The sequence below is a fragment of the Microtus oregoni genome, unplaced genomic scaffold (genome assembly GCF_018167655.1).
Source record: "Microtus oregoni isolate MIOR12 unplaced genomic scaffold, Mior012 000001F_ref0000356, whole genome shotgun sequence".
NCBI lineage: Eukaryota > Metazoa > Chordata > Mammalia > Rodentia > Cricetidae > Microtus > Microtus oregoni.
The window spans coordinates 48,158,976-48,231,064 of record NW_024543060.1 but is presented as its reverse complement, the minus strand read 5'-3'; the positions used below and the strand labels follow the sequence as shown (position 1 = coordinate 48,231,064).

General features: G+C 44.6%; 1 protein-coding gene across 1 annotated transcript; it reads left to right on the top strand.

Annotated features, from left to right (window-relative positions):
- Window positions 1–24,585: 24,585 nt before the first annotated feature.
- Dct (dopachrome tautomerase) lies at window positions 24,586–66,402 on the top strand. Its single transcript, XM_041673643.1, has 8 exons — window positions 24,586–25,367; window positions 32,633–32,932; window positions 35,111–35,211; window positions 35,865–36,031; window positions 39,235–39,414; window positions 40,639–40,774; window positions 62,144–62,345; window positions 65,857–66,402. Exons 1-8 carry the CDS (start codon window positions 25,073–25,075, stop codon window positions 66,027–66,029), a joined length of 1,554 nt encoding a protein of 517 aa, XP_041529577.1. The 5' UTR covers window positions 24,586–25,072; the 3' UTR covers window positions 66,030–66,402.
- Window positions 66,403–72,089: the final 5,687 nt, after the last annotated feature.

The following is a 72,089-nucleotide window of genomic DNA, read 5'->3' as shown; positions in this document are numbered from 1 at the left end:
TCCTTCTTGAGAATTTCATACATAAATGCCATATTTACATAGTTTTCACCTTCCCTCTGTTCCCTCCATAGAGAATTTTTAAAATAATGTTTTATTATTGAGGCATGTGGTATAGGCATACACCATATTTATCCCCTGTGGTGGTTTCAATGAGAATGAAGGACCACAGTCTCATATATTTGAATGCTTAGTCATCAGGGAGAAGGATTGAGAAGGACTAGTTTGGCTAGCAGGTATGTTCTTGTTGAAGTAAGTGTGGCTGTGTTGGAGGAAGTGTGCAACTGGGGTGAGTTATTTCTCTCTCTCTCTCTCTCCCTCCCTCTCTCTCTCCTGCAGTGGGTTCTCTCATGTTCTCTCTCTCTCTCTCTCTCTCTCTCTCTCTCTCTCTCTGTTCTGGGGTGGGTTATTTCTGTCTCTCTCTCTGTCTGTCTCTCCCTCCCTCCCTCTCTTTCCTGTGGTGGGTTATTTCTCTCTCTCTCTCTCTCTCTCTCTCTCTCTCTCTCTCTCTCTCTCTCTCTGACTGTAGATCCAGACATAGCTCTCTCCTGTTTCAGGGCTATGCTTGCTGCCTTGCGTCCTGTCATGTGCCCTGAGGATAATGGACTGACTCTCAGAAACTGTGAGCAAGACCATGTTGTTGTTTTATTTAGTAACCCACCACATCCAACCTGTGCTGTGCTGTCGATATATGTGCGGTGAGGCCATCCCCTGGAGCCGGGTTCACCTACCAGAGACCACACCCATAGGAGACAATAGCCTCTCTGGCCCCTAGCTCCTCAGCTAGGGATGGCAGCTCATAAACCCATCCCCTCCTCCATTCAGGTATGTTGGATGACTTGATCATGAGCAGGCAGGCACCTACAGGTGCTGGAGGGTTGAGAGTTCATTGGTCCGATCACCTTCAGAACAGCTCCCCAACTTCTGGAGCGTTGTGAGTTCATTGGTCCAATCACCTTCAGAACAGCTCCCCAACTTCTGGAGCATTGTGAGTTCATTGGTCCAATCACCTTCAGAACAGCTCTCCAACTTCTGGTTCTTGCAATCTTTCTACACCTTCTTCTACAATGTTTCCCGAGTCTTGTGAGAACGGGGTGTTCTGCTTGGCTGTGAGTCTTGTGAGAACGGGGTGTTCTGCTTGGCTGTGATGAATCCTTTGAGCTACAAGAAAGACCAATCCGGCAAGACATAGTTGGGTACAATAGTGCTGGGGTAGCCAACTGTTTTCTGATTGGATCTATGCCTGCATCATAGGGGGAACCACATGCCTAGTGATAGAGAATTGTGATGGAACACCCATGGAGGGGAGCCTTGCAGGCTTCTGGAGAGAACCTACTGTTATTACTTGGCTAAATGAACATAGTGTCCAACTACCTTCTAAATCACATCCCTGAAACCGTAGATTAATGCAGCTCTCAATCCCCAGCAGAGAAGCTTCTTTGCTTCTTTGGGTACCGGATGGAGGTTAATGTAGAAACACATGTTTGGTGAGAGCACAGAGAATAAAGTATCTGTGGCATGTTCACCTATAAATGGGCATCCTTATGACACAGACGATTTTATTCAAGTTTGACCAACTCAGCTGTCTTAGCTAGGGTTCTATTGCTGTGAAGAGACACCATGACTATAAGCAACTCTTATAAAAGGAAACATTTAATTGGGGCTGGCTTACAGTTTCAGAGGTTCAATCCATTATCATCATGACGGGAAACATGGCAGTACACAGGCAGATGTCATGCTGGAGAAGGAGCTGAGAGTTCAACATCTTGATCCACAGGTAATGGGAAGTGAACTCTCGGCCATACTGGGTGTAGTCAGAAGACCTCAAAGCCTGCTCCCACAGTGACACATTTCCTACAACAAAGTCACACCTAATTCAGCAAGGCCATACCTCCTAATAGTGCCACTCCTTCTGGGCGAGGCATTCAAACACGTGAGACTGTAGGGGTCATAGCTATTCAAATCACCACACCAGCCTAAAGAGGTTATTCAGGTCAAAGAAGAGGAGATTCATTTTAAAGGCTAACAGTGAATGGGTATGAAGTAGATGACCTATTTTTTGATAGAAAATGGGTAGAAAATTATGATTGAGTAGATTTGATTATATTGAACAGGATTGCTATCTCTTAGCACTTTTTAAACATTTAAGTGTGATCTCTTTGTGGTTTCTGGTGCTGATGGTTCTGGAAGGGCAGGGCTGGGGTAGCAGGGTATGTGAAGACTGAGAGGGTGGAGATGGTGTTGGCTTGCTGGAAAGACACTTGTCATTGCCCTGGATCTTCATGCTAAGTGCCACCGTGTGCTGCTGTACTGACCTGGTAAAACACTGACCAAATAAAATGTGGATAGGAATGTGTTTACTTGACTTACAAGTTACAGTCCCTCACCAAGGGAAACAAATGCAGGAAGTTAAGGCAAGAACCTAGAGGTAGGAATAAAAATCACACACCGAGGAAGCAGAAAAGGGAGGGCCCAAGATGGCGGCGGGAAGGTCAGAGGTAATCGGAGTGGGCGTGGCCTGTCCCTTAAAGCGACAGGAAAGCACAACACCATGTAGACATATATGTAGACCAGGGTGATAAAGACAATCCCTCGGCAGAGATTCCCTCTCCCCCGGCGACTCTAGTTTGTGTCAAGATAATAAAAATTAACCAATAACTACCCAGCATTGCAGCTAGAGGTGGTAAGAGGTGACTAGGCCTGCACTGGTGGTACTGGTAAGATTCCATGGCTTAGGGACATTGCAGGAAACTTGCGTACTCTCAGGTGTTTACACAATGAAGAAATCATCCTCCATTTCTGAGAATCAGTCTCTGACATTAAGTCACGCATAACAGAACGTCTAGAAGCAAAGCCAACATCTTTTGTTGACAGCTGCCATTAGATGAGTTAGTGTGGGCGTCACAATTATACTCCAGTAATACACAAAAACCAAGCACACACACACACACATACACACACACATACACACACACACGTACACACACATACACACACATACACACACACATACACATACACACATACACACACATACACACATACTCACACACATACACACACATACATACACATACACACATACACACACATACACACATACATACACACATACATACACACACATACTCACACACATACACACATACACACATACATACACACACATACACACACATATACACACATACACACACATACACACACATACACACACATACACACATACACATACACACACATACACACACATACACACATACACACACATACACACATACACACACATACACACACATACACACACACATACACACACACATACACACACATACACACACACACACACACACAGTGACCTGCCTATTTGGGGTTACTACTGCGGGGTTCCTTGATGCGGTGGGTTTGTCTGTTCCAGGGGAGGGGCATAGATTAGAGGGTTAGAAAAGTTAGGTGGAAGGAGCAGAGATGAGAAAGAATCAGGAAACATAGATAGTACCGGGAGGGCAACTCAGTCTCTCCTGCATCTGCTTTCTGAGTGCTTTGTTCGCCTGTTTCACGAAACATAGATAGTACCGGGAGGGCAACTCAGTCTCTCCTGCATCTGCTTTCTGAGTGCTTTGTTCGCCTGTTTCACGAAACATAGATAGTACCGGGAGGGCAACTCAGTCTCTCCTGCATCTGCTTTCTGAGTGCTTTGTTCGCCTGTTTCACGAAACATAGATAGTACCGGGAGGGCAACTCAGTCTCTCCTGCATCTGCTTTCTGAGTACTTTGTTCGCCTGTTTTAATTTTCCTTACACTTTTATACCCCTGTACCAAAGGTGGGGAAGAAGCAAAAGACTGTTTTATCATGACACAAAGGACAACTAGAACAGTGACTTGCTTTAGTACTTTGAGACATCAAGCCATTAATTCTTGAGAAAAGCATTCTGTTGTTTAGGCAGTGAACCCACCCTAGACCAAGTATCCTGAAGGCAGCCTCTCCCTAGGTCAAACCTGCTCATTCAAAAGAAGGAGCAGAAGTATGCTAGAATTCTCTGACCTTTGGTCAGGGTGGAGTGTGTCTACCTGTTCGGGCCACCTTAATGTTTAAAACACCAAGTAACCACACCCTAGGTCAGGGTGTGGAGCCTCTGTTGTCAACAACTTTGAGCAACCTCAAGCTCTCTGACCTTCAGTCAAGGTGGAATAGGCTCACATTTTTGGACCTACTCACACACACACACACACACACACACACACACACACACACACACAAGATTTTTTGTATCTTGATGTAAATCAAAAGGACTCTCTGCAAGGCCACTCTCTGTATATAGTCTCTATAATAGGGGAAACCAAACAATTTTTTATCTATGTTCATTGTTGATGTCTGAAGACAGGTGATGGTGGGCACGGACCGCAGGGTGACCGTCACTGCCAGGTCACGCTCCAGCATTTGCACCGTGGACTCACAATTCTGCACCCTTTTGCTTTCAGTTTTAATAATTCTCACTATCATGCCTGTCCCTTTGGGACATTTTCTGTGGACTTTGGGGAAGGTTGAAAATATATACAATGACAGTCTCCCACAAGTTAATACCAATCTGCTAGAAAATTTAGATAAGTAACTATGCTTGACAAATAAGGTGTATTTGTTAATTGGGATATATAAATTCCTACGGTCTATGTAGGTTCACAGTAATATTTGTCTAGCTTCATCTTTGCTCACTTTAAGTTTTCGATATTTGGATAAACTAAGACAAACAAAAAAACCCCTGCAATATTCTGTAATGGAGTGTCTGATCCCCCACCCCATTCCCCGAAAATCCTTGTACCAGGGGCTTGTATTATCTCTGGCAAAAGGAACTTGTAGCCCTTTCTTTAACACCTGACTGGTGCCTATTAACTTGTCGAGGTGAGTACCAGCTTTCTCAGCCCCTGATGTGAAGCCACGCCCCAGCTCACACGCCTCCTTTCTCCCATTTAAAACTATGTGCAACCACAGAGTATAAAAGTTGTATTCTTTTTTCAATAAATTTAAGGGTAGACATCCTAAGTCTCCTACTACCTCCCAACCCCCACAGCCCCGCCCCGCTCACTCCACACCTCCTCTGTGGGTCCTGAACCCCATGGAAACAGGTCTCCAGCAGATGCCATTGGATCTCATAGGCCCTGTCAACTTTCTGGGGTTGTACAAAATAAGCTGACCCTAGACCAAGATACGATTCTGCTATTAGGAAGAAAAAAAAATGTGCAAAATCTCAAAATGCAACATTTGTCATTCCTCACTGAGAGGCCACACAACAGACAGTAAGTAGTTCGGCGTGGGATCTGCTTGCACACTCTGCCCCACTTGTATAAAACCTTGAACCAGCCTGACTAAAGGGTACCAAGGCAGGAGAAACGGGGCTGCTTCCACATAGCTGGGAGCAGGGGCACCTGTCTCAAGGGATAAAGCTGACAGTGTACCTGTGTGGCCTCCCTCTCATCCCTCACAGTGAGAGTCAGTGACCACAGCCAGTTCCTTGACACTGCTGCTGGGCTTTGGATGTGTAACCTTACTGGAAGGTGCTACAGACCGCACCGATTCCCCACGCCACGTTAACCACAGCGTCTCTTGAGAATTCTTTGCTGTGGTTGTCACGTATATCACTTTCTTTCTTGTTGATGAACACACGACCCTTAAAAGCCACTTAAGGGAGGGCGTATTTACGTGACTCACGGTTTGAGGGTACAGTCCATCACGGAGGGCAGGTGTCTGCAGTAGGTGCTTGAGGAAGCTGACCATATAATGTCTATAGGCAGGAAGCAGGGTGACAGGTACTGGCTGTTGTCTTTGTATTTAGTCCAGGGTCCCAGCCGATGGAGTGGTACCACCCACCCTTGCTGGGGACCTTCTGAGCCTCAACTAGGGCCATTTAAGAAATCCCTCATGGTCACGCCCAGAAACTAACCTAATCCAGAAATTCCCTGAGGTGTGTACAGACCTGCATCCCTAGGTGATTATAAGTCCTGAAAGGTGGCATTTAATACAATCCATTACACTGACTGTGCCCTGGCTGGCTTCTGGTTTGCAACTGAAGCTCTTTCTTGGAAGGAACAATCTAGAAGTAAATAGCACTATCCGTGTGTTTTCTGGGGGGAGATAATTATTATCTCATTTTATTGAATTTAAACCCACAGATCAACTCCAGAACTCTTTTTACCTTTCCTCTTCCTCTCCTAAGGTATTACCCAGGTTTTGTCTACAGATCTGCAGACTCTGGGGTTAGGTAGGAAGACTAGTAAGGTATTAGTTATTTTTCTCATCATTGTGGCAAAATTCCTGGTAAAGCAACCCAAGGAAGGAGACATTTGCTTTGGCTCCTGGTTTGCCGTGGGGAAAGGCACAGAGGCAGGAGCGTGAAGGATCAGCCTCTTTAAGCACTCCAGTGGGTCACAGAAGGGATAGATATTGGGGAGGGCCTATTCGCAGTTGGTAGTCATTCATCGCACGTCCTAGTCAGGAAGCACAGATGAATGACTCCAGCCCGTAGAGTGCTGCCACCTGCTGCCGTGGTGGGCCTTCTCACCTGGTTAAATCTCCCTGAAAACACTGTCCCAGATACTCCGGAGCTGTGTTTCCCAGACGATTCTAAATATAGTCAGGCTGACAGTGAAGATTAGGCATAGCAATTCTTGAGAAATTACTTTGCTGTGGGCCTGGAAGATAATATAAAATGATAAGAGGATGATGTACTCAACATTCCCTCTGCAGCTGTGATAATGTTGGGTCCTTTCTCTGTGTTTTAGGAGGGAAGGCAACTTGAGTAATGGAAGGGTGTACACCAAAGCACGCACGTGTGGCAAACCATGGGTAGCAGGTTCTGCTCGGGGCTCAGGTACTGAAGGAACTGTATCCATTCCCGTCATCCATGGCGGAAGCCTCTAGGAGCAGTTGGTATGGCTTTGGGATGGTGATGCTGTGGGACCTCACCCAGGGATTTATCCATGGACTAGAAACGTGGAAGCTATAACAAAGGAGTGGCTTGTTTCTCCAAGAAGGAAGTCAGCCCCGGCTGCAACTGTGATGCATTGGAAGTTGAGGAGTTAGGTCTGGCGAGGGTGTGTTGTTGGGCAAACGACAGCAGTGGGAAGTGGCTTTTATCATGTCTGCTTCCTCTCAGACAAAGACAGTGTTTCTATATGCTTCACACAGTCACCCACAGGCAGGCAGTTTTACAGTCACTGCAAATGCAATGAGGGAAAGATGCGCTGGACTCAGGCCGTGTTTGCGTCCTGAATTTCTAAACCCTATTTTGCTAACACTTCTCACTCCTGGGGGCTCACGGATGAGGTGTAAACATCAGCCACTTACAACTATTGTGTCATAGAAATGAAGCCACTCACATTTAAATGTCAACACACAGTGTGAGTTAAAAAAAAAAGCCCTATGCATACTGAGGTTGGTATGATGATCTATGGTGCTCTTTCCTTGTTAGTTGTTTAACATTGTATTTATACTTTACCAAAAAGCAAAGAATAGTTTATCTATATGACAATCATGAAATCCCATAATTAAAGATTTATTTTTACTTTATGTGTATGAGTGTTTTGCCCACATATATCAGATCCCCTAGAACTGAATTTGAAAATGGTTATTAGCTGCTGTGTGGGTCCTGGGACTTGAACTTGGTATGCCTAGGAGAGCAGTCAGTGGTCTTAACCTCTTAGCCATTTCTCCAGCCCTGCATGTGTGAATCTTGAAGACATTATGATAAGCGAAAACCAGCCCAGAAGACCATATGGTCCATGGTTTCTTTCTATGAAATAGTGCAGAGTAGATAAACCTATAGAGATGGAAGCAGTGACAGATGCTATTGGACCTTTTTCTTTTGGCAGTACGTAACAGATTGTGTTGACAGTTGCAATGCTTTTTCACAGCCAGTGAATTGCCCCTCCTTGGGTGAGGATGAAACCAGACAGATAGACTTCATCCTGACATCATCTCAGAAGGACTGCACTGACAGCCTGTCCTGAAAAGCCTTTGCTTTCTAAGGGATGGCCTTGATTCTGCCCCGTGAGTCTTCAACTAAGTTTAAGTGGACATGGCTGATTCTCGTTAAATATTTACCATGTAATTTGCTCTGAAGAATTAAAAAAATAGAATCTGTCTTTCTGGGAGAATGATTACGGGAGAAATGCAGAACGTTCCTGCCATCAACTCCGTGTGGCTCCGCAGCCAGCGTCAGTTTTGCTTTGGGGAGTATACCGGGAAGGTGTGGCTTCCTTACCCTTCTCTTTCTCCCCCACATTTCCAGAAAAGGAGCGCTTTCATGCAGTCCAAAGCCTAACGTGCCTGCTTCAGAAAGAAAAGAAAGCCAAGCTAAATGATTTATTCTACAGACTCATTAAGCCTTTTTATTAGATACCAGGGGCCCAATGTTTGCCATATACCTTGTCAGGGCATAAAAGGCAGAAGAAATGTGTGATTCGCGACACACTAGCCATGGCTGACCCCTTTGATGCAGGAGTCGATGCTGTTTCCCGCCCTATGGCGGGCCTTGCCACCAGAATAGATTAATTTTGTCATTACCCTTTCTCAATTTCTGCCTTTGACCAGAAAAAAGAGGTTAATTGTGTGCCATTTCTCGGGAGGATGAGGTATCAGCCTTTTAATTCTTGATAGTTTATGAATTGTGGGCAGCTAATTAAAACTTAAAGATTAGAGGAGCTGTTTTGGCCAAGAGGCCATTTGCAGGTCTGTGAAATGAACAGGACAAAGGGTTGTCTGCTCTTTTCATTCCCCCAGTTTAAATGGAACTTCGCGCTGAAAGAGCCCTGAATTGCTTTGCATAGTGAGTATTCATTGTATTGATTCTAATTATAATCTTGCAGCAAATGGCGCAATATCTGAAGGCTGTTGAGGGGTTAACATGGAGATTATTGGGAATGTTAAATAGGAAGATTTGTGTGCTAAGGCTCCTTTGGACCCTTTCTGACCTCCGTGAGACATCGTAAAGTCAGATAGGGACCACTTAAAGATTCTGTTAGACGTCCTTCAGTGTGTCTCAGAGCTCTCTATGTGTTTAGATTTTTTTCTCTCAGTGTTAACTGTTCATCTTTTGTCAGTGGGGTTTTTCTAGGTTCTTCTACAATGTGGTTGGCTTTCAGGCAATTGAATTTCCCTGGGCGTATAAAGCAAGGTGACCATTAGACCCAACCACACCTTGCAAAATCTAGGAAAGAGACATCGTTTCAGCCCATGCAGTGCTCATAGATTTGAAGATAGTAAAATTGAGCAGAGTTGGACCTCAGCTCCTGGCTAACTCTAGGCAATACAAAGCCCATATAACAGTGGCCATGACTCACAGGACGATTTCCATTTTAAGTTGCTTAGATATTCATCTCACTATACTGTGTGTTGATGGGGGATGTCCTTCTATGTGTGTGTTGCTTTTATTGGCAAATGAATAAAACTGCTTTGGCCTATGGAAGTGCAGAATATGGCCACACTGGAAGATACATATAGAGAGAGTAGGCAGAGTCAGAGAGGTGCCATGTAGTTACCGAAAGAGAAAGAACACCAAAACATCAGAGCCTTACCAGTAGGTTACATCCTTGTGGTAATATATAGATTAATAGAAATGGGTTAATTTAAGATGAAAGAGCTAGTTAGAAAGATGCCTAAGTCTCTGCTCAAACAGTGTTATAATTAATATAATTTCTGTGTGATTATTCAGGTCTGGGTGTCTGGGAACTGAACAATCAGTCTCCTCTCTCTCTCTCTCTCTCTCTCTCTCTCTCTCTCTCTCTCTCTCTGTGTGTGTGTGTGTGTGTGTGTGTGTGTGTGTGTGTGTGTGAATGTGGGCATGCCCATGCCGTGGCAGGCATGTGGAGATAGTTCTCTCCTTCTACCATGTGTACTCTGGGGATTATCCTCAGGTTATCAGACATAGTGGCAAGCACATTTTGTAACTGGACATTCCTCTCCCACTCACCAGTTTTCAAATAACCATTCAGAGGTTTATACTAATTATAAACACTTGGCCAATAGCTCAGACTTGTTACTAGCTAATTCTTACAGTTACATTAATCCATATTTCCATTTATGCTTTGTCACATGGCTCATGGCTTCTTACTTCATTTTTATATGACCTTCTTGTTGGCAGCTGACTGGCATCTCCTGACTTCACCTTTCTCTTTCCCATCATTGTTAGTTTGGTTGCCCCGCCTATACTTCCTGCCTGGCTATTGGCCAATCAGCACTTTATTAAACTAATTCTAGTGACAAATCTTTTTTTTTTTTAAATATTTATTTATTTATTATGTATACAATATTCTGTCTGTGTCTATGCCTGCAGGCCAGAAGAGAGCACCAGACCCCATTACAGATGGTTGTGAGCCACCATGTGGTTGCTGGGAATTGAACTCAGGACCTTTGGAAGAGCAGGCAATGCTCTTAACCTCTGAGCCATCTCTCCAGCCCCCTCTAGTGACAAATCTTGATAGGGTACAAGAGCATGATCCCACAGCACACCTTTGCTCACCAATCCATCTCATCAGCTCTACTTTATTTTGTTGTAAAAGTGATTTTTATTTTACATGTCTGTATTGCCTACATGTATGTATGTGTGCCGTGTGAATATAGTAACAGTGGAGACCAAAAAAAGTCATTGAATCCCCTGGAATTGGAGCTACAGACAATTGTGAGCTATTATGTGGGTGCTAAAAGCCAAACCTGTGTCCTCTTCAAGAGCAGTAAGGGCTTGTAACCAACAATCCTTCTCTCCAGTCCCTCCACTTCACTTTTCTAGGCAAGGTCTATTGCTGAGCCTGGACTTCACTGACTGAGTAAGGCTGACTGGCCAGTGAGCTCCGTATCTACCTATATCTACTTCCCTGACAAGAAGATTACAGTGAGGGCGAGTGTCCCTGTGCCTTGGGCACTCCTAAACTTGGGTCCTCATGACTGGGAGGCAAGCACTGGATCAAGCAAGCCGTCTCACCAACATCTCTACATCAAACTCTTGATGTCTTCTGAGATGACATGAGGTTGGATGAGATAAGTCTAATGCTCAAAGACAAACTTCTTGGGGGTAAAACCAGGACTTGCAAGGTCCTACTTTTTATCTTCTATCGCCAATGAACTGTGAGCCGATCAAGCTCAGGCACTGTCCTAGATGCAGAAGCTGTTACTAGGACCAAGGTAGACAGGTAGGCTTCATACTCTAGTGGAATTATACAATCCAGGTCTGGTGAGGTGGCTCAACAGCAAAAGACACTGGCTGCCAAACCTGATAATCCAGGTTCAATCCCCAGGACCCACAAGGTGGGATGAGATACCTCTGACCTTTCTATGCTTGCCATGATCCACAAACCACCCATCCCCAAAATGACATAAATGTAAAACAGTTAAAAAAAATCACAGCGTAGAGGAATGAAATATAGTAAGCCAACAGCTACAAAGAGTAATTAATCCTTTCACCTAGATACAGATGACGAAGATAAATTATTATGGACTCTAGGAGAATATAATGACCGGATATGTCTAGACAAGGAGATCATGAATGATTTCCTGAGATGACACTGGTGAAGAAGACATGGCCAAGAGAGAAAGAATGTTTCGTTTCAGTGGAGGGGCGTGCACAAAGGCTTCCCAGGGAGAAACCTCTGTGTATTCTAAGAACTGGAATAAAACCAAGGCGTAGAAAGAAGCCTGTGGGGACTGAAGGGGGCATGGATTCCGATGAGGCCGCAGAGAGGGCAAGAGGCCAAATCGCTTTGGCCTGGAGTCCACACTCGGGATTGGGGACTTTAATCCCACTGGTAACTGAATCTATTCAAATATCTAATTTTATGTAGACATTTAAAGCAAACCTGTATTTTAGATAATAAATCTGCCTGTTTGGAAATGAACCGACTGAAGGAAATGGAGAATGGATTTAAAACCAGTGAAGAGGCCATGGCCCGATTCAGGTGACCAAGGACAGAAGATTGAACCTGACCCTTTAAGATGACAAAGGCACCAGAGATTGGTGATGAATTTTCTAAAGAAAAGAGTAGAAAAGTACCACAAACCAATATGGTCAGCAGGATATAGAATTTGTACCATATCCTGAACCCTGATATAAAGAGGGCTGGCTTGAGGGAGAGATCATGGAAATCCTTTTTTGTTTTGTTTTGTTTTGTTTGTTTTCGGAGACAGGGTCTTTCTATGCAGGCCTGGGTGTCCTAGAACTCGGTCTGTGGACCTAACAAAGACCTTCCCTTGGGCTTTGTTTTTGTTTTGTTTTTTTTGAGACAGGGTTTCTCTATAACTTTTTGGAGCCTGTCCTGGAACTTGCTCTGTTGACCAGGCTGGCCCTAAACTCACAGAGATCCGCCTGTCTGTGCCTCCCGAGTGCTCGGATTAATCCCAAGAAGACAGGTGAAGGAATTGTATTTACAATACGGTCATGATGGGGAATGGAGTTTAAGAGCATTGCGGAGGGAACTGAAGCCAAAGTGGAGGAGGTAGCGAGAAAGCGAAGCAGTCCCGACGGGACTGACTGGTAGTTGCGGTGGTGTCTGTATCCGCTTCCTGTGGCCGCTGTGACAAATTCCCCCAACGCCCATTAAGCAGTAGAAATGCTCTTCCTTCACAGTTCTCAAAGCAGTCGTCTTGGTTCAGCTCTAGGAATTAGAATCCACTCTTTGCCTCGTCCCACTCCTGTTGGCTGCAAGCATTCTTCTGCTTGTAGATGTGTTACTTCAGGCTGCCTATCTCCTTCATGGGGCTCCATTCTTGGAATGGTTTTTATTTCTAAACGTTAAAATTTGAAATAAGTTTAGATTTGCAGAAAAAGGAAGAAGTAAAATGCAGAGATAATTCCTGTCTTCTTTTCAGCCCCAACTTCCCTTATGTCAATATTTTACATAACAACCAAAACCTGGAGTTAAGATTGACACGATACAGCTCATGTAGGCATCTTGTTCGAGTTCCACCAACTTTTCTTTTAGTATCTCCAGACTGCACTGAGTTGCTAGAGCTCTGGATTTCCTCTCGTCTTTTATTGTTTCCTATGACTCTGCTACCATCGAAGGAGACCGACCATTTCAGTCCTCTATTGTACAGGTAAACGATGCTCCAGGAGCACTTGACAGGACAACAGTAGTAAAATCCACAATGTATCTGTCTGATATTTTCTCAGAAATGAATGGATATTGAATATTTTGGGCCAAAAACATAATGTGGCATTGTGTTCTCAGTGAATGGTATCATGTCATATGTGATAATGCGGCATTAAATTCTTTTATTGGTTATATTAAATTTAGTCACCTGTTTAAGGTGGTGTTTGATAGCCCCTCCCCCACTTTTAAAAGCTAACTTTCCCCTCCCAATGGATGAGAGTCTTCTAGGAAGATAATTTTGACACTGAGCAGCTCAAACTTCCATCGTCATGCCATGGTGACTGCTGCGGAATCTGTTCAGTTGTTTCTGTGTTTATTAATTGGGCTCTGCAGCCTCTTCTTCCATGCTTATCTACAATTTCTTAACATCAGTTCAGGCTGCTGAGAATTTGTCTTATGTCTTGTTTCTATCACTATTTTATTGTTCATATTGCTTCAGAGTTGGCCATAAGGGTTCCCTTCCGGTTGTTCCTACATCCCTTTGACTTGTCTCATGAATTTCTTTCCTTATCTTCTGAAACCACACAATATTTCTATCCTGCTTCCCCTAACTTAATTTCAAGACAATCTTGAAACCAACTATTTCTTCACCTGCTGTGATTTGTTTTAACGGGATGCAGGCAGTTCCCTCTGTGTTGTGTGACATTTTGTTTGTGCTCTAACATAAAAAAAAGCTTGTTTGGAGTCAGAGGGTGGAGCCAGCTGCTAGTTAACCATAGAGGTCTGGAGGACTTGTACAGAGAGACAGGAAGTGATGAGGCCAGGCAGAGAGCGGATCTGGGTCCATTTTGGATACAGGAAGGAGAGAGGTAGGAGGTAACTGGTTTCTGCTCTGGTTTCTATGATCATCCACATTTTTACCCCAATATTTGACTCCTGACTTTTTATTGATAAGGATTAATTAGATTGACACTTCACCTCTGTGCCAATCATCAGTCCCCTAAGCCCAAATTCTTCCATCTGTTTCTATAAGTCACTTAAACTGGAGTAGTGTGGTGGGGGTGGGGGGTAGGGAGGAGAGGCAGGAGGGAGGGAGAGAAGGCTGACTTCAGCTTCTCTACCAGCAGCAAGGTGATGGCGGGGCATGTCTGCTCTCAGTCACAGATATGCCTGACCACTCCTGACAAGAACCGGCCTACATGTACTTCTTCATCTCGGAAGTTCAGCTGTGAAAACCTTGCTTGCGATGGACGGGATGATGTGGACAAGAGTTAGGTCATTTTCAGTATCTTATGATAGATTACCTCTGAGTGGGAGCTCCCCTCCAGGGCTTGGGATGCTACATGATGTATCGAGAAAGTTTGCTGCTGCGGAAGATGAAGGCTGCTTAAACTGGATGGGTCTGGGGCGGTGGAGAGTTTGTGCTTTTTCTTCTTAATGAATTGTTGTAACTCTGTCCTTCAGGCAGTGGAGGGAGTTTCGTTTAGACATCAAGTGCCTGCCTCTGACTCCCTTCCGGCTCTGGGTTCTTACAAATGTAAGAAATTGGGAGAGATTTTTGCTCTATCATTTGAGGGTCAGTTTTCCCTTCCCTCTTTCCCTCCTTCATTTTCTCCCGCTCTCCTTTATTTCATTCCTTGCCACATAACCCAGGCTGATCCGAAACTCAGAATCCTCCCACTACATCCTCAATGCTAGGATTACGACTGTATACCACCATACCTAGCTTCTGTATGATGTAAAAGATGAAAACACATCTAAAGCAACAGCCGGCGTTCATGGCAGCGTTATTGCTCAGAGTAAGCAAGGTGTGCACAGATGAGGATATGAAAACTGTGGTATTTATGCATAATGGCTGTTATTCAGACTTTAAGCGTGGGGAAATCCTGCTGTCTGAAATAGCATGGATAAACATGGATGACATGGGCCAAGGCAAATGACAGGCACAGGAAGACGGGAACTGCATGATCTCAGCCATGGACCAAGTCTATGAAACATAGCGTTCTTGAGAGCAGAGAGGAGGAGTGGGTGAAAGGGAGGGATGCAGACCAAAGTGTGCAGGGCTGCAATGTGCAGAGGAATAGGTTCTAACGACCCCGTGCACAGCGAGGCGATGATAGTTATGACACTGTGTCTTGTGCACGAAGCTTATGCAGAAAATAAATCTTAATTGTTCTTGCAAAAAAAGATATATCAATCAGATTGATTTTGGTACCCATTTCACCCCACATCCCATTAGTGTGGGCTACGACCCTGGAGAAGTACAGTGGGAGCTGGGCACTGGTAGTTACCTCCGTGGATTTCAGATGCCTTGTGCCCAGTGCCTCCTGCTTCCGCTGCCACACCCGCCCCACAGTGACACCCTAGGAGCCAAAATAAACCCTCATGAAGCTACCTTTCCTAGGTAGTTTGTCACAACAGTAAGAGAAGTGACCAGTACAGGGTGTGAGCACTTTGAGGATGATTTGTTTTTTGTTTTTGTTTTTCGAGACAGGGTTTCTCTGTGGTTTTGGAGCCTGTCCTGGAACTAGCTCTTGTAGACCAGGCTGGTCTCGAACTCACAGTGATCCACCTGCCTCTGCCTCCCAAGTTCTGGGATTAAAGGCGTGTGCCACCACCGCCCGGCTTTGAGGATGATTAAATGAGGGTTTGTTCGTGGTGATGTTTTGTTTGTACTCTACCGGTGAAGCTTTCCTAAAGGTCAGAGGAAGGGGCTTGCTGTTAGTCAACCCCAGAGGTCTAGAGGTCTCTACAGACCGACAGAAAGTGATGTGGCTGGGCAGAGTGGAAGCGATAAGGCGGGGTGGAGAAAGGAGCTGGGTCTCTTGGGGCTGAGTAAGAAGATCTCTAGTGGCTGACTTCTCGGCTTCTCTGGTGCTCTCAGCTTCCCCCTAATATCCAACTCCAGGTTTTTATTCTTCATGCCAATTAGAATGTGTGCAGCACTTGTTTTACCAGTGCAGAGCCTCCTGCAAGTGCAGAGTGCATGCACACTGGGTTTATTGCAAAATGGGTCAAATGGGGAGTTAGGTCTCCCTCCCACAGATCGGTACTTGAAGCAGAAGTCATTCAGTTGCTCATCCAAATCTCTCATTAAGTGTAGATGTGCATGTAACCAAATACTCATGGACCAGGTGAAGCATCAGGTTACAACGACAGAATCAGCCCTCGAGGCCCAGGAGGGTGTACCGAAGACCAAGGTAGGGGCGTGAGTGGTGCAGAATTAGAAGGAGTTTGGTCTTTAGCAGATCCTCAGGGTAGACGATCAAAATTACATGGGAAAAACTACTTACCAGAAGCCACACAGTCCATTCCTAACCATTAGTTCCTCTGGAAACAAAACAAAACAGAAACAAAAGGCCTCACCCCACCAGGAAAGAAAAGGGCTTTAGACAGAGACAGTAAAACCATGTGAGGACAGATGCCCACCATTTAGTAAACAATTTGGATACAGGAGGCGAAAGAATCTAATCTCAGGCCCCCATGATGCGGCAATAGAGAACAGATTAAAAGACATCAGACAGAGGAGTCCAGCAGGGGGCTGAAACATGGGGAGGATTTTCCCATTCGGAGGCCTTTGAGAAAGGAGCAGGCAGCTTGCTGACAGCCAGAAGAAAGACACACGTGTTTTCTCTGCGTTAATCTTAGCAACAACTCTAAGCCATTGATTGGCAGCGGCTCGCCCAGATTCAAGCTGTTTCCTGTTTCAGATGTGAAGCCAGGCACTGCCATCCTAGTTGCCAAAGGTTTACACTCTGACCCTGAACCATCTGGGTTCAAAGATCCTCATGTCCAGCTCCCTTCCTCGGATGTGTATTCAGTCCTTGGGCGATGTGGTGCTAAGAGCTGTCAACAAAAGGAATGCCCACAGAAGGTTTTTTTAAATGCACTCCTGCCTCAACCATGAAGAGAAGGTACAAAGAACAGCTCTCTAGAGAGAGTTCTTCTCTGAGATCACTTAGCTCCGTGATCCACATGGCTTCTCTTCACAGAGATTCTTCTTTTGTTCCTTAAACATTTTTAAAATTTGGAGAAGCCAAACTAAGCTTCCAGAGGAAAAAATAACCAAGAGCCCAAGGAAATCCAAGTTCAAATGTTGGTAAGTTTCACTGGGGTTTAGACATTCATTACGGGAATCTTAATTTTTTATTGTTCTTATTGACAACATCTAGTTTCAGTCTTCCCTGTGTGGTGTCCTCCTGGATTCTGCTGCTCAGTGCCCCGCAGATGTCCCTTTTGTAATGTCTTGGAGTTGCAATCATACCTGTGCTTGGAGAGTCCTTTGTCTTATATCTGCAGCGTGAGGTCACCTCCATCCACCTCTCAGTGATCAATCCTTTTGAATTCTTTCCTAAGTCCTGTCTCCGCTATGTGTTTATCACATTTAGATGTGTACAGAAACCTTTGTGTATGTGTGTTTGTATAGCTTATCTTTATGTTTCGTTTCCCAAAGAGCCTGAAACTGCTTCCACAATGTATATATCCACACAGGCTCACACACATCCACATAGGCTCACACACATCCACATGGGCTCACACACATCCACATGGGCTCACACACATCCACATGGGCTCACATACATCCACACAGGCTCACACACATATATATCCACACAGGCTCACACACATCCACATGGGCTCACACACATCCACATGGGCTCACACACATATGCATTCACATAGGCTCACACACATCCACATCCACACAGGCTCACACACATCCACATGGGCTCACACACATCCACATCCACACAGGCTCACACACATCCACATGGGCTCACACACATCCACATGGGCTCACACACATCCACATAGGCTCACACACATCTACATGGGCTCACACACATCCACATAGGCTCACACACATCCACATGGGCTCACACACATATGCATTCACATAGGCTCACACACATATATATCCACATAGGCTCACACACATCCACATGGGCTCACACACATATGCATTCACATAGGCTCACACACATGTGCATTCACATAGGCTCACACAATCCACATCCACATAGGTTCACACACATACATATAAAAGTAAAATCTTAAAAAGAAACATGTTTCCTTCTTTTCCTCATTTTGAGGGATTGTCCCAGATTCCTCAGGGAAGATGAAGATCAGGACCTCGGAAGAGGGAAACACGGTTCTCCTACTGCCTTGTTAACTGAGCTCTCACAGCCTCCATTCCTCTTCTGTAAGCCAGGCTAACAATAAGCGTGTAGATGAATTCTGTGGAGAAAATGAAACTGTGCATGTGATAGCAAGGTGCCCGGGTTGAGAAGCTGCTAAAGCAAACGGCAAGGCCCAGCTCCTCTCAGGAGCTGACACTCTAGTGACGGAAGCCAGAAGACAGCAATCCAGGCCGGAGAAACAGCAGCACAATGCCCGAGATGGAGATGAATGGGCCTGTTTGTGTCCTAGCGTCTGCAGCGCTCTGCAGAGGAGGAGAGAGGCAGGCATTGGACAGAACCAGCAGGGTCTTTTAGTCTAGTTCTTCCCAAACTACCTATGGTACAGAAGTTCTGAAACATAGTTTGAAGGCCAACATGAAATCAAAACACGCATGGTCGCTGTGCACATGAGGCTCGCACCTGACTGAGCATATACCGGAGCTTGGAGCAATGCCAAGTCTCTACACGCTGGTTCCCACTCTCTCTCCATACTCTCTTCATCCTGATGCAGGCCAGGAACACGGGTTGTGCTCCACTGACTGCTCTATGAGTAGTGCATGGGGAGATGTTTGATCTCACCGCAAGTGCGTTAGGAGGAAAGAGAGGAGTGGAAGATTCCAGGACCGTGGTGGGGTCTGGTCCTGGTTCCAGAGGAGGGCAGATGTGACGAGATAGCATAATTTTGCTTTGACGGCGTCTAGATCTTGGACAGGACTGCTGTGGGTGAAAGTTGGGTGTAACGGCGTAAACGAATGCAGACAGATTGTAAAAATATATTATACAGCTTTAATGGCGAAATAGACTTACAGAACCACCGTGCCCGCGGAGACCAGGAAAGCAGAAAAAAAGGCTGGGAGCACGCTCGCCAAATTTATAGGCAAACATTAGCCCGAGGCAAACACGCGGGACTTATCCCTACATCTCCCCTTTTTGTCTAAATAAGAACTAAACCAAATACAACTATATACAATAATAACAAATAATAAATATAACAAACAATATTGAGAATAAAAAGTTTTGCTAAACATTCTATCTCAAGGAGTCTAAATAATGTAGAGAGTAACTACTCAACAGCTCTCCTCTCGGGGGCAGACGCCTCAGAGAGACACCAAATGGCTCCCAGATGTGTGGCTAACTGAGTCCACAGAAAGCCTGAGAAAGCTTGGAAAAGAATAGAGTAAAGCATGTTTCTTGTGGCAATTTCTTGGGTCTGCTCTGCTTGCTAGAGGCAAGCAAGCACTCTCATCTAAGAGAGGCTTTCCTGACTCAGCTTTAGCTGCAAAACCCTGCAGCTCATTAAGAAGTCCTGCCACAAAACAGTTAAACAGTGTTGATGAAAAGCTGAACGCATGCTTTTCGGTTTTCAGCCGTAGCAGGAAAAAAGCTGCACCGTTTAAAAATGCTGGCTTTCTGGGCCATCCTGCCAGGGCAAACTCTGACTGTTTGAGGCAGGAGGGCCGGCTACAGAGAGAGGACTTGAGTGTTGTCTGTTGTAGCTCGCTGGCTGGCAGGGACCTTGAAACGCCATAGAGTTGTGGCTATAAACATGGCTACAGCCAGTACCTCAGCCATGAGGCTGGAAAGCTAAGGAATGGGCTACATCTAGCTGGCAAAGCCACGGCTTTAGTCCTACTGATATTGCTTGGTACATTAAAGACTCATGTGGTCAGAAAAACAGAGATACAGTAAAGAGAGCATCAAAGACAAAGAAAAATTTTAAATGATTTACAGTGTTAAAATATATGCAGACTAAAAGTTAAAATTCTTAAAGTAAAAAACAAAAATAAGGAAGAAAGAGTGAAGTTGGGTGTGGTAGTACACACCTTTAATCCCAACACTTGGGAGGCAGAGGGAGATTGACCTCTGTGACTTCAAGGTGTGGTAGCACAGGCCTTTAATCCCAGTGCCTAGAAGGCAGAGACAAACAGATCTCTGTGAGTTCAAGGTGTAGTAGTGTACACCTTTAATCCCAATGCCTGGAAGGCAGAGACAGGTGGATCTCTGAGAGTTCAAGGACAGCCTGGTCTACAGAGTTATTCTAGGTCAAAGATACAGAGAACCTGTCTCAAAAAGCAAAAAGTTAAAAGTAAAAATAAACGAAATAGAGGTTAAAACAAAGCTGTACAAAGATGGAAAATAGACAGACAATTTTGATACTGTATGCTATTATGCTCTCTTTGAATTGTTTGAATGCTGAGGAAGGAGCAATAGATGCCAAAAGATATTTGTTTATAAATGCTGCTGAACTAATCCAACATAGATATTTTGAAAATGCCTTGAATTTGAAATTTGGATCTAAGGACATGATGCTTTGGAAAGGAGTTTCTTATATTGTTTTCACAGAGGATGAGACCCTATTCATTTCTTCTATTCCGATATGGTATGATGACGTCCTCCTGAAGGGTTGCTGTGAACATCTTCAGAAAATTGCTTCGCTCAACTGCCAACTGAGATGAAACTAGCACACAGGTTATACCATGAAAGTCCTAATTAATGACGCCCCCATTCAGCAGGAAGCAGTTTGGAGAGAAAAAACTGCGCCCATGTTCCCAAATATGGTTTATAATTGTTCTTTTACATTTAAAGGGGGATATGATAGAGATATGAATAATTTACATTGATATGGATTTTGTTTTAGTGATTTAAATTTAAGGTCAATTTTGTTATATGTATACGTGTTTCTGATCTTGATTAAGGTACTGTTATTGTGTAGTTCATTTAAAAATGTAATGTATAATTAAAAATATAGATTGTTAATAGATAATCATAATAGTCAAGTTTGTAGTCATGTTAGTTAAGATTTTCTAGATGTACATAGATATATTTTAGATAGGCATTCTTCATATTTTTCAAAGATTATAGAATATGGCATTTTAAATGTTTTAATAATTTAGGGCTTTTCATGACAATGAGACACGTCTGCTCCTGGCAGCATCAATCTACTTCGAGAGGAAGATGGGCATCGAAGAGGATCGTTATAGAGTTTGATAGCCATTTGGGCAAGTAACTGTTCTTGCCTGGACTATTGCATAAACTGGACACAGAGAACCCGCAGAGAGAGGACTACTGAACTTGCCTAAAGGTGAGATGATCTTTCGGGGTTCCTGATTCATGAAAGAGTCTGCAAGACATTCTTCAGGACACAACAGATAGTGACTGAACTGACTTTGAAATGTCCTGCTTCAAGGAAATGTCTCTGGATGCCATGGGCCTGTAGGCTGAAGATGGATGCCCCAATGGTACAGAGGAACTTTGGGTGACTGTCCAGGCAGTAAAATGTCTCTGTCATTTCTAGAGTTTGAAAGTTGCTTATTTCTTGTTTGCTTAGGTAATATTATATCCTTCTGGAGTCTTTGATGGAGTTAAAGAATATATAGATAGTTATAGTTTTCCTTAATTATGAAAAAAGATAAAATAGATGTAAATATTGTAACTTTTACTTGATAACTGTTTGTTATATGTAATTTTGCTATGTTAAAGTTAAAGCCTTTTTTTTTGTTTAAACAGAAAAAGGGGAAGTGATGTGGGAGTGTCATATCAATCTGTTGATTTCATTGGTTAAGTAATAAACAAACTGCTTGGGCTCATAGCTTAGAACATAGGTGGGTGGAGTAAACAGAACAGAATGCTGGGAGGAAGAGGAAGTGAGGTAAGATGCCTCAGGCAGAGACACCATGCTCCCCTCTCCAGGGCGGACATGAGAGCTCTGTTCTCTGAGGCACACACGATGAAGCTCCAACTTAGGATGGACATAGGCTAGAATCTCCCTGGTAAGCCACCTCGTGGGCTACATTAGAAATGGGCTAGTCCAGGTATGAGAGTTAGCCGAGAAGAGGCTAGATAGAAATGGGCCAAGCAGTGTTTAAAAGAATACAGTTTCCGTGTAATTATTTCGGGGTATAAGCTAGTCAGGCGGCCGGGGTGCTGGGGACGCAGCCCCGCCGCCCTATTACTACAGTTGGGTCTGAGGTTCACAGTTCTGACCAGGGCCAGGAAAGTGACTCTGGGCTGTCAGATTACAGGGGCTGCAATGAAAAGGAGACGGGACAGTCTGAGACCGGAAATGAAGATTCTGACATCTACAGAACATCACCACTGCTCACAACTCAAACTAAAATCCCCAGGCTCCCAGTGCTGGCCTGGAGTGGACATCAGTAGACAGACAGATGGCATAATAGGGTCCAGAAAGTCTTTGGTCCTTTCCAACTCTTAGGCATGATGATTCTAGTATACTTAAGTTTCTTTCTGTCAGTGGTGTCCTGGGTTGACTTATCACCCTCCAAAAGACGCAAATCTCAGACCCTGCAAATGTGATCCAGTTTGAAAAAAACTTTTTGTAGGTATAATCATCTCAAGCTGGGAGCATCCTGGACTATCCCAGTTGGCTCAATATCCCACGACTGGTTTCCTTGGAAGAGATAGACTCAGGGCAGGTGCAGAAATAAAAAAGGAAAATGCTTGCTGACCATGTCAGGAGTTGAGTAGGTACACTCAAGTCAGAGGCAGACACCAAGGACTGCCAGCAGCTGGAAGGGGCAGGGTTACCACAGGATTGCAGATGGTTGATATGTGCTATCCTTGCCTGGATTTCAGACCCTGGGTCCCCAGAACTGTGAGAGAACAAATGTCTCTTGTGGACACTCCCTAGTTTGTGGAAATCGGCTCCAATGGCGTAAGAAAGGAATATATATATATATATATATATATATATATATATATATATATATATACCTGGTCTCCGCTGACGCCACTGCAAGCCTCCACCTGGGGCTCGAGTTTATTCTCTCACTCTCTTGCCACACGCTGGCTGTGCAGCAGAACCAGGAGGAGTCTCAGCAATGCCCATGTGAGCCTGGGAAAATGATCAGTCAGGAGCGTGCCTGCTGTGTTTGCCTGGTGACGAGAGTTCAAATCCCCAGCATCCATGAAGAAAGCAGGAATGGCGGCGCAGCCCTGCAGTCCCAGTGCTGGGGGCAGAAAGAGGCAGATCCCTGAAACCTCCTCATCAGCTGCTCTACCAAATGGTTCACTGGGGACTCCGTCTCAAACAGCAAGTGGGAAGTGACAGGGGAAAACGCTTTGTGTTCATCTTTGGTCTCTGCTTGCACATGCAAACATGTATACATGCATGCCTGCCAAAGCATGTGTACTGTGAGAGCACACACCTGCATGCAGACTTATGTACACACACACACACACACTCACTCACGCACACAGACACACTCACGCACACAGACACCCCTTATGCCCCGTGATAGTATCAAGAGTCTGACTCAAGGTCGAGAACCCAGAGGTACAAACTGCCATTGAGTTAGTCACAGCTTAGTACCACGGGGGTAGAACAGAATGCATGCAGAGGGAAATCTGTGTTTCTTTTCTTCTTCTTCTGTCTCTCTGCATAGCTATGGCCATCCTGACACTCACAGGCAGACAAGGGTGGCCTTGAACTCACACAGACCCACCTGCCTCTACATTCTGAATGCTGGGCTTAAACTCATGGGCCACTATGCAGGCAATTCTTAATTCCTTAGAAATTTAATACTAGGTGCCTTATGTCCATGTAGAAGATATTCTCAGACTCCAGCAGGAGCAATTTCAGCAGTTTGTCTAAATCTCCCAGCACCAAGACAGTCCTGTTCCCGCCACGAAGGAGCAAACGCTCTGACAATGGCCACCACTGCCCATCTGCACGCTCACAAGCTCCCCCAGAAGAAGCATGCAGGATCATTGCTTCCTAGACTTAAGCTTGATTATGCCAAACTTTAATGCAATCAAAAGATTTCCTTGCAAACCTCACTCTGACTTGTCCCATTGCCGTCCTTACAGCAAGATGGTCATTGTGAATCGCCGGTACCGTACTCTCCCATGCAAATCAAAACCTGCTGCCTGGATGAGCTAGGCAAGAGAAGAGGAGGTTATTATCTGGAGGCAAGAGGATTCCTAATTGCACAACAAAGCAGTTCCTTGTACACTGCCTTAGATAAACGTTTCTTTATTCCAGGGGCTGCATGATCTCTTGTGGGCCTCTCTCCCACGTCAGTAGGCAGTCATGAGGGGAGCTGCACTCAGCCGTTGTGCAGGTCCGTAAGGGGCCTTTGACGGAATGCTCACTGCGTCTATTGACACACTGGCATTCTGAGGTCACAAGCTTGGCTGGGGCACATGAGCCCAATAAAGAGGCTGGCTTTGCCCTCCTGACACAAAGCCAGACACTTTATCAGCTTCATTGTGTACCTAGGGTCATGTGCTAACAAAGAGGATTTCTCTAGTTATAATCCCTCTAATGATGGCTTCTCCCAGCCTCTCCCCCAACCCCACCGAGCCCCGTGGTTTGGCGAGGCAGAGAGAATAAAGGCAGCACGGTGCTTGGCTTTTGAACTGAGTTCAAGGCAATTAAAGTCAAGGGCTGAGGGGAGAAGAAGGGGGCTTAGGAACAGGAGCATAATAAGCAGTATGGCTGGAGCGCTCTGTAAATTAACTCAATTAGACGGGGCCTGATTTAACGGGGAGGGCTGGCGAGAAGCGTTTCCCTCATTAAATCTGATGGTGGAGGAGCTTCTGCCGAAATTAAATTTGCGTTAGCTGTCTGAGTCACACAAATGTGCACGGGCGTGTACCCATGTGCACACGTGCAGGTTCTGCGATTTAGGTGGGAATTTTGAGAGGGAGAGGAAAGGGCTGGAACTGAAAAACAAACAAGAAAAAAGAAAAGAAAAGGGAAGGGAAGGGAAGGGAAGGATTTGAGTGAGCGAAGGCAAGAGGCAAAGCCAGGCAGAACAGAGGCGGGACGCCTGCTCAGGTCTCCCAATTACGAAGGCATGGGCCTTGTGCAATGGGGGCTTCTGCTGGCTTGCCTGGGGTGCGGAATTCTGCTGCGAGTTCGGGCTCAGTTTCCCCGGGTCTGCATGACCTTGGAAGGGGTGCTGAACAAAGAGTGTTGCCCACCCCTGGGCCCCGAGCTGTCCAACATCTGTGGATTTCTGGAAGGCCGTGGGCAGTGCACAGAGGTGCAGACAGACACCAGGCCCTGGAGTGGCCCTTACATCTTCCGGAACCAGGATGACCGTGAACAATGGCCAAGAAAATTCTTCAACCGGACATGCAAGTGTGCAGGTGAGGCCCTTGGGTAGATGCTGCTTCCCTCGGAATCTGACCTCGGTGGAGAATCCTCACAGGGAAAGTGAGCCCTCCAGAGGCAGAGATGAGACTGGTGTCTAGTCAGTAAGGCTGATTGATGGACTGGGTGCATCTTCCACTTCGTGTACATGTACTTAGGAAAACTAAATCAACACTCTGTGGGCCAAACCTGGATTTCTGAACATGTGCCAACATAGCTTTGGCTTGTCTGTTGGGAGGGGAGGCTGTAGAGATGGGGAGCCTACTTTTGAAACAAGAACAAGTCCTTTCAAGATGGTTTGGGGCCTCTCCTGCAATGGGTTCACACTTGCTGGGGCGTTGGGTGCGGCTTGGCAGCCAGCGGTAGGAGGAGGCAGGTGCTGCCTAGTCCTGGCCTCAGCGTTTCTCATGATTTGAAGAGACCACTAACTGTCCTGCTGCCCTGTTCAAGCCAGGACTGGACTGTAACTTGGCCAAAGTTGGGGAGATGGAGCAAAGCAGTTTCCTCAGTGAAGTGCTGTGTGGGTTCAGCAGCTTCCGTCCGTTGTCTGAGCTCCACCCTGGCCGCTACCAGACCTGCTCACTGTCCTTCCCGTGCAATCCTGTATCCCCCAATACCTGTTTGTTTGAAATCTACATTTTCTCTGCCTTTCTGGGCTTCTTCACTCTTCCTCTATCCCACTCCTTCTGGTTTCCAGAAACCATTGTGATGAGCATTCAGTGTCTGGGAGGACGAGCAGCCCCTCCACCACAGCCCCCGGATATTGTCCCTCAGTGGCCAGCTGCATGCCGCCCTCCCTTCCGGTGTGTTTCTGCCTTCCCATGTGCTGCTGAAACACAGGGTCCAGCTGTGTCAGGGTCTGAAATGCTATCAGAAAGGGAAGGTGCAAGACCTTAGAAAGTTCTGCCCTGATAATTTCGTTGTGATGCATTTGCCATCATGTCAGAAGCCCCAAAAGACTGGACCTAGGACCATGCTTATGCCAGGCAAGGGCTCTAACAGTAACTGTGTCCCCAGTCCTTGTAATAGAGTCAAAGGATTTTCCAGGTCCTGGTTTTGCTCTGCATATCAATGGTGACTAAAGTTGTGATTGCATATTGAATATGTGTTATCCGTTTTTGAGCCAGTAAAGCATTTGTTTTCATAGACATTGCTTCGTAGGTTTTCAGTCCTGTGGGGGGGGGGGGACCCTGGATTCCACGCTGGTGGTATTTGAAACCACACTAACACGGGTAACCTTGGCTCCAACCCTTCAGAGCCTTTTATGGCAATGATTTCCATGTCAATAGATGGCAAACTCCTGTCTTCCAAAAGCTGAGGATCTCTTTGGTAGAGGAGCAGAATGCTCTAGTGGGTCAGATAAAGCAGTTAGCTCATCTTACCCCACCTGCGTAGTTTCCACTCAGCACAAGCACACTCGCTTTTAGGAAGCGGAAGTGAAAATGGCCGGGCATAGCAGAATAGAAGGCAGGCTTGTTGCGTCTCTTTGTTGAGGAAGTGTTTGATTATTGATCAGAAGAGTCAGAGGGACACCCTTTCACATGGAAAGACAACCCATTTCCAGAGGCCAACTCCAGGAAGCAGGGCTTCCTCACGGCGCTGAGTCTCCAAGTCCCCGCACTGATCACCCATAACCACCCTCGAGGGCCCTTCCTCTGCCTGTGTTCGCCTCTTTCCCATGGCTCTTTTGCCCGCAGCTCACTCAAGACCACTGTTCCTTCTCTGCTGCATGCACACATCTGTTAAGACAGCTTAAGAGCTGCTGCTCGTAATGTTTAGTTTGCTAAATTATTCCCTTTATCCAGCTTTAGGAAGTGTAGTTGCTGGGGGCAGAAGAGATGGCCCAGTGGTTAAGAGCACGGGATGCTCTACCAGAGGCCCTGAGTTCAAGTCTCACACCCACATGGCTCACAGCCATCTATAACTCTTTCCATGGGATCTGATGCCCTCTTCTGGTGTGCAGATGTACAACCAGACAAACACCCAGATGCATACATAAATAAAGACTGAAAAAGCACAATTGTTACAGAATGTTCTGCACACAATCTATATGCGCAATTTAATAAGTATAGCCTCACTTTTCTGTTTCTCTTACATTAAGGTAATGAACACGTCCGCCACCACCAAGAAGTTTCCTTGCCTTTCTTGACTTTGTGGCTTTGCAGGAAGACTTAACATGCGTTTTAGCCTGGCAGCGCATTCTTACACGTACAGTATCTCATATTGAACCATGCTGAACATAGAGTGGATATCCAAAGCTTAGTCACCGTGTGCTACTCTGCCTCTGTGCTCCTTACCAGGAGCTGCTGTGTTTCCTCCTCCGCCCTGGTCCCTGCTAACCGTCCCTTCTGTTTGCTGCCCACTTCAGATGCCTCTGTTAGGAGGGGCCAGGCATTATTGGACAGTGGGGGATTTGTTTCACTGAACACAGTGTCTTTCAGGTCGGTCCACAGGTTATAAGAGGAAGATGATGGACCCACCGCCTCTTCCTTCTCCTTTTCTCAACTTAACAAAAGCTTTCCTTTTGAAATTCTGGAACCTGAACCCAGCGGGGGCTTACCCACGCTAAGCAGACATTCTCCCACTGAGCTCCATGCTCTACATGCTCAGTCCCCCTCGGCTCCACTTTTCTTGGCTGGATGGTCTGTTTCCCGGAGTCTTGAGATACAGGACCAAGTCGTAGAGACTTGCAACGGAAACCCGCTTGTGTCGTAGTTTTCACCATTCTGTGACACGTCAAAGTTTCAAAGACAAACACGTGACCTTTTTCTTCCTCCTTAAAGAGTGAGCGATTTACCTTCATTAAGTAGTGTTTTCATAGTTTTCAGGTACTCTGTGGAATTTGTGTCTGACTTTTAGCCTCCCAAAGGCCCCTGGCTCTGGGAGCCCTCAAAATATCTTGCAAACAGAGCACCTGGGACTCTCCTGGTCACCCCGAAGTTTCTAAGGCAGAGATGGAAATTAGCATCTGGCCACCAGAGTGCTGGTGACCTTTGCACTTGCTGATTTGTTGAGAAAATAATGATTCCTAGCTTTCTACTATAGGCCCCATAAAGGAAAACTTAAAAAAAAAACTAAACTAGAATAAGCAAATTCTGTGCCCCAATTTTCTATAGAGCATTTCTTTATTCTACATTGTGATAAATCATTTTTCTCTTCTCTATTGGGATAAACTGGGGAAAAAGTACTGAATGCAATTGTCAGGAATTAGTTGTAAAGTCGGGAGGCTCGGGTGTTGGCCACCACATTCGGGGGCTCACCTGACAGTTAGCATTTATGAGCAGACGCCAGTTGCAGCTGTACCTTTGGGCTTTTGAAATCCTTGGGCACCACATAGTTTGTGCACAGTTGGCTGAGAACGTCTTGTTTGTACAAGTGACTAAGTGCCTCATTTTCCAATCTCTGAAATGGGGATAATGATGAAACCACACTTGTAAAGCCTTTTTGAGTTCTGCAGATGAAAGAAACTCTGTGAGTATAAAGTATTGTTATTAAAATAATAGAATCTCTAATTAAAAGGAGTAGGCTATTTAGACTTCCTTGTAAACTCGCTAATCGGTGGTCGTTAAGCTTAGTTAGTCTAATAGCGTTTTGAGTTTGGGCCGCGCAGTGCATGTAGGGACATGTGGTGTGGAGCTGTTTTCTCTCTCTTCATCCTAGTTTTAAGTTAGGGGAGAATTTTAACTCTTGAAATTGATTTTTTGCTCAAGAACACACTCAGTGTGAGATAGAGTCTTCCTCTCTCCTTCCCTGTTTCCCAACAACAGCAGCAACAACAAAATGTAAGGTTTTTTTTAAAAATATGTTTGTCTTGCACTTCTTACCACTGACCCATGAAGGAGAGGAGTAACTCGTATTAGCCTGGTGCAAGATACAACCAGAAAATAAAAAGAAAAAACAATACGCAGCATGCGTGCCAAGCTGACACATTACATTTTCTAGTTGTTTCTAGTCTTTTGACAAATTCTACAGACCAGGTAGGTCTGTAAGCTAAAAGTAGAAGGGACCCAGGGACCCAATGTACATGTAGAAAAGGAATTTTCTAACTGAGTAAGCTTCTGGATTATACACAAGTAGCAAGTACATTCTGGTGAGTGGTTAACTCCGTGTGTGTGTGTGTGTGTGTGTGTGTGTGTGTGTGTGTGACTCGCTTCCATTACAATTTTGTGTTCCTCTCAGCTGTGAAGCAGTGCTGTCTTCTAAGCCAGGAATGCTGGTCTTGTCTTTTGTCAGATCCCAAACCTCGGGTTCTTCCCATTTTTACCTCTCCTACAGTTACAGTGGTGTTGGTGCCTGCGTCCCCCATTTCCTCTACAACGGTGCCTTGCTTATGTTTGTATTCCCCAATGCTTAAAAAATGCCCCTTCCCCAATTTCCAGTGTTCCTCTCATCGCTCACTAAATGACATTTATTTAGAGCTGTGTTAATCCCGTTTTGTGCAGAAAGGGAGAAATGATGTAATGTTCAAGGGCGCACGAGAGGGATAAGTGAAGTAGCCATCGCGCTGCCATTGGAAGACTGAACAGTAGCGTGGAGCTTGTTGTGCCCCGGACACTGTTCCCTGTGCCCTATACCAACACACTTATTTTCACAAGAACTCTGTGGAGCAGAACCCTTATTTTGATATGGCAAGCTCAGAGAGGTTCAGAACTTTGTTGACCTTCTGTTATGACTTTATTGACTTATTTTTATGAAAGAGAGTGTTTGATTTCAGATAACACAATGCCGACTATCAGCCTTTCAGATTTTGTTCCTAGTGCCTACCACTTGGGTTTCTGGGACTATAGGTCTATCATTAAGGTCCAGTAAGCATGACGGGCGAGACAGTGCCTTCAGACAATCCAACTTACTGCCTTCCATTTCCCTCCGGTCTCCTCCTTAAAAGACTTCATTATTTTTACAAGTATTTATTTATTTTTATTTAGTGTCTACAAGCATTTGCTTGCACGTATATCTATGTACCAGGTGTGTGCATGCCTGGTGCCCGGAAGATGGCAGAAGCCAGAAGAGGGCATCAGATCCCTTGGAACAGGAGTTGCTGACAGCTGTGAACCACCATGTGCAGGCTTGGAATTCACCCTGGGTCCTCTGAACCAGCTCTCCTGCTCTCCATGTGTGCTTGTAACTCCAGCGCTGGAGGTAGAGACAGATGACTTCCTGGAGCCTGTTGGCCAGACAGACAGCCTAGCTGAATTGGTGAGCCCCAGGATTAGTGAGAGAGTGTTTCACAGAAACAGTGAGAGATATAGAAGACAGTTGATGATGACCTATGGCATGCACACATACACACATGTACACAGACTCACATAGACATGGGACACAACAACAACACACACACATCAAGAGCAAAAGGCACATATATCCTTTGCCTTTGTACATCCCCCTGTCCACCGCTGTTGGCCTCCTGCTCCACACTGGTCTTGTTTCTCTCCCATTGAAGCCATCCCATAGATGACTTTGTACTTTTGGAGTAGACTTTTAAAACCAGCTGCAAGTTTGACGGAGTACTCAATTGAATAGTAAGTGTTCGTCAGAGATAAAATTTGTTCAATCACTTATAAAAAAAAAAAGCTGTCCCTGTAAAAGTTACCCCAGTGGGTGGCATGTCTTTTCTTCCTCTCCCTTTTTGTCCTAAAGATGCTGGGGTAGAAATCAAGAGTCCCACCACTGAGCCAGGTCTCCTTGATGATTAAAAATAAATACTTGAATAAAGGGGAGTGGAAGTGGCTGAATTCAACTCGGGTCCTTCCGTCTGCTGGGACCCAGGCTGAGGGGGGTGCAGGTCAATGTCTTGCATGTATGAAGCTCTGGGTTCCGCACCTCCTCAGCCAGTTCTGGCAGAACATGGTATAGAGAGGATCTATCACGACAGTAAACGGTGGGTGAGTAGCTCATGCAGGGAGGGATTTAGGAAGAAGGTAAGAGAAAGTGTTCCAGGCATGAGAAGGAACAGGTAATAATCGCGGGGGCGTGAGGTAGAGACTGTGGCTGAGCAGGGGCCTGGTCGTTGGCATTATAGCTCGGAATCATTTTAATGTTCTGGAGATAAGCGCCTTTATCTTCTTGTGGGAATAATAGCTGAACTTTCCCTCCCTAAGGAATGAGGCACTGATTACGCCCAAAGGAAACCAACAGGTATAAGAGGCAAAGGCAGGCATAGAATTTGGGCTTGGCCACCAGTCCTCAGAGACGCCGTAGAACTTGCTCACTAGTTCTTGCTCCCTGAGCATGGCAAAGCACAGGTGTTTGGTGGCAGACAGCAAATTCTAAACGATTTGCACTTCTTGACTTCATGGTCTGTAATTCACTTTTATGATCTGCCAGGCACCATTGATTTTTGCCTTAACACAGTCTCCTTGGTGAAATAAACCAGGATTTTTAGAGTTAGATACCACCCAAATGCTGAAGTCAGCTTCTTTGCTATTATAATTATTTAGAGATAGGATTTCTCAGTGCAAACCTGGCTGTCTTGTCCTAGAACTCACTAGTAGACCAGGCTGGCCTTGGACTCACAGAGATCAACCTGCCTCTGTCTCCTGTGTGTGGAACTGTCAAGCCAATGGATCAGTCTGTGCTGGTCCAGTGGTGTGGGCTGTTGGACAGCAAAGCTTAGCGAGGTCATGCTAGGTTGGAGTGTAGAGAGGACGTCAGAAGAGAGAGCTCTGGGACACAAGGGGCAGGAGAGTCCCTTTGCTATGGTTGCTACAACAAGCCTTTGCAAACCGTGTGGCAGAAGGAGCAGAATTCATTTCTATTTCTTCTGGAGGTGGAGGCCCGAGAACAAGGTGTGAGCAGGGCTGGTGTCTGATTCTCAGATCCCTAGGTCCAGATGAGCTCCCTGTGTTCTCACGGGGTCCTCCCTCTGTGTGTACAGAGATAGCATTCATACTGGGTGAGGGGATGATGTTCCAGGGTCCTCATTTGGCTTAAGTGCCATCTTGAAAACCTGATTTCCAAAACTAGACACATGCTAAGGTCCTGGGAATGAGATCTTCCTCCTGTTTCGCTTTAACAATGAAAAATGATTGTCGTACAGTAATATAGTCATAGAGGCTGTAAACCCAAGATCAAGGCAGCAGCATCGGGCCTGGGTTCTCAGGGGCCCCTGTCCTGTGCTTTCTCTTCTTTCACGTGTCAGGGCCCTTCTTGGCTCCTCCTAACATCTCGTCTCTTCCGTTCTTCCCGGAATTCCAACTGAGAACTTTCTTCCAAAGTGGATAACCTCTCCTTCACTCCCTATTGTTCCCTTCTTACCAACCAGGAAACTTCGCTGGTTATAACTGTGGAGACTGCAAGTTTGGCTGGACCGGACCCAACTGTGAGGAGAGGAAGCCACGAGCCCTCCGGCAGAATATCCATTCCCTGACTCCCCAGGAGAGGGAGCAGTTCCTGACCGCCTTAGACCTGGCGAAGAAAACTGTCCATCCAGACTACGTGATCACTACGCAGCACTGGCTGGGACTGCTGGGACCCAACGGAACCCAGCCACAGGTCGCCAACTGCAGCGTGTATGACTTTTTTGTCTGGCTCCATTACTATTCTGTTCGAGACACGTTATTAGGTGGGTTTTCCCCATAGGTTTAACCTCCGTTATTAGAGGCTTGTGTCTGGGTTGGGCACGGGGTGGAAGTCATTCGATACAAGTTAATTAACAGGAAGCAACCTCAAGCGAGGTTACTCCCTGGACTGGCAGAATCACCAAACACCGCCCGTAGTTCAAATGGGGCCGTTTCTTCCCGTTCCGCAGACACCGCAAGCCCCTCCTCGCTTATATTCCTGGTTCAAAGCCTAATACTTGCTCTCTGTGAAACTTAATCCTCAAAGGCGCGAGCTGGTAAAGTGGAGGCAAATTCCTTTTGATTCCAGAAAAGAAAAAAGAAATCAACTTTGACTTAAAAGCCAGTCTTGGCCTTTTCTTCAAATGAGAGAATTAACTGAACGCATGCCAAGAGTGCAGCGTTTCCCTGTTCAGAACTGCGGTCTCTGGGCTACAAGCGTGGGGCTCCTGAAACCCACACGTCTTTCGACTTTCCGTTGGAAGTTACTCGAGGTTGCTTCCTAGTAGGGACAGGTGGCTTCTGCCTAGCTCAGCTCTCTCCTTCTACCTTGATGTGGGTTGCATGGGTCAGGCTCAGGTTCACTCGGCAAGTGTCTTTACTTTCTCACTGGCCATCAGCATGGTTTTCACCTCACCGCTTTCTGAAGCATCCAACAGAGGCATACTCATCCACAAGGCTAAGCATTGCTATTCCAAAATGCTCGGAGGCTCCTCGGAGTCCACAGAGTTGTCCTTGGACACCCACACAAGCGTGCACTATCTACTGTACACGTGTTCCTCCGCCTCCACAACAGTAACGCTTATGAAATATTGATGACTCCCCTGCCCCGGAACCTAAACCTTGGGGGTCCCGTGGGGCACAGGAGGTTGACGGTTACGCAATGTCACTAATCAAACAGCCGCAGCTTCATCCCCTGTGACAGACTGACTCGGGAGAAGCCATTGGTTTGTTTCTGGAGAGTTCAAATCCGTTCTAGATTCTTCTCACAACTTCGCAGAGTAGCCTGTACACTTGGTATCTCTGCTGCTGTCCCTCCTTCTTGGTCCCCCGCTCCCCTGGGGAGAGGGTCGACGCAGTCCCCGAGCGCACTTGGGCTGGTGCAGTTCTCCCTTGGCGTCTCTTTCTTGCTCGTTACTGGTCCCCATCCTTTGCTGTCCCTCTCATAATTCTGTGTAGAAAACTTGAAACTTTTCTTTAGTCCAAAAACCCATTTATTAAGAAGGCTCCGTGGCCAACAGCAGCAGCAGGAGCCTGTTTTTAGTGAGAGCGTTGTTAAAGCCTGCCTCGCAGCTGAGCATCCATCTTCCTTCGTCGACAGATGACGGGGCTCCTCTGGCTATGAGCCTTTATCGCTTTCCCATCATTACTCTGAGGAATTTTTGCTTTATGAGAGGGTAGCCTCTCAGGAGGAAAGGAAAACTGTGGCTTCTGGTCCTGTCTAGGGACTCAGTTTATATTCATGTCCGCTCAGCTCTCTGAAGTTATTACAGGTGCTTTGAAAGAACTAAAGAGAGCTGAGGCTTCTGCGTGTCATCAGAAGCTGCTGTGGAAGGCAGAAGAAGGATGGAGCAGGCACCAAGAAGGGCGTTAAATTGCCCACAGTGCCTCACTAAAATTGGCAGTTCCAGTAGCCAGCTAAATTGGTTCCAGCATAGTCTTCTGGTCTCAGTGACCACGCTTGTCAGCTGCTGGTTCTCACTGATTGATGGGTGAGGCAGAATTCCTGAAGGTTTCTTTTGGTTGTACAAATGCTGCATTAACATGGTCGCCGTTGCTTCATTACTAAGTAATATCTCTGTTATAAATTTAAGCAAATCAGAAAATATCTTTAAAATATATTTCATTTAGGTCTTAATGATCCACACATTTAGACAGCATTTTATGTTCATGCATTACTGTGGAAAAATTGAACTATGTAACAGGACACTGACTACTGAAAATGACTTGAGTTTCTGGGTTCTCTGCTAAAAAATTAAACCTTGGAGAAATGGAAGAGACTCCTTTGTGCAATGCAGATTGCCTTTGGAACTCTTTTTATCATTCTTCTTACTGCTGCCTTTTTAATAGACAAATAGTTTTTAAATTAAGGCACTGTGGACTTCTTGGACACAGGCACACTCCTGATAAGGTTAAAATCTCATATATTCTGTTCTCTGATATCTGTTTCCCAACTGTGTTAGGACCAGGACGCCCCTATAAGGCCATAGATTTCTCACACCAAGGACCTGCGTTTGTAACCTGGCACAGATACCATTTGTTGTGGCTGGAAAGAGATCTCCAGGTTGGTGAAAACCCTGCATGCATCATCTAAACAGTGTTTGCCTTTGAGGAATACGCGATGTTTGATACACTTATTTCGGTGGTAACTAGTCGAGGAAAGTAATATGCTCAGCATTTCAGATGGCTTTCCTTTCTGTGTGTTGAGTATCTAAGTGTTTTCTCTTGACAAATTAGCTATGTGTGAAGATGTTGTGAATTTTCCCTCCTGTTGAAATTACAGTTCTGGACTGTTTCATCTTCCCAGTTCTCCCTACTTATACGCATTTGATATTCTTTCTCTTTCAGATGTTACATTTCAAATGTTACAGCATTTTCCTTTTTTTCTTTTTAAAATCTGGTTTGTTTCGCTTAGCGCTTAGCGTAATGTCCTCAAGGTTTGTCTACTTTGTTGCAAATGGTGGGATCTTCTGCACTGAATCAGAACAGTTGCCTTGTGCTTATCTACGCATATGCACAAATGCATATGAGACATTTATGCATTCATGTGGACATATACGAACATGTTTTTGTATACTGACTTTTAAAAGACCCATTTGATTGGTATTTCTGGTTTTGCTATACAATTGGCCAAGAAACATGCCAGCCATTGCCTTATGCACCTCTGCGTCGTATGTGGCATATACACAGAGTGACGGGACCTACCTCCACTTTCAGAGACTCATCGGCAATGAGTCCTTCGCTTTGCCCTACTGGAACTTTGCAACCGGAAAGACGGAGTGTGACGTTTGCACAGACGAGCTGTTCGGAGCAGCAAGACAAGATGATCCAACGCTGATCAGTCAGAACTCAAGATTCTCCACCTGGGAGATTGTGTGTGACAGGTAACACGACGGAGCTCTGGAGACTGCTTTCCCTCAGTTCTGGGTGACAGGACTGTGCTTCTCTGTCTTTTTCTCTATCTGGTATGTGGAGCTTTGCTTACATGGTCCTTAAAGCAGCCCCCCCCCCCCCCCCCCCCCAGGGGAGGTAGGAGCTTAAACATTCAAACTTCTCAAATTAAAAAGTAAATGTGCGGAAATCATACAAACGGGTTGAATGTTCTTGGGCATCGTTTGGACACCAGGGACGTGGGTTTACCCTCAGGAGCAGTTCTGGCCTTCAGCCAGCAATTGCCGAGCATCAAGCACACCGCTGGGAACAGAAGGATGAATAAGATCCAGGCCTTCTGCATTTACAGAGATCAGTTTGTGGCAAATGAATTTCCAAGCAGTTTGAGAAGTTTTATAATAGGTGTGTGTGTGTGTGTGTGTGTGTGTGTGTGTGTGTGTGTGTGTGTAAAGTCAAGAAGAGAGTCAGGACAAGTCCACAGGTGTGTGGAGCTGATGGTTCTGAGACAGAAGGAGGACCATCTAGACCCTGGATACACATGGGGGAGGTGAGGAGGGTGCTGCTGGACGGTAGGCTCCAGGTGAGGGGGCACCATGTGCGACTCTGTAGAAGCCTCTGGAAAAGCTAGCTCACAGGTTCCCAAGGAGTTGTGCGGCACAGAAGCACAGACCTTGGGATGTGGGAGACTCAAAAACATCTCTTAATCCTTCAAAGCTACATGAGCCCAGAGTCCTGGAAGAATTCTTTCTTCAACACGTCCTTTCCAGGTGCAGCTCAGTATCCTGCCTGTCCTTTGGGGATCTGTTCCAAGATTCCCAGGGACCCCTGACCCTGCAGGTAGTACCAAACCCTATGCACTCTGATTTTTCCTACTTATGATCAGATTTAATTTATGAATTGGTACAGTGAGAGAGCAACAAAAAAAGCTAATCATAAAGCAACACAGTCACAAAGTGTTGTGAACACAGTCTCTTTTTCTTTCCAATTAGTTTCTCAGCTCACTGTAGAATATTTTACACCAGCATTGGCTGCAGGTAACTACCCATGAAAAATAAAATTGTGGATAAGGGATAACAACTGTGCATCAGAAAAAGATTCCCCAGCAGGCTCCTCTGCCTTCCTTCATTTATTTCTTCTCTCCCACATGCCCATGTTTTGACTTGCACTGCTCTGCCTCCCTACCCCCCATGATTCAGTTACTTTAGGACTACCTCCCTGGCCAGTTAGGGTTCCTGGGCACGTATCTCTTCTGAGGGGCCCAGCCCTGCCGCAGGAGTCTGTCTGCTGTATTCTTCACATCCTGAAACTCTCAGGCCAGACCTCAGCTGGCAGGATGTTCCAGATACCTTTGCACAGCTTCAGTCAGTCCCATAGACCTATGTTCCCACCACACCTATGTCTATTCCTAACTGATGTGGTAAGAAGTTTCTGTGATCATATGAGATTAGAGAATACTCACCTCAAAATGTGCGTGTTTTTAAAGGCTACTTGGACCATCTTCCAGCCTCCGCAAGTGAACATAGTATTCCTCGTTGAGGGGAGCCTAAGCATGCCTGGATCTGGAGCTCATTTCAGAGACCATCTCCCTGGAACACACCTTGGAAGTGATGCCTTGGGGCCTTTTGTGAGCTGGTGTTAGGGTCCTGGCGTCCTCCATCTCTGCCCATGTCTTTATTCCAATCTCACTTGCAAACTTTTTCCTCCTCACTCTTTGAAACCCATGCAGTAATGTCATTAAAATCTCTCTCTACCCGTGAACTAGTACTCTGAGACTCCGGGCTGCCCACAGCAGGCCTTGCGAACCCCCTCTCACCCTCACATCTACTGCCTAACTACTGAGATCCAACTGTGTTCACTTGGTTCCCTATGTGGCTTTTAGTTTTTACCTTAAAAGACGTTTGTTTCATGGCCTGCAGAGGTGACATCATGGTAAAGGGACTTGACGAAGAGTCATGAAAACTGGAGTTCCGATTCCAACACCCACATAACAAGCCAGGCATCCCAGGCAGGTCTGTCACCCCAGATTCATGGAGGTCAGACTTAAGAGACCAGGTGGTATTTGCTGGCTTCTTGCCAAGGAAATATAACCCCCAGGTTTGTGTACCCCTACACACATATGTGCACAGACTCACATAAATAAGTATATGAACTAAAAACTATTATTTACACATTATGATTTATTTATAAACATATGCACCTATTATTTTAAAGTTATAATTATTTAATAATTGTTACAACTATTTTAATTATATAAATTATGGGGTATAATATTGATAACTTTGTATGTGTGGGTGTGTGTATGTGTATGCATGTATGTATTTAATGTAGGACAATCAAATCAAGGTTCTTGGGACCTTTATCACTTTAAATATTAAAAAATGTTTTAGTACTTTGTAGTAAGAGACTGGTAGATCGTTCCTAGCTGCCCAGACCCAAAAATAATCACACAGGAACTGTATTAATCACCTTTTGGCCTATTAGTTCTAGCTTCTTATTGACTAACTCTTACATCTTAAGTAAACACATTTTTATTATTTTATATTTTACCATGAGGCTCGTGGTTTATTGGCAAGGTTCCAGTGCGTCTGTCTCCTATGGCAGCTACGTGGCATCTCACTGACTCAACCTTCTTTCTCCCATTATTAGGTTTATTTTTCCCGCCTAGCTGTATTCTGTCCTATCACAGGCCAAAGCAGCTTCTTTATTCATTAACCAATAAAAGCAGCACATATACAGAAGGACCTCCTACATCAGTACTGCATTTTATCTGTATAGTTTTATCTGTTTTTCTGGCTTCCTGTTTGTCTCCAGTTGGCCTAAATGCTTCCCCCAGCTCTACACATATATCCCTCCCAAACTGGCTTGGTTCAGTGTAATAGAGGCTGCTATATTACCCCTTTAACTCTTTCAAACTCAGTTACAATCACAGCTGCCACCATCTGGCTTGTAAACACTGTCACATTATCTTGGACGGAATGGAAATTATTATCACATTGACTCCTGTATTCATGTTTTGGGCAACTGTATTTTTGAAGTGTTTCTGTCCATGATGACTTCTGAATGGTCATAGTTTCGTGCCTGTTTCTGACTGTGTAAAGTAACTAATGACTGTGCCCCTTCCTGAGTTGCTTGGAAAAAAATTCATGATGTCACTCACAAAGTTAAGCTATATTGTTTTCAATTCTGTACATCTTAGCTTGGATGACTACAACCGCCGGGTCACACTGTGTAATGGAACCTATGAAGGTTTGTTAAGAAGAAACCAAGTAGGAAGAAATAGCGAGAAACTGCCAACCTTAAAGAATGTGCAAGATTGCTTGTCTCTCCAGACGTTCGACAATCCACCTTTCTTCCAGAACTCTACCTTCAGCTTCAGGTGGGCACTTACCTCTTCTACAATACCTGAGAGCAGTGGTTCTCACCCCAAAAAGTGAGAGTTAAGAGTGTGTATGCACATAAGGTTCTAACAAAGCGAGCAGCCTCCGCCCCCCCCCCCCCCCAGGAAGGGAGCGTGACCTTCTCCAAGCCGGATTTGTTCTTGTTCTCTAGAACTCACCACATCCCATATAAATCACATAACTTACACAGGGCTAGCCGCAGGGCAGACCAAACACAATTGCAGGGCTCTGGAGCTGGTACTAGAAGTGGACGTGGCCCTGAGATTTATTTCAAAAGTAGGCAAAGAACTGGCCATGGTGGAGCATGCCTTTAATCCCAGTATGCGGGGGAGGCAGAGCCAGATGGATCTCTCTGAGTCTGAGGCCAGTTTGGTCTACATAGTGACTTGTAGGCCAGCCAAAGACACATAATGAGACCCTGTCTGAAATAAACTAAGAAAAAAGTAGGTCAAGGGTAATGTTTAAGCGTGTGTTCATCTTTCCTTATGACAAAAAATGCTCTTAAGCCAGGCTGCAGTCTCCCTAGACTTGAGCTGAGAGTGGCCCCTAAAATGGGGTTCTTGGGTCACAATCAAGGCTTCTTTAGAAGTTGATAAGTAACAAACGTTGTTAGGACCCCACCTATCCTTACTGGGTGGGAAACTCTAAGAAAAGGTCATGAACATTTTCTTCAGTGATTCCAAGGTCATCTTACTTTTGAATACCACCGTGTCAGTGTGCAGATGTTTAGATTTCCTGAAGATATAGATGGAAAAGAGAGAAGAAGAAGGGAAATGCTGGGGTGTGTTTAGAAGCATAAGTGTCTTCCAGCTAAGCCAAAAGTCTCCTTCACCAAGAATTATGAATACAAGATCCTATCTATGTTGATTCAATTTATTCATTTATTGAACACAGCTCATGTGTTGAACAGGATAAGAAGCCCTGGCAATAAAAATCTGAAGGAAACATAGTCGCTGTCTTTCAAGGCTTAAAAAACAAGAATAAAGATAAATAGCTATACTGCGCACAAAAGAAAGCAATGTAACCAAGCAGGGGCAGGGCAGCATTGACTGAGTTCCTTCCCCTTCCGGGAGATCCTTACAAAAGGGTAAAGGAAAGAACCCTCAGCCAGGCAGCTGCAGAGTCAGACTAGAAGATGGCGAGATAGCACAGAGTCCTGTGCCAGTCCTTACTGAAGTCACTGACGCTTTGGTTTCTCTCAGGAATGCTCTGGAAGGTTTTGATAAAGCAGACGGCACTCTGGACTCTCAAGTCATGAGCCTTCATAATCTGGTCCACTCCTTCCTGAATGGAACGAATGCTTCGCCACACTCCGCCGCCAATGACCCTGTGTTTGTGGTACGTTCAGAGACTCAGACCAGATGGAACTCCTCCGTAATCTGTTGGCCTCATTGGGTTCCCAGTGCAGTGAAGGTTTGGTGTACATAACCACTGATTTTAGTCCGCAGGGGAAGCGTGGCTGGAAGGCACGTGAAGCCCCTCCTCAGAAGCCCATCCTGTAGGGATGGTTGGGTTTAGATGAGCTTAACTAGGAGTTTACGGTCTAGAAGGTAGTGTACAATTAGCAGAGTTCTGTCAATCATAGAACAAAAATGCGTACCATAAATTAGCACAATTGTAAATCACGTTTTACCGGCAAATGAGTGGTATTGAAAATGTTAACTGCCCACAAATGGCTGTTAGCTTGTTGCCTATAGACAACAAAGGCATGGCTAGACAAAAGAAGGGGGACAAGGAATGCTGGCTTGATGAGAACCAAAATGCTTCAATCATGGTGGTGATATGAAACCTAGATTTCGAATCACGTACTGTTTGACTTCATCCTTCTATGGGAAGAGAAGACAGCCATTAGAAAGAGCTGGCATTGGCTACTCGGGGTCCTTAGGGCTCTTTAACATCCCACGCGCAATGATTCACTTTGAGAAATCTGATTTCAGTCTCACTTTCAAACAGGGATTTTGGCAATGTTTGGCAATGGGTTATTATCTTCAAAACCCCAAGCTACATGGGTTCTTAAAGAGAAGTTTCTCCAGGAGTTCTCTGGAGACAGCTCCAATGGGGACGGGGTCAGACAGGGCCACGGTATGCAGCTGCACATCACAATGTGTTTCCCCAAGAGGTGGTCCTCTGTGAACACAGCTACAATGCAGGCCTACCATGGTCTGGAGGAGAGAAAAGATGAATATGGTCATATCAATTTTATTATAGTATGCAATTGTTTTATATCATCCTATTAGTTTGTTAATCTCTTACTATTCCCGGGTGATATTCATCATAGGTATGCATGTAGAGGAAATACATGCTACATATGAGGTTGTTATTACCTAACAAATACCTCAGTTCAGGCATCCACTGAGGGCTTGGAACATACAGCAGCTGTTTACTTCTGCCCCAGACGAACACATTGGGTTATCACATCTTACAGGGAAAGAGTGCAGAGAGGTGGGAGACTCTTGGCCAGGAAACATTAGAGAAGACTGCTCAGCTTTGGGTCTGTTCCAGATGGTTTGAAGAAACAAGCATGGGATTTTCACTCTGGGTCGATCCTGTCAGGAAGAAAGGGTGATTCTATCTTTGGGGACTCAAAGCACTTAACCGTAGGGAAGGCAGACTAGACACTGTTTATTGGTCAATCAGCTGCAGTCATTTGTGGCAGACAGCAAAGAGGACCCTGGGTATTCTGTCTGTGCTCAGACATGCCTATAGGTTATATTGGCTTGGTCCGGATCCATTACAGTCGCAGGGGACCCTGTCTGATGCTGGTGTTCCATGGAACAGCTCTGTCTGACAGCGCACAGCCAGGCCTAGCTGACACTACCAGGCTAGTTCCTCTGTTAAGGTTGCTTTTTCTTCCTCAAGCGCCGTTCATTAAAGTCAGCTGGGAAGGTTTACAGAGCAGCAACACTGGTTTCCTAGTGCTGACCTCCAACAAGGCATCTACTTTGGAGGCCCTCAACTCACACGACAAGCTCGCCGTCTCTCCTCAGAGCCGTGTGTCTTAGGTAGATGATTTAGGATCCTTCATAAAAGGAAATGTGCTTTCACTTTTGGGTAGTTTTTTTGGATTTAGATTCTTCCAGAATTTTTTCATTCATCTGTTGGATTTTATTAATGTATCTTAGCTTGCTCAGATTTTTACAGAAACACCCGACTGACTTGTTAGCTTAAAATAGCGCCCCTGTTCTGGGCAGGGGGTCTGTCAGCTTAAGGTCCAAATGCTGGTACAGTTAGCATCAGATGAGGCTTTTGTGTTAGTTTTTCTCGTCTGTGTGACCAGTACACCTGAGGAGAAGCAGCAGGAAGGGAGAAAGTGGCTTAGAACGCAAGGCTATCAAGGTGGGAAAGCAAGGCAGGAAGGATGAGAAGCCGCCAATCACCCTGCATCAACACAGGGAGCAGAGTGAGCAGGAAGTGGGGCCAGCTTATAAAACCTCAAAGTCCTCCCCCGGCGAGCCGCTTCCTGTAGCCAGCTTCCACCCTCTAAATGTCCATCGTATCTTCCTGAACAGTGCCACTATGTGTAAATGAGGCGTCCCAACACAAGAATCTATATGGGATATTTCACATTCAAGTGGCAACAGCTCTCCTCCTGGGCCTGCTGGCTGTAACCTTGATGGTGGAAAGAGAGGGGTCTCATGTGCTATTTCTTAGCAGGACACGAATTCTGTCACATCAGGGCCTCACCCTGAAGACCTCAACAAACCCTAGTTACCTCCTACATCTCTAAATGCAGGCTGGTCAATGAGAGTGATCGTCAATACGTGAACTTGAGTGAACTTGTCAGTTCACAGCTTCAGCAGTTTAGAGAAGTTTGTCTTCACAGACTGCTGGGAGGTCACATGACACCAGGAAGAAGGACACTGGATTCTAAGTCAGCTTGACTTCATTTAGCCCCAACTTGTTCAATCAGGAGAGTATCACTGAACAACACGGGCCTCTGTTTCCCGTCTGCAGGTCACATGTCTTATTCTCTGAGTGGGATAAACACTGTGCTTATTAATTATTAAGGTAACTCTACCTCGGGATAACGTGATGATGCTCTACACACTCCAGAGAGAATCTGAATGTTATCATTAAAAATAGCACTGGTTTTCGTGGTAGTCTGTGGGCGAGGATCAGAGAACTACACCTAGGGTTTGAATTCCCAAACCTTAATTGACATTCCTTATCTTCTCATCTAGTGCAGACAGTCCTGCCCTGAGGCAGCTGCTACAGAGTCCCTGGGATTTCAAAGGTGACTCACTGTCCTTTACTGGACCTGCGGTGTAAAGAAGAGGGTGTCAGTGAAAGCATAGTTTCCAATGACATCAGCTTGCCCAGGAGTGTGAAGGGTGCAGTCCCCGGGAATCTATATATTACTGGGGATCCTGGGTGGATTCTACGGTGGCCAAAATGAGTTTTAGTAAATACTGACATCTAAGGTGATGGGTTAATTATTCCTGCTAGAAATTGTTTCTCCTGTCAAGTGTGTATAGTAATAATGCGTGATGGGGTTCTCAGGAGTGTGGCCTGTTGGCCTCTGCCTCTGACCAGGTGGGGACTAATCTGTGACATATTTATGCCATTTCCATCATGCTGGCTGTGGTGGATTGAAAGAAAATGGCCCCCAAAGAGAGTGGCACTATTAGGAGGTGTGGCCTTGTCGGAGTGGATATGGTGTTGTTGGAGGAAGTGTGTCACTGAGGGAGCAGGCTTTTAGGTCTCCTATATGCTCAAGGTGCCACCTAGTGTCTCAGTTCACTTCCTGTTGTCTGCAAATGCAGAACTCTCAGCCACCTCTCCAGCATCATGCCTGCCTGCATGAAGCCATGTCCCACCAGGATGATAATGGACTGAAGCTCTGTAACTGTGAGCCACCTCCTCAGTTAAATGTTCTTCTTTATAGGAGTTGCTGTGGTCATGGTGTCTCTTCATGGCTGTAGAAATCCTAGCTAAGACATTGCTTGCTGTCTCTTGCTCCATGTTTCAGATCATGGCCTTGGCTACCCCACTTCAGCCATAAGCTCATGCCCAGGTTTCCAGAATCTATCTGTCATCTCTTTTCTTAGGTCTCTAGCAAAGGTTTTATTAAAGTGTGCACCTTCAACCATAAACTTGAGCACACAAGCCCTGTTGGTTAGGAAAATGTCATAACTTCTTTTGTCAGTATTTCAAATGATTTTCAGGAGAATTGTGCAGTTCTTTAACACATTGAGGGTGAGATTACAAACCTCCCCCTGCTCCTAAAGGAAATAATAGCAAGATGCTAGTAAATCAGTTTTCTCTAGGACTCCTGTCTCCGTGAGGAAACCCATGAACCTCATTAAAGCCTACAGGCACAGGGCAGATTTTTCTGTAAATGGCCAGATAGCAAAACTCTGGGGTTTCTGTGCCCGAGAGACGCTCTTTATTATTTATTTGTACTTGGTCCTGGGAACTGAACCTGGGTTCTAGGGTGTGCTCAGCAGATGTGGAGCTATATCCCCAGCACTTCCACTGAAGCCTGAAAGCAGCCATAGATACTGTGTAAACTACCAAGTGCAGTGTCCCAGTAGAAGGCGACGTGGAGAAATAGGCAGGAGGACCACGCTTGTCTTATTCACTCAACGCTATGAGCTCATAGTTTTTTCATGTTGCTGGCAAGGGAATTACATTCTTTGTTTGAAGTCAGGTTATAGGGCATTCTTCCCGTCCCCAATCTTTCTCTATACCTTTCATGTTTTCTGTGTGGCAATGGAGTCTCACCATGTCACCCATGCTGGCCTCGAACCCATAATCCTCTGTCCTAGCTCATGGAGTGTTTCCTTTAGTCATATTCTTCTCCTGTCCTGGCTGAGAGCCCACGTTAGCTCTATTAATGAAACACACCACAGCTCAGATGCAGCTCAAGGGGACTAGACAGCAGGTTGCCTTGCTCTTTATTACTTTTGATGCCTTTCATATTGAAAATTTAGGGGAGGAGTAATAATATATTATTGTATACATATGAAAAATAAAATGAAACAGAAAGCCGGAGCCTTCGTTAGGTGGAGGGAATAACATTTTGGCACTGGTATCAGAACCCATGCGTACTTAAGGCTGTTTACAAAGAGGTTCTGCTGAAGTCAATTTGGCTTTAAATGATTTTTCATATTGAGATTTAGGTTTAAACTATTTTAGTTGACAGAGTTATAGCTTCAGGAATTTCAGATTCGTGAGGCAATTTATGGAACTATGCTGCATACTGTTTTTTATTAAGATTATTCTCATGAAGTCTCTACAAGCAAGAAAACTGCGCAGTTGTGTAGGGTCACAATAAGAAGGAAGAGAAGGCAGAGCATTTAGATGGAGGGAAAAACTCTGAAGCAATGTCTGAAATTCTAATCATTCTTATGAGTTACAGCAAATCCATGCATTCATCATGGAAGATGAGGTTAGGCCACCGGAAAGCTAATCACTGCTCTCTTCTGTATCAGATTCTGATATAGTTCAGAAAATATGAAAAACCCAGTACACTGTAACGTTAAATAGTTACCTGTTGAGAAGGAAGCTGTGCTAGACCCTCAGGATGCTCTTTTGGGAACTCTCTTTAAATAGGGCATGCAGCTGGTCTCTGTGCCTAGCTTATTCTACCTCACACCAGTGTGGCAGATCACCTGTGTTTTCACTGAAGGCCACACCACAAACCACCCGTAAGAACTGAGCAGAAGCTAGGCATGGTACTACATGCCTATAATCTCAACACTCAGGAGGTAGAGGCAGGAGGATTGGCAATTCTAGGCTATCATTGGCTGCATAGTAATTTTAGAGCTAACCCGGCCTACATGAGACCCTAAGTTAAATAAAAAAGGCAACTGAACAGTCTTTCATTGTATATACACGCTACTTTTCCATGTAATTTAAAGTTATATTTCAAGACACAGTTTATGTGGTCTGGGGGATGGGGTATCCCATGTAGGCATGAACCCTACCAACTGTGCTGTGTTCCTGGCCCTTGTACCACCTTTTCAAGGTCAAGTCCTCTGTGGTGCATGGAGATTGACTCCCCATCTTGGCTACTGTGACTAGTACCATGAGAAATAGAAGGCATCCTTTGGCATACTATGTCCTTTAGATGTAAACCCTGGGGTGGAGTTTGGGAGCATGGAGTAGCTCTCATTTTCATTTTCAAGGCCCTTCTCTGTTGTTTTCCATCATGGCCTTACTAAGTCCATATCAACAGTGTAGAAGTGTTCACCTTTCTCCACAGCCTCATCAGGACTCTTACCTTCATCTTCTTGGTAGAAGTCCTCTAGCTGGAAAGAGGTGACTTCTCTTTGTGGCTTCAGCATTATCTTTTTACAAGCTACATGTGATGAGTTCTTCAAGTTGGTTGGGAAGTCCGTGAGTTGGCTAGGTGGTAATAGCTAACTCATGTGTTTGTTTTCCACCACATCTACTGTAATTCTAAATGCACCGAGACTCCAAAGACCTCTTATTACCGCCCATCCCCATCTAGTTTTTGTCATTTGATGTAAGGTACCATCATCTGAGAGGAAGGAATCTCAACGGGAAGAAACTGCCTCGATCAGATAGAGCCATGGGCATTTTCTTGATTGGTGATTGATGTAGGCTGGTCCAGCTCATTATAGGCGGTGCTACCCTCAGGCAGGGAGTCCTGGGTGTATAGGAAAACAAACTGAGAAGTCACGAGAAGCAAGCCAGTGAGCAGCACTTCTCCGTGTCTCTGTTTTAGTTCTTTCCCTGAGTTCCTGTCTTCGTTCCTGATGGGCTGCAACTGTAAACTGAAACAGACCACTTCTCCTCAGGTTGCTTTGAGTCATAGTCTGTATTGCAGTGATAGAAACCTGAGTTGTGGGGCTGGAGAGATGGCTCAGTGGTTAAGAGCATTGCCTGCTCTTCCAAAGGTCCTGAGTTCAATTCCCAGCAACCACATGGTGGCTCACAACCATCTGGAATGAGGTCTGGTGCCCTCTTCTGGCCTGTAGACATACACACAGACAGAATATTGTATACATAATAAATAAATAAATATTTAAAAAAAAAGAAACCTGAGTTGTGAGGATAGTGTGTCTGTGTGTGCATGTGCAGACCACAGATTACTATAAAGTGTCTCAATTAGTCTCCGCTTATTTTTTGAGACATTGTCTCACTAAATCTGGAACTCAGTGGCTTAGCTAAACAGACTGGCTAGGGGACCCTGCAATACATCTCTTTCCAAATTCCCACTATAGGTGTATACACAATAGCTCCTGCCTTTTCATGTGGGTTCTGAGGATCTGAACTCAGGACCTCATGCTTGTGTGGCAACTCCTTTATCCACTGAGACATCTCCCCAGCCTGAAAAAAGGCTTTCAAATTCTCGTAATTCCATTTTCAGTTTTTACATTTAGATGTTTTAAATTCACGTCTATGTGTGTGTGTGTGTTTGTGTGTGTGTGTGTGTGTGTGTGTGTGCTTATTCCCCTTTGCACCATGTGCATGCAGTACCCATGGAGACCAGAAGAGGGCGTTGAAAACCTGGAGTAGTTACAGCCTGTGAACATTATGTGGGAGCTGGGAACTGAACTCAGGTCTTCTGCAAGAGTAGCCAGCACTCTTAACCCTGAACTGTCTCTCTGATGATGGAAGTTACAAAAGAATCCCACACTAGTTCACAATTACGTATAATAAAGGGCTATTTATTTAGGGGTAGACTCACACACAGATCACAGTCCTAGATCAAATCCTCTGCATAAATGAAGAACAGGAACCAAATCTAGCAGCCAGAAGTGAGAGCTGGAACAAGAGAGTGAGTGCATGCTTTACAGTTGCATTTATAGTATAAGAGACCACGCCTAAGTGGGCTAGTATCTTAAAGGCTATTGGCTGAAGGAGTTTTCAAAGCATCTCTCTAGCCTCCATTTCAATTTTTATACTTACTTTCTTTCGTGTTTCAAGTTGTATAGTAATATTATACTTTATAAATTATATGCAATATATTTCTACTTAGCTATTTTAATTATAAAGCTGTTCCATAGTTTCTTTTTTTTTTAATTTTATTTTTTTTCTCTTAAACAAGTTTCCACCTCCTCCCAGCCTCCCATTTCCCTTCCCCTCCTCCCACAATTCTCCCCCTCCTCCCACCCTTCTCCCCCTCCTCCCACCCTTCTCCCCCTCCCCCCACTCCTCTCCCCCTCCCTCTCCAGTCCACAGAGCAGTCCTGGTTCCCTGCCCTGTGTTAAGTCCTAGGCCCGCCCCCCTCCGTCCATATCTAGGAAGGTGAACATCCAAACTGGCTAGGCTCCCACAAAGCCAGCACATTAAGTAGGATCAAAACCCCCTGCCATTGTCCTTGGTGTCTCATCAGCCCTCATTGTTCGCCATGTTCAGAGAGTCCGGTTTTATCCCAGGCTTTTTCAGTCACAGTCCAGCTGGCCTTGGTGAGCTCCCCGTAGATCAGCTCCACTGTCTCAGGGGGTGGATGCACGCCTCGTGGTCCCGAATTCTTTGCTCATGTTCTCCCTCCTTCTGCTCCTCCTTGGGACCTTGGGAGCTCAGTCCAGTGCTCCTTTGTGGGTCTCTGTCTCTATCTCTATCCATCACCAGATGAAGATTCTATGATGATATGCAAGATATTCGTCAGTATTGCTCTAGGATAGGGTCATTTCAGGTTCCCAATCCTCAGCTGCCCAAGGAACTAACTGGGAACCTCATCTTGGGCACTAGGGAGCCCCTCTAGGGTCAAGTCTCTTGCCCACCCTAAAGTGGCTCCCTTAACTAAGAATTGTGGTTCCGTGCTCCCCTATCCACCTTTCCTTTATCCCAATTCTCATGTTTCCCAGGTCCCCCCTCCTTCCCTTCTACCTTTTCTCTCCCCATCTCCCCTTACCCCCCATCCCACCCCCCCACCCCCAAGATCCCATTTTCTCCCCAGAAATTTGGTCTATTTCCCTTAGCCAAGAGGACAACTATATGTTTTTCCTTGGGTTCACCTTCTCCCTTAGCTTCTTTAGGTTCACCTATTGTAGACTCCGTGGTCCTTATTTATGGCTAGAAACCAATTATGAGTGAGTACATCCCATATTCATCTTTTTGGGTCTGGGACACCTCACTAAGGATAGTGTTTTCTATTTCCATCCATTTGCACGCAAAATTCGAGAAGTCATTGTTTTTTACCGCAGCGTAGTACTCTAGCGTGTATATATTCCATACTTTCTTCATCCATTCTTCCATTGAAGGGCATCTAGGTTGTTTCCAGGTTCTGGCTATTACAAATAATACTGCTATGAACATAGTTGAACAAATGCTTTTGTCATTTGATAGAGCATCTCTTGGGTATATTCCCAAGAGTGGTATTGCTGGGTCCAGGGGTAAGTTGATCCCGAATTTCCTGAGAAAACGAAACACTGACTTCCACAGTGGTTGCACAAGATTGCATTCCCACCAGCAATGGATGAGGGTACCCGTTCTTCCACAGCCTCTCCAGCAAAGGTTATCCTTGGTGTTTTTGACTTTAGCCATTCTGACAGGTGTAAGATGATATCTCAAAGTTGTTTTGATTTGCATTTCCCTGATTGCTAAGGAAGTTGAGCACGACCTTAAGTGTCTTTTGGCCATTTGAACTTCTTCTGTTGAGAATTCTCTGTTCAGTTCAGTGCCCCATTTTTTAATTGGGTTAATTAGCATTTTAAAGTCTAGTTTCTTGAGTTCTCTATATATTTTGGAGATCAGACCTTTGTCTGTTGCGGGGTTGGTGAAGATCTTCTCCCAGTCAGTAGGTTGCCTTTGTGTCTTAGTGACCATGTCCTTTGCTTTACAGAAGCTTCTCAGTTTAAGTAGGTCCCATTTATTCAATGTTGCCCTTAATGTCTGTGCTTCTGGGGTTATACATAGGAAGCGATCTCCTGTGCCCATCTGTTGTAGGGTATTTCCCACTTTCTCTTCTATCAGGTTCAGTGTGTTCGGACTGATATTGAGGTCTTTAATCCATTTGGACTTGAGTTTTGTGCACGGTGAGAGATATGGGTCTATTTTCATTCTTCTACAGGTTGACATCCAGTTGTGCCAGCACCATTTGTTGAAGATGCTTTCTTTCTTCCATTGTATACTTTTAGCTCCTTTATCGAAAATGAGGTGTTCATAGGTTTGTGGGATAAAATCCGGGTCTTCTATACGATTCCATTGGTCGACTTCTCTGTTTTTATGCCAGTACCACACTGTTTTCATTACTGTAGCTCTGTAATAGAGTTTGAAGTCAGGGATGGTAATGCCTCCAGAAGATCCTTTATTGTATAGGATTGTTTTGGCTATCCTGGGTTTTTTGTTTTTCCATATAAAGTTGATTATTGTCTTCTCCAGATCTGTGAAGAATTTTGATGGGATCTTGATGGGGATTGCATTGAATCTATAAATTGCCTTTGGTAGAATTGCCATTTTTACTATGTTGATCCTCCCAATCCAAGAGCAAGGGAGGTCCATCCATTTTTTGGTATCCTCTTCAGTTTCTTTCTTCAATGCCTTAAAGTTCTTGTCAAATAGATCTTTCACTTCCTTGGTTAGATTTACCCCAAGATATTTTATGCTGTTTGTGGCTATCGTGAATGGTGAAGCTTCTCTGATTTCCCTCTCTGCTTCCATATCCTTTGTGTATAAGAGGGCGACTGATTTTTTGGAGTTGATCTTGTATCCTGCCACATTACTAAAGCTGTTTATCAGCTGTATAAGTTCTTTGGTGGAGTTTTGGGGGTCGCTTATGTACACTATCATATCATCTGCAAATAACGAAAGTTTCACTTCTTCCTTTCCCATTCGAATCCCCTTGATCCCATTATGTTGTCTTATTGCTATTGCTAGAACTTCAAACACTATATTGAAGAGGTATGGCGAGAGTGGACAGCCTTGCCGTGTTCCTGAGTTAAGTGGGATGGCTTTGAGTTTCTCTCCGTTTAATTTGATGTTAGCTGTCGGCTTGCTGTATATAGCTTTTATTATATTTAGGTATGACCCTTGTATCCCTAATCTCTCCAAGACTTTTAACATAAATGGATGTTGAATTTTGTCAAATGCTTTTTCAGCATCTAATGAAATGATCATATGGTTTTTTTCTTTCAGTTTATTTATATGCTGGATTACATTGATAGATTTTCGTATGTTGAACCAGCCCTGCATCTGAGGAATGAAGCCTACTTGATCATAATGGAAAATTTTTCGGATGTGTTCTTGGATTCGATTTGCCAGTATTTTGTTGAGGATTTTTGCGTCGATATTCATGAGTGAGATTGGCCTGTAGTTCTCTTTCCTGGTTGAGTCTTTGAGTGGTTTTGGTATCAGAGTAATTGTGGCTTCATAAAAGGAATTTGGTAATGACCCTTCTGTTTCTATATTGTGAAATACATTAAGGAGTATAGGTATTAGGTCTTCTTGGAGTTCTGGTAGAATTCTGCATTGAAACCATCTGGTCCTGGGCTTTTTTTGGTAGGGAGGTTTTTGATAACAGCTTCTAATTCTTCGCGACTTACAGGTCTGTTTAGATTGTTCACCTGGTCCTGGTTTAGTTTTGGTAAATGGTATTTATCTAAAAAAGCGTCCATTTCTTTTACATTTTCCAGTTTTGTGGCATACAGGCTTTTGTAGTAAGATCTAATGACTCTCTGAATTTCCTCTGTGTCTGTGGTTATGTCCCCCTTTTCATTTCTGATCTTATTAATTTGCGTGTTCTCTCTCTTTCGTTTGATTAGTTTGGATAGGGGTTTATCAATCTTGTTGATTTTCTCCAGGAACCAGCTTTTTGTTTCATTGATTCTTTGGATTGTTTTCTGTGTTTCTATTTTGTTGATTTCAGCCCTCAATTTGATTATTTCCAGTCTTCTACTCCTCCTAGGTGAGTCTGCTTCTTTTTTTTTCTAGAGCTTTCAAGTGGGCTGTTAAGTCTCCAATATGTGCTTTCTCTGTTTTCTTTAGGTGGGCACTTAGTGCTATGAACTTTCCTCTCAGGACTGCTTTCATAGTGTCCTATAAGTTCGAGTATGTTGTTTCTTTATTTTCATTGAATTCAAGGAAGACTTTAATTTCTTTCTTTATTTCTTCCTTAATCCAGGTATGGTTCAGTAGTTGACTGTTCAGTTTCCATGAGTTTGTAGGCTTTCTGGGGGTAGCATTGTTGTTGAATTCTAACTTTAATCCATGGTGATCTGATAAGACACAGGTGGTTACTAATATTTTTTTCTAACTGTGTAAGTTCGCTTTGTTACCAAGTATGTGGTCAATTTTCGAGAAGGTTCCATGAGCTGCAGAGAAGAAGGTATATTCTTTCCTCTTTGGGTGGAATAATCTATAGATGTCTGTTAAGTCCATTTGCTTCATTACCTCCATTAATTCTCTAATTTCTCTGTTAGGTTTCTGTCTGATTGACCTGTCCATTGGTGAGAGAGGAGTGTTGAAGTCTCCTACTATTAGTGTGTGCGGTTTGATGGCTGCCGTGAGTTTTAGTAATGTTTCTTTTACGTACGTGGGTGCTTTTATATTAGGGGCATAGATATTCAGGATTGAGACTTCTTCCTGATGAATTGTTCCTGTTATGAGTATAAAATGTCCCTCTCCATCTCTTCTGATTGATTTAAGTTTGAAGTCAACTTTGTTAGAAATTAGTATGGCCACACCTGCTTGTTTCTTAGGTCCATTTGCTTGATAAGCCTTTTCCCAGCCCTTTACTCTGAGTAGGTGCCTGTCTTTGTGGTTGAGGTGTGTTTCTTGTAGACAGCAGAATGTTGGATCCTGTTTTCTTATCCAATCTCTTAGCCTGTGCCTTTTTATAGGTGAGTTGAGCCCATTGATATTAAGTGATATTAATGACCAGTGGTTGTTAACTCCGGTCACTTTTTAAGTAGTAGGGTTTGTGTGTTTTCCTTCTTTGATTTGCGCTGGTGAAGAGTCTCTAGATGTCTGAGTTATTGTGGTCATTGTTGGACTCCTTGGTTAGTGATTTTCCTTCTATTATTTTCTGTAAGGCTGGATTTGTGGCTACGTATTGTTTAAATTTGTTTTTATCCTGGAAAATTTTGTTTTCTCCATTTATAGTGAATGAAAGTTTGGCTGGATATAGTAGTCTGGGCTTGCATCCGTGGTCTCTTAGTTTTTGGAGACCATCTATCCAGGACCTTCTGGCTTTCATGGTTTCCATAGAGAAGTCAGGTGTAAGTCTGATAGGTTTACCTTTATAAGTAACTTGGCCTTTTTCCTTTGCGGCTCTTAATATTCTTTCTTTATTCTGTATATTTTGTGTTTTGATTATTATATGGCGAGGGGATGTTTTCTTTTGATCCAGCCTATTTGGTGTTCTGTATGCTTCTTGAACCTTCATAGGTACATCTGTCTTCAGGTTGGGAAAGTTTTCTTCTATAATTTTATTAAGTATATTTTCTGTACCGTTGAGCTGCACTTCTTCTCCTTCTTCTACTCCAATTATTCTTAGGTTTGGTCTTTTTATTGTGTCCCATATTTCCTGAATGTTTTGTGATGAGAGTTTGTTGGACTTGCTGTTTTCTTTGATCAGAGTGTTTATTTTCTCTATGTTATCCTCAGAATCTGAGATTCTTTCTTCTATCTCTTGTATTCTGCTGGTTATACTTGATTCTGTAGTCTCTATTCGTTTACCTAGATTTTCCATGTCCAGTCGGCCCTCTGTTTGTGTTTTCTTCTTTGCCTCCATTTCAGTTTTCAAGTCATGAACTGTTTCCTTTATCTGCTTGATTGTTTTTCCTTGGTTTCCTAGGGTATCATTCACTGATTTACTCAATTCCTCGAACTTTCTATTATACTTCTCATCCATTTCTATAAGGGCGTTTTTTATATGCTGTTTAAGGGTGTCAATCACTTTCATGAAGTCAGTTTTTTCTACTTCTTCTTGATTAAGGTGTTCATGTCCTCCTGTTGTGGGGTCACTGGCTTCTGGTGGTTTCGTGTTGTTTTTCAGATTGTTGGGAGAATTCCTGCATTGGCGTCTGCCCATCTCTTCCTCCCAATACTCCCCTTTGGATCTTCTTTTATAGGATCAGGTCTTCTTGCCCACTGATGTACCTTCACAGTGATGTCACTCCCCAGAGATGTTTCTCCACAATGAGGTTTCACTCGGTGCCCAGATCGAAACTCCGCGCTGCTTGGTTAGCTCGCGAACAAAGGGCCCACCCCGCTCGCTGTGGGCAGGCTATGGGAACAAAGGAGCTACCGGCCACCCCTTTGTCCTCCCGGTTCGGATTCGGTCCCAGCACCCTAGCAGGCTGGGCAGGGAGGCGCTATGCCCCAAAGGAGGGAGGGAGGGAGGGAGACAGGGGGTGTGGGGGTCTGGATGTAAGCTGAATGGGATAGTAAGAGAGAGGCGGTTTGGGCAGTATAGCCCCTGTAGGATGGCCAGGAAGTGTGGGCGGGCTGAGGTATGATCCCAGCTGCCGCAGCACTCACTCACCACAATGATGTTTCACTCGGTGCCCGGATGGAAACTCTGCGCTGCTTGGTTAGCTCGCGAACAAAGGGCCCACCCCGCTCGCTGTGGGCAGGCTATGGGAACAAAGGAGCTACTGGCCACCCCTTTGTCCTCCCGGTTCGGATTCGGTCCCAGCCTGTTCCATAGTTTCTTAACTTTTCAGTTTCATTTAGTGCTGGGAATTTAAGCCAGGGTTTCAAGCATGCTAACCAAATGTCTGCTCCTGGACTGTACCTCCCACTCTCCCTAAAATTTTGAATCTTGAACTGAATAAAGTACATAAGAGGTAAAAATGTCTAAAATTAAATCTTAATATGATTGCTATCTTTCAGGCATCTTGTTACTGTTTTTTACCCTACATATATTTTATAGACATAGAAGCAAATAATTACCTATTTAATTAAATGGAAATGTACGATAGACCCTTTCTACCCTCTCTCCCTGCCTTTCCTCTCCCCTCCCTGTCCATTCTCCTTTACTTCCCTTCCGTGCCAGCACACACCCTTTCATAAACGGTGTTCTCTTTCCCTTGTCTTCTGGCTGGTTGGTGATCTGCTGCACAGACTGATCATCAGACTTTAACCAGTCTCTCCTAGGTGGGCACTGCTTTAGTCCACTGTGTTTGGCAGTAGCAGAAAGCCTGGGGCTGGGTAAGTTGTACAAGGCAGATTTATTTAGCTCATGTTCTGGAGGTCTGAGAAGGTACTGGGATCTCCTGGACTTAAGAGGCTCATGTAGAGCCAACGCACGACAAAGACAGACAGCAAGAAAGGGTTCCTTAAGAGAGGAAGCCAAGAGTTGAGGAAGCCACCTTCAATAATAGTTCACTCTAGTAGCTGGACTCTGGTCCTCTTAGGCAGCTCCGACACTCACTTGACTACCAGGAAGAGAGTATTAGCCAATCAGGAAGCAGGTCCGTCATGACTTACTTAAAGTTCCCACAACCCCCTTACAGCTTTACATTGGGAATTGAAAGTCAACGTGAGTTTTGATGGAGACAAAGCACATTGAGGTCACAGCAGGCGTCTAATAGTTTCTAATGCTTTGCTTTACAAAAAATGTCATGATAAATAACATGAGCAGGTAAGGCGAGCAGACAGGATGGAGTCCTTGGACTGAAGTGTGGATAAGGCATTTGCCAGTGTGGCAGAGCCGCCCTCACCCACCACTGGCTCCTCCTTTTGTCATTATGTGCTTGGCCCTATGCTGTCTTTCCTTCCCTTCTTTGCTACTTTGGCAGGTGAAGAAATTTTCATTTGAATATCTCTTATAAGTGAACTTCAGTATCTTTTCTATCCACTTGTTTACACTTGCTTTTATATGATCTGTATGTTCATTTCATCATAACTTACGTATAATATTTTTAAATCCCAAATACCCAATAGAATCAGAATTAGTGAGAGGGATTTGTTCTCTATGGGACTCAGAGGTTGCAACATTCTTTGTGTTGATATTTTTATGTAAAATCTAGCAACCTGTTCATGTAATTTAAAATTTTTCATTTTATGTGCTTATTTTTAGTTTATGCAAATCTGTTGTGGTCACTGATACCACATCTAGCCTGGCCCTTACGTGCTTAGTGACGTTTTCTTAGGGTCAGGCATAGGCTGGTAGACTGTGTTGTCTGCCAGATGTGGAGTCCTGGGCTCAGCCCTCCAAATCCCCCATTTTACTTTCTGTTATTAAGCGTTTATTCAATGACAGCTCCTATTCTAGAGGTGTGAATACAGACACAGTATTTTAAATTCACACAACTCTCTGGGCTAAACCACACTCCTTGTTTGCAAGGCCTAGAACACAAGATTCAGAGACGCTGAGGAGTATGCAAATAGGAAGTGCCTGAGCAGAGTTTCCCACTCACATTTCCTCTGTTATTCTTCCAACAATTTTGCCTTTGTCAGTTGAGACGATTCTTCACTCGGTCCCATCACAATTGCTTTCATTATAGCTGAGCTAATTTAGTGATGTTAGGTCATGCTAGGCAGAGCGAATGCTAATTGGCGAAGAGCATGCCTGCTTTGAAAAGATGGGGCCATTGGTTTTACTATATTTATGTTCCATAAATGCAGTGTCAACTTATTTAATACGCAGCTTTCATGTAACAGACATTCAGTCACTGGCTCCGAAGTAGCATCATGTCTGAGTAGGAGCTGAAGTGCCGGGGAGGATGACTGACCACTGCTGGCAGAAGACTCCGTGGGTTCATCTGGGAGTGCTACTTTGGCAGATGTTAAAGGCCTTTTCAACCCTAGGCTTTGTAAGCGCAAACACACACAGTTGAGAACTAAGTCGGTACCAAGAACTGAATTAAATGCACTTCCTTATCGATCAGATAAAGTATGACTCTAGTGGCAAACTGTAATTTATGTGAAGATCTAGGATGGTCTAGCATCAGCTTCAGTTCTCAACGCAGCGGGCTTTGATGATTCTGCAATAAAACATGGCCTGGGGGCAGCTCTGGGCAGACTCCACGTTAACACCTCCAGAGTTCCCTCTCTTCAGGGATGCATGCTGACTGGCCACCCCTTTGAAAGTTGATACATTAATAGCAGAACCCGGTTGCACCCAGCCTTTGTGTATGCTCAGAAATTTCAAAACCATAAACACTTTTCCCCTCAAGGAATTAACAACTGAATTCCAGTGTTCACCATAGCTCCCTTTACACTCATGCTGTTTGGCCTTGTATGTCATGCATGGTATATACAATTTAGTCATAGCCGTATATGCATACACGGATTTTGTTTTACCTTGTCGTGTAGCTCTGACTGGCCTGGAACTCACTATGTAAAACAGGCTGGCCCAGAACTCACAGAGATCTCTCCAGGGCAGGGACTAAAGGCATGAGCCAGCACAACTAGCCTTAATAGCTTTGAAAACGAAGTGTCCTTAGGAATTCTTTCACTGTATCAGGTTGGCTCAACTTTTTGTTTATTTATGCCTTTCACCTTAAGCTTTTTAAAATTAATTTCTTTTTCATTTTTACATACAAGTCCTAGCTCCCCTTCCAACCCCCTTTCCTGCCTCCCCATCCACCTCCCTCCATCCACTCCTCAGAGTGGGTAAGGGCTCTCTCGGGAAGTCAACAAAATCTGGCATGTCAAGTCGAGGCAGGACTAAGCCCTCCCTGCTGTATCAAAGCTGAGCAATCACCTTATGTTTTTGGGGGGTGGGTTTTGAGATAGTTGGAGCTCACTCCATAGCCCAGGATGGCCTTGAACTCAGAGAGCACCACCCGCCTCTGCCTCCTGAGTGCTGGAATTAAAGGTGTGCACCACCACTGCCTGACTTCACCTGAAGTTTTATTTAGAGCGTAACACCCGTGTGTCCTCGTTCCCACCCACCCTTGGGACTTGTCAACAATCAAGCTGAACTCACCCCTGAGTTCCGAGTCTAGATCCTCTAGCACTAACATGTTGCCACCATGAGAGCGTCTGGACTCCAAAGGTTGTCTTCCTGGGGGCTAACAAAGCTGCAGTACGCTGGTCCTCAATAAAGCAGGCATCCTTCTGCAGCTGGGCTCAGCTGTTTATAGCTTCTTGTCTCCAGGTGCAGAAAGTCTTCTCATTTCTCTACTATGGTGAGAATCTGGATTTATAGCCCTCTGAGTTCAGGCCCTTCGGCAGTAGCCTTTTCCTTATATGCATTCTTGTATGGTATTTTCTTGCTGGTGAGAAGAATGTTTGTTCATTGATTGCTTTCTCCTGCAAGGGTTACATTAAAAAGTTTCTTAGCCATGTGCTCACATTTTCTGTCACTGTGCTTCTGAGATGAGAGTTAGTACACCCACTCCTTGTACCTCTCCTTATTTTGCTTAAACAGAGCAGAAAAGAACTGTGCAAAAATTTGCCCCATTATTTCTTAAATGTTAAATTTTTAATATCAAAATACAGTTATGTCCCTAGGTAGTGGATAAAGGTCCATAATAATGTGCGTTTACTTGACTTTTGCTCCTCATAGATGACCCTGAAATAACATTTGGCTATTACAGTAGTAATACCCAAATTCATTTTCAACTTGTGTCTAAAAAAGATGTAATTAATGTCCCAAGGAAAACCCAAGGTTGCTTGCTGAGGAACGATGTTCACAGCTTTAGCAAAAGCACTCATTGTACGGGCTACACTTTGTCTCTTTGTAGCCTTGGATAAGTTATTACTCACCGTATATTAACCATACTCTTTGCATCTTTTCAGAACACACTGCTCCCCCTCTTTTACTGCATCCTGTAAATTGGGCACTCTGTATACGGTTCCTACTAGAGCATTTATTGTATGCTTTATGGCCCTTATGAGACCTATTGTCTTTCATCATTTTCCTCCTTTCTTTTATCTCTGCCTGTTATAAATTGCTTTGGAGTTTTGTCTGATTTTTTAATTATATGCTCTGCACTGGGAGGATTTCTACAAGTTATTAGCCTCTTGCAGCATGAACCCTGCATCTTCCTTGTGTCTTGAGGGTCTCTTGTCTTTTTCCTAATGACAGTGTTATCTCTGACTCGGATTCAGTGGCCATAACAGTTTATAACTGGCTTAGGAGCTCCTAAGTCAAGATCTGTGCTCCTCCTTGTCAAGCCTTAAAAACTCATTTCTATTGTGCATAGTCCTGAGAGTTAGAGCAATGGTGGAAACAGTTTATTGTGTGGGAAAAGAAATATGTGGTTTAAGAACTCTGGCTTTGTCTTTAAAGGGATGAGGATAGACTGTCGAGATGGCTCGGTGGCTAGACTAGACGGCTCTTTCAGAAGACCTAAGTTAACACCCATGTCAAGTGGTCTATCAATGTAGCTCTCGCTCCATTGGCTCCCGTGTCTCTGCAGGCACCTAGCACACACTCATACCTCCTGGCCCTCAGGTACAGAGGTGTACAGTGAATTCTAAGTAAGGTAAAGATTTTATTGTGAAATGAACTCTGGCTTTCTGGGTCCTAACTCTTTATATTCTAGTTAGATTGTGTCTCCCCTCACTGGCGTACTGAAGCCCTAGTCTCTAACCACTTGGTAAATGACTGTTTGGATGTCATGAGCTCAGACAAGGTCATGTTAGAGGGTTGTAGGTCCCTGATCCCATTATACAAGGGACCTTAGCTTACTTCCCTCTCTTATAGCAGAATTTCAGACTGCATGAATTGTAAACAATAAAATTTCATTTTGTGTATGGTTGTGTATGGTTCTGAAGGCTGGAAAGCCCAAGAGCGTGGCACAGGCGTCTGGTGTTGGTCTTCACTGCATGGTGGCAGTGGCGGAAAGGCAGTGTGTGGATAGGTGTCTGATGGAGGAGGGAAGAGCAGGCAGAAATCATTCTTTTTGTGGGGAAATGGCTCTCAGAGCAGCCTCTCCACAGTCAGCCATCTGTGGGGTCAGAGCCCTCGTGACGGTTTACCTTCAGGAGTAACCGTCTGTGGGGTCAGAGCCCTCGTGACGGTTTACCGTTAGTGGCAACAGAATTCCAGCATGGCTTTAGAGAGACATGCAAGCAGTGGTAATTAATGTCTCTACCGACAGAAGGAGTCTGAACATGACCAGCACGCATTATGGGGAGATGAAGCCTCGATAAAGATCACTGGAGGGAACTCATTCTACTCCCATCTTATTTTGAAGCTCTGTCTTCTAGAACTGGGAGTTTGTGGTGTTTAAAGCCCCCAGGCTGTGGTTCTTCCTTACAGTACTCTGAGCATTGCTTGAAAAAAACATCCATTAACTCAGGCAGTTTTGAGGTTTCAATGTATTATTAGATGTAAAGTTCTTAGGGTAGTATTTGACATGGAACAAGCACTAACAATATCAATTAGTGTATTTGTTAAGCGCTAATTATGTACCATATGCCCTCCTAAATGTTGTCTTGTTATTAGCTGAATCTACAAAGACGTGATGCTGGAGGAAGAGTAGCCTGCTTATCGTGATAAAATACGAATTCCCCCTTCTTCTCCCATCAGCCATTGTTCCTTGTTAAACTAGTGCGAGTACTGATGCTGTAGTTGATGGGACAGTCACCATTGCTAACAGCTCCCACACGACAGAAGCTATTATAGTTGCTGTGTGTTATTCCCATCTTCCCACTGCCATGTGTTGTGTAGGGTGTCCCACAGGTGTCCACTACTGATGTCTTCAGTGATCTCAGTGGTCATCACTCGTGAGCTATGTCCTCCTCATCTTAAGCCTTATGGACCTCTCCTTCTCAGTTACCCACACTAGGGTTCAAAAAACAGTTTTCTCTCTGCGTGTTGATGTAAGGGTAAGTCTGTCCTGGGCTGTTTAGACCTTCTCCTTCTCCTCTGGTTATCTACCGCTGTGTTAGAGATGACTTGACACTTGGCTCGGAGCTTCCATGACCCTTTAATTTCTCATGCATTTGGACAGTGGCTTTACTGAGCCAGTGTGTGTCAGGATCTCAATGCATTGGTCTGACTAGCTCTTTGTTCCCTTTGGCTTTTCCATGTGGTGTCTCTGCATGACTAAGTTGAACTTCTTCCCCAAATGGCTGCCTCTCCAGCGAGGTAGAGCTCGTGTATGGTGTCTGTGAGTTGACCACTCTAGGACATAGGAGGAAGAGCAGATATTAGCCGTGATCACCCTCAACTTGCCGTTCAGGCAAGAAAGAGGAAGTCTCACAGCTAGGTGTGAGTCTCAGCCGAACTCTTGCTTTTACTTACACCCAGTTAAAAAAGATCAGGGCTGTGCAGATGGGGATTGCACAGGTGATGTTTTGAAACGTATAACGATTGCAGTGTTTGAAAAGCAGTTTACAGCTTCTTTGAGAAAATAAAAAGATGCATTTTGTGTATTCAAGCAGTTTTGGACTTTTTATTGCTGTGCAATACGAAGAATTCAAGTGAAAGGTTTATAAATCGAGTAGGTGAAGGGTGAGCAAAATCTGAAAATCCACTTTCAATGTTTCCATTTCTCTTTTTATTGCTCATTTATTTTACAGTCATGGTAAATGCTACCTCTTCTGTTCTGCTAAACTCCAACGGGTGAATCTTGAGTAAATACGTATTTATCATATTTGCCTCTCTCCTGAGAGAAATAATTAGCACAATGTGCTGACGAGCTCAGATGTTTCCAAACCAGTGTGACATCTGCAACATAAACTCTCATTGTCCACTCCATCAAGGGCTTCCCCATGTCCTTTGAGGAGTTGTGTCCACAAGTCATTGCAAAGTGCACAGGAAAGCATCAGTCGCGTGTCACCAGTCCTGGCTGGGTACGGCTTCTCCCATGCCGAGAACTGCATTCCATTGTCCGAGAGGGCTTGAGTTGGGTTAGCCAATCAACACTGTGTTCAATTGTCTTGCAGGTCCTCCATTCCTTTACAGACGCCATCTTTGACGAGTGGTTGAAGAGAAACAACCCTCCCACAGAAGCCTGGCCTCAGGAGCTGGCACCCATTGGTCACAATCGGATGTATAACATGGTTCCCTTCTTCCCGCCAGTGACTAATGAGGAACTCTTCCTAACCGCAGACCAACTTGGCTACAATTATGCTATTGATCTGGCAGGTAAGGAATACAGCTTCTACGTGGGTGACTCACTCAACTTCTAAGGCAGCTTTCTTTCTCTCTCTCTCTTTCTTTGTAATGGCAAGCAAGACTGGTAATTGAAGCATTCATGCTGAGTTAAGTTTATTGGCTATTTTTGAGAATACCTTGAATTTAACAAGATAAGTCATTAAGCTACCAATTAAACATCATACAGGGGCTAGATGCAGATCATTTGGGAAAACTGTAAGTTGTTAAGAGACCCTGTTCTACAGAGCTGCTGTCTTACTCTTCTGCCTGATCTGACAGTTTTATCTGCACTCATCAGATCCATGAATCTGCCCCGTGACTGTTGAGATGCGCAGCTGATGAAGTCCAAGCGACTTTCACTTACCTGTGGGCAGGCAGGAGCCGGTTCTCTCATCTGCAGGCAGAGTTGTGATTACTGAGACAAATCATCCCAAGATTCAAAGACCAGAAAATAGCAAAACCTCAGCTGTTGTGGAAAGTAATAGAATTAGTCACGCAAAGCGGTCACAAAGAGTCACTGCGTAGTTTGGAAGGCCAACTGTTGCTTATTTGATTGATACGGAGAAATGACTTTGCATCTGCACCAGGTGTTCTGAATCAGCCTTGGTGACGCCGATGTGCAGGGACAGGTATACCCAGGATGGCTCTGAGCTTCATAGCAGACTGGGATATGCAGAGGTTATGTTCCAAACCCATGCTTTCTTAGTCTAGCTTTTAAATTGTAGCTACATGAAAAACTGATTTCAACTGATTGAAAATATGGAAGGATATCTTTCTAGAACAGGGAGGAAGACTCAAAGAAGCCAATGGCCCCGGGTGCTTAGATGACACTCTCCACCAAGAGCGGGAAGTCCTGGAGATGAAACAAAGAGCAGAGGGCTTGGCCTCTGAGGAACGGCACACTGTGGGGAGAAATGGGAGAGAGGCGAGTCTGGGAGCTTGTGCAGCTTCTCAGCTGACCGTTTCCCTGCAGGGGTTTCTCGCAGTTCTTGTTTCTTTTGAGTTTTTTCATTTAGTAGCCAAGGAAGCGCTAGGCCGTGGCATCTGCTGCATGGCTAACACTTCTGTCTCAAATTGACCCTGTATCTTTGGGCGGGTTGTGAGGAGGGATAGTCTCATCCCTCTCTAACCCAAGATAGAAAGCAGTGAGGGACTTGGGAAAGACTTTCCCTACACGATGGATGGAAAAACTGGACTTGAGAAGACTGGGAGCCACTAAGTAGCTGAGCAGGTGTTTCAGACAGAAGGAGAGGATGGACAGGGAGGGGCACAGGTGGCTTTAATTGAAGTCTAGAAGAGGAAAGCTTGGTTTCGCTCAGATAACTTCTCAGAGCACGGAATGTCGGCAGGCTGGATGCTTTCAACTAGAGCTATAAGATGTGCCTGATGCCGTCTATCCCCTCCCTGCCATCTTTATTGCCCTTCCTTCCCACAGTGCAGGGAGGGGCTTTCTCTGAAGTCCCCATTCACCTAAAGCCCGGTGCTCCAGAGGATCAATAGAACAGACTAGATTTGATGGTGCATTCAGAGTCCAGGGAGCTTGTTCCAGGGACACCATCAATTTCCCCTGAAAGCCCCCTGAGTCTTTCCCTACAATCACCCCAGTTCCCACTGGATGGTTCTCAGAGGTTGACACTGTGTGGAGCTCCCATGCACTTATGCAGCCGTGACTTTTGAGGCCCATTTCTCCTGCTAATAAGCTTATTGTTGGTCTGTTTCTTTTATGGGCTCAAGCAATCTTAACTTCAAAGAGCAGAATGAAAGTCCTTTTGCTCCCACACCTTGCTATACTGGAAGGGCCTAGGCAGAGAGTCACTGGGTCTTATGGAAGACTAAGAATCACCCTAGGTTTATTAGAACATCTCAGTTTTCTAAAACAAGAAATCATTTATAGACAATGGTGATGACAGCCACATACAAATGTGAAGGTATTTTAATACCACCAAACTACATCTTAAAAAGCCACGATGGCAAAATCTATAATACCATAATTCAAAAATAATTTTTAAAAAGGCAAACAGGATTTGGACAGTAAGAGGCAGTCATTTTTGGTGTCTCCTTAAAGGAAGGATAGTATAAAAATCTGCGGTTTGTTGTTTTGTTTTTAAGACAGGGTCTTCCCATGTGGCTCTGGCAGGCTTGGATCTTGGTATGTAAACAGCAGTTCAGGCTGCCTTCAGACTCATAGAGATCTGCCTGCCTCTGTCCCCCAAGTGCTGGGATTAAAGGCGTGTGCCAACATTCCTGGCAAAATTTCCCATTTTAAGAAGCTGTATACAGAATACAGCTCATACACAATCACCCACACAAGATCAAGGCAGTCTACAGTTTACCACTGAGGTGGGTAGCCTCATGAGCCATTATCCACAGCTGAGGCACTGCTCACAAGTAGATGGCTTCTTGGAGAGAGAGAGAGAGAGAGAGAGAGAGAGAGAGAGAGAGAGAGAGGAGAGTCAGTTTTCTTTAAGAGTGGGAACACTGATAGGTGCAGCATGCTCCATCCGATGACCCTGTGCTCAGGAATATGAACAGCACGAATTGGCCTCCCTGGGTTATCACAAAAAAGGACATGAAGTTGGAGGTGGGTGGGTAAATAGAGGCTGGATCTGAAAAGAGTTGGGAGAAAGTGTGGAAGGTATAGCCAAAGACAGTGCCTGTAAGTCTAGAATAATTAATAAAATACTATATTATGAAAGGGAAAAAGGAAAAGCACTTAGAACCAGCATCAAATGAGTGATTGTGCATCCTACCAGGAAAGGACAATGAAATTCCACTTGGAGAGACAGAGCCAAGACAGGCCATAGCACTTGGTGTGACTGTATTGTGTCTTGGAAATGAGGGTCAGGTGTGGAAAGAGATAACTTGGAGGGGACCTGCAGCAGTTGCTAAGCTGTAAGGACATGACACGTAGCCATAAATATGTTTAAAAACCACATTGACTCCATGGGAGACTCCACACTATGGCCATGAGTGGAGGATTAGGGCTGCCGTGTGAGAGGCTCAGATTTTATTCACATGACTGAAGTAGATACGATTTGCTTCTGCTGGTGAGTGTCTCTGTCAGGAGAGTCCATTGCATTTCTGACATGTATTTATCATCCATTGCAAGGGTAGAGACAATAGCAGAATTTCCTACTGAGGGCTGTTCGTTTAACAGTTCCCCAAAGACCATCTTGGCTCTTATGTCTTCTAATGAGTTTCTAGCTTACTAAAGCTGTTCTGTATTTCCTTAGAGGTTTTGTTCTGCACCTAAACATTTACTGGAACAGATTTACAAAATCTAATAAGCCTTATTTAAATAATGGAATAACATTTCCAGCTTCCCTGAAAAAACAGTTGTGGGTGTGATAAACTACAAGAAACCAGAAGATAAAATTGCGGCAAGGGTAGTTTTGCTTTGCAAAGAAACGTACAGGCGAAAGGCAAACAGTCTTTCCTCCACTAGCGGTGTTTGACTGATGGAACTGTAATCACAGGGTCTTCTTCTCTGTTTCCATTTCAGCGGAAAAAGCTCCAGTTTGGACCACCACCCTCTCGGTGGTCACAGGAACGGTAGGAGCTTTTGTCGGTCTCGTGGGGCTGCTGGCTTTTCTTCAATACAGAAGGCTTCGCAAAGGATATGCACCCTTAATGGAGACACATCTAAGCAGCAAGAGATACACGGAGGATGCCTAGGGTGCTCTTGTCTTACCCTAGGAAAGAGGCTGGCCAAGCCATAGTCCTGGCATAGGCAGTAACTAAATACATATTTACTGATTTTGCTTTCGGTAAAAGTCTCCAGCATGCTTTCTTTGGGACCGATACCAAAGTGCATGAGCACTTTGGTAGTGATGACGACCCCTACATGTGATCTTCTGTAGTGAAGGTGACAACCCCGCCCCTGACAGAGATGCTTACATATAGTTGCTGCTTTGCTTATTTCATATTAGCAGTGATGCTTGCACCTATCACATCTCCAAAGCGTGATGGGGTCAGTTATCTGTGACCTTGATTAAAAATCCTTATATTGATTAAGCCTCTTCCTGTTCTGAAAGCACTGCCACTACCACCTCCACCACCACCACCACCACCACCACCACCACCACCACCACCACCTCCACCACCACCACCTCCACCACCACCTCCACCACCACCACCACCTCCACACCACCACCACCACCACCACCACCACCACCACCACCACCACCACCTCCTCCACCACCACCACCTCCACCACCACCTCCACCACCACCACCACCTCCACACCACCACCACCACCACCACCACCACCACCACCACCACCACATCATCATCATCACTACCACCTGTTGTAAGAAGGTCGCTTGTTGGTTTCCAACCTCTCTGGCTAGCTTAGACCCGAAATAATCACACAGAAACCATATTAATTAAATCACTACTTGGCCCATTAGCTCTAGCTTCTTATTGGCTAACTCTTACATATGAATTTAACTCATTTTTATTAAACTATGTATCACCATGTGGCTGTGGCTTACTGGCTAAAGTTCACGTGTCTGTCTCTGGTGGGGCTACATGGCATCTCCTTGACTCTGCCCTTCTTTTCCCCAGCATTTTGTTTAGTTTTTTCTGCCTAGCTAAGTTCTGCCCTGCTATAGGTCTAAAGCAGTTTCTTTATTCATTAATGGTAATCACAGCACACAGAGGGAAATCCCACATCAACCACCACCATTATCATCATCATCACCACCACCATCATCACCACCACCACTACTGCCACCCAAATCAGTATAAACACTGAGTAGATCCCTTTAAACTTGCAGATAAGTGTGTTTTGAAATCAGGATGAGATCAGTCAAAATATCTTTGCAAGTAGTGGTGTTTGTGGGGAGTATGCTTGTCAGCATTTCACTATTATATTGAAACACATGAAGCAAGCTAACTTTATAAAGAAAAGAAGTTTTTTTTAATCACTGTTTTATAGGCGTCAAGGACAAGGTGCTGAATTTGGTGATTTTGTTCTTGAAATAATCCTAAGGTTGTATAGAACATTACATGAATCACATAGCAAGAATTAAGTGTCTGTGTCTATCTGTGTGGTCTCTGTCCTTTTTACAGAATGCACCAGAATTCATTCGGTCAGGGCTTCATTCTGGCGGTCTTATTGAATCCTAATTACTTGTCCACCTCCAAAACAATAGTTTAAATTTTGTCTTCTTAATTCTTCATAATGGGGGTTAGGTGTTAATCCATGAAGCTAGAGTGGGGGGCTGGAGGGATCACACTCAGATGATGTCCAGACTTTGGGAGGGAAGGGAGGGAGTAGAGCAAACTCACAGGGTATCTGCGAGATATACCACCATCTGGGGAGGTGTGGAACATACTCAGACCACATCCTCTTAATCCCACCAACTGAGAATAAGACCACAGTTTAAAGTCCAATTTGAAGCAAGTTTTAATTGAATACTAGCCAGGTAGATGAACTCTGTCCAGCTCCATCTCTGGTTTCCCAGAAAAATGGCCTCAAATCAAGTTTTGCAGTTGGTTGAGTATTTCCCATCAGGGGCAAATATACGTCCTGATGTACCTTCAGCCTAGATCTAATCAGGGACAAGTATACATCCTGCTGTAATTCCTGCCTGTGAATTCCTGGCTGCAGTCTTGGGGGAAATAACCTGGTTGTCTGCTGCAGCTAAGGTTACCCTAGCCATCAAGACCACCAGAGACCCGAGAAGGATAAATTACAGCAGAAAACATAACAAATGGCTTGTGTATCAATACATGTAGTCCATTACCTAGTTGATCATCCCAGGCTCTTGTGGGCTCCATGGCATTGGGGGCAGAGGTACCAGGACAGCATCAGTCTTTGGCCATCAGGCCCAGAGGTGAGAGGCTTTCCTGTGAAGGAGATACATGAGGGTGGTGGCTGACCTTACTTTGTCTAGGCAAAGTGGGGCAACCAAGTCTCCAGTGTTCTGCTTGTACACAGTTTGGGCCAGGTCCTGGCAGCAGCTGTGGCACTGGGCAGTCTTGCCCAGTGATTAGTGTTACCACAATCCTGGTGGAGTGATCACGGTGCTCCATCGTCTTCTTTGGAGGTCTTGGGGTCACTGCTAGGAGCTGGGAGTCTCTATCATAGCAAGCTTTTCCATGAAACATTTTAAATACCATATTCACCACATCTCTGACAAGTTTGAAGACCATTATCTATTAAGTATATCTGAGCAAACACACCTAGGCTTAACCTTGAAAACACGTGAAACTAAATAAAACTTTTTTCTGTAATTAATCATACGAATACTTATTTGCCTACAAGTATAGTTCTGAATACATTAATGAATCTGACCATTTATAAGATGACTGGCCATTAACATGTGTTTCTATTATCATTAGCAGTTTACAGTAGTTATTAGCTTTCATAAGGCTAGGACCTGCTGGGTTAGGGCTTGTGAACAGGGACCGGGGAGCCTAGAGTCTAGCGTTGACCTTGAGAAGTTAATAAGCAGCACAGTTGTCTGTTAATTGAAGGCCACAGATCCCTTTTGCCAGAGATAAGGAGAATGACTCCCTTTTTAGCTTTTGCAGAAATTTTCTTCAAGCCCGCAGGGAATGGAGGCTTTTGTCTAAATGCCTGACCTTGGAAAAAAAGGAATTTATGGCTTTATCTCTGTTAAGTTGGAGTGTTAAAAAGAACAATTTCTCAACTGAAGCTCCTTTTAGTATCAAAATAAACAAGATTTAGGTACAGGGCACAACCATAACCTGCATGTGGCAAAACCATGCTCCAATAGTACAAACAAACAATTCAAAGCTCAATATCTGGGATTCATTCACAATTCTTTTGTTTTTGTTATTATTATTATTTTTAAATATTTATTTATTTATCATGTATACAATATTCTGTCTGTATGCCTGAAGGCCAGAAGAGGGCGCCAGACCTCTTTACAGATGGTTGTGAGCCACCATGTGGTTGCTGGGAATTGAACTCAGAACCTTTGGAAGAGCAGGCAATGCTCTTAACCACTGAGCCATCTTTCCAGCCCAATTATTATTTTTTTGAGAGCTTGGATCACCTCTTTAACCCCATCCTTGGCAGCAAATACACAGCCTGCCTTCTAGATCCCAGCCTGCACCATTTCATTGTAACTGGTGCTTCAGGTAACTATCACATGGCAGTGGCATTTCCAAAACTACTGAGGTCCCCCATTGCAACTGGTCTCTCTTTAGAAACGCTAGCCCTGCCATGCAGTGGCAAGCCTCAGCTGTTCTCTATGATCCCTTAAAACCAATACCACCTCGGTGACTCTTAAATAAGCATTGTTATTAAATCCTAGCTTTCATAAACCTTGTTTTCAGGACAGCACAGAAACTATCATACAAAAATCCATCCTAATCCAAAATATCTTGAAGACCTGTTGTTGCCTCCTTGGTAGGCCCAGTCCATGTAGTCACCTTTAATCAAGATGGCGGTAAAGTCACATGACATCTGCCTCTCCAGTCCTAGCAAAAGGCTGCCAACCATGTGACTGCCTAAGATGGTGGTGAAGTCATGTGATATGAACCCTCTAACCCTAACAAAGATGGCATCCAGCCATGTGGCTGCCTAAGATGGCAGAAAGCCAGTTGTTGCTAATATCCCAAAAGTTCCTTTAAGATTACCTATGGATAGATTTTTAACTATCAACTCCCAGTGTTACCACTTTTGAGTTAACTTTTTTCATAGGTTTTTAACCATCCCTAATAAAACAACTTGTAAACCCCGAGGTACAGAATGTTTGCATAAACCAGGTCTAATTTTTTCGGGTGTTCTTCTTTGCTCTCCTTTCTTCATCACAATGTCAGGGCTCTCGTGACATAGGATATTGAGGGAACTTTTTAAATATTCCTGGGTCTAGAAAAGACAGCCACAACACAACCCTAGAGCTAGCTTTCAAAAATTAAATGAATAGCATCAAACAACCTTAATGGTATCGACACCAAAAAGCCATCTGAACCGACGCTAACCTGAATCCAGTGATCAGAGAGTTCAGAGATAAACCTGAGCCCAGTTATAAAGACAGTCATGTAGTAACTGATGGCTGGCACACAGAGACAACAAAAATATCTGACCCATTTCTGTCTCATCTCCGTGATTGCAGCAAAACTTATGGATACTCCATAAAGCACAGATAAGACTTTCCAACAAAACAGGTAGACATGACTTTTGTGAAAAGCATACAGACAAAATTTTCCAACAATACAAACAGAACTTTACATGGGAAAGAAGTAAAACTTTCCATCCAGAAACAGGTAGGCAGGTGATGTCTTGCTATATTATATGCCCAGAATGGAAGAATATTAGGGTCCCATCAAACCTCCTCCACATCCCAGATAGGGATCCCACAAAACAGAACTAGACTGACTCATCACGAGGCTTCTGTTGATGCTTGCTGCATTTCTTGCCATGGAAGTCCACTCTGATAGTCCACAGACTGAAGGCAACTATGGAGCCTTGCAACATCTGAAGGCAAGTGCCTCCTGAAGTGTGCCCTCAGCACCAGAGTTCCAGAGTGAAGGTTCAGCTTCAGAATTTTGGTGGGTAGTTTGAATCTCGCTGGGCCCACTAGAAAATGTTAATACCACAACTGAGACTACTTCCACAGTTTAAAGTCAAATTTGAAGCGAGTTTTAATTAGATACTGGCCAGTTCCATGTCTGATTGCCCAGAAAAATGGGCTCCAGTCAAGTTCTGCAATGGCTTAAGTTAATGCCCATCAGGTCCAATCAGGGACAAGCATACATCCTGATGTATTTCCTGCCTGTGAATCTTACCCACACGCAATCAAGCACATCTGGTGCAGATGGATCAAACAAAATTGTTTAGAGGAATGAAAGATGCGTGGCTGTTATCTCTCTCCAGCATTCCAGGAACTCTCTGTCTTTGGGCAAGAGTGCTGTGTGACAATGGTCTCATACCTTGTCACTTACATTATATTGTTTTAATAAAACGCTGATAGGCCAGTAGCCAGGCAGGAAGTATAAGCGGGACAACCAAGCAGGAAGTAGAGGTGGGGTGATGAGAACAGGAGAATTCTGGGAAGAGGAACGAGTAAATCTGCCGTCATCACAGAGGAAGCCAGACACAGAGGAAACAAGATGAGAATGCCTCACTGATAAAAGGTGCCAAGCCATGTTGGCTAATATTGGTGTGTGAACATAGAGAATGGGTGTTAGACAGTCTCTGGAACCGCCTTGAGTGAGGGCTGTGAGGTAAACAGGTGCACACTTTACCAAGAACAGTGCCATTCTCTTGGAGGGACGGCACAAAGGGACGATGCCCAGCTGAGATGGACTTCTTCCAAGTCATGTAAAGTTAGAGGAGCATCCCAGGGAAAACTCAGCCGAATCATCCCAGATGATCCCAGCTTCCATTGTGGAGTAAAGGTCGTCATCCATCCACATCTGGATCCTTCCATTCACACTGCTCCTGGGGCCCAAGCAACGCTCATTCATGCGGTCAGGGCTGTCGACTCTATATTTCCAGATCCTACTTTTGAAATGAAAGAAAAATACTAAAATGAAGATAAAATTGTGCATGGTGGATACACTCTGGAAAAGTTATGTATAAATCAATTATATAATAAAAGTACCATGGGAAATCAGGTTTTTAAAGGTGAGTGTTTATACATAATTCTATAATGCAAATCACCACCACTATCTTAATTTACAGGCATATCAGAATTTTCATATATCACATTATCTTAAAATTTTATTAAAGCAAGGTGTACCATAGGTAGAGAT

What these genes read in the sequence shown, in the direction of transcription:
- Dct (XM_041673643.1), top strand. Translation starts at nt 25,073, where the DNA reads ATGGGCCTTGTGCAATGGGGGCTTCTGCTGGCTTGCCTGGGGTGCGGA. An exon ending in TGTTCGAGACACGTTATTAG is followed by an intron (nt 32,933 to 35,110) that starts GTGGGTTTTCCC and finishes CAACTGTGTTAG; the next exon opens with GACCAGGACGCCCCTATAAG. An exon ending in AACTCTACCTTCAGCTTCAG is followed by an intron (nt 39,415 to 40,638) that starts GTGGGCACTTAC and finishes GGTTTCTCTCAG; the next exon opens with GAATGCTCTGGAAGGTTTTG.